The following is a 72,089-nucleotide window of genomic DNA, read 5'->3' as shown; positions in this document are numbered from 1 at the left end:
GTACAAAGGAGCAAAGAAGAGTCAGAGAAGAGCACTATGGGTGGAGAGGGAGAATACTGCATCTGGTGGAGTGTAACGGCTCATTGTGTGTTAACCATTGGATCTCAAAAGGGCAAGAGATGAGAGATTAAGATAGAGAGGGAGGTAGAGCAAGATACTGGTAAGCCCTCTACAGAGCCACGGTAAGGGGCGGATCCCATTCTGGTCCCAGGAGATCCTTGGAGGAGTAGTCAGTGTAACCAGAGCAACTGCAGCCGGATTCCCTGGTTCCCACACCGGGAGTCGAACTAGGGCCGCCAGAGTCCTAACCGCTAGGCCACCACAGAAGCAAAGTGGCTACAGCTGGAACTTAGGCTCTTGGTCTTCCTAACCCCAAATAATGGAAAAAGGGGCGCCTGAGGCACGGTGAGTATTACAGCTCAGATAAAACTCGTGGACCCAAAGAGTGTGTGATAGTACAGTTTATTAGGCAGAGTGAGAGGAAAGTTTCCACACCCTAGAAGGAGATCCAAAGAGGATTCCAGCCCAGGCTGGGGCGGCCAGAGCTTTTACCCAAAGTTATTCCCTCCCCATTCATGTTCTTGTCCAGTGAGAGGGGTTCTTCCAAACTTCCTCTGGACTAATTGATCTTTGAATCCTTTACCAGATTGGCTACTGTTTTACAACCCTGAGTCACAGAGCCCCCACCTCCAAGAGCCAGAGGCAGGAAGATAGAAACAAAGTTCCTACCTGACCTGCTAGAGGCTGGAATGTAGAAACAAGGACCCTATCCAGCCAAAGGTGGGAAAATGGAAACAAAGGGCCCTAGGTGGCCAGAGGAGGGAAAGCTGGAGAATTCCTGCACTCGAAACAACAGCCCCAGCCCATTAGGGAAGTCTCTCTAACACAGTCCCTCATCAGCAGCAGTGACAAGCCATCACATAACTATTCCACATAAGTGAAGGCTCCTGACACAGTTTGTTCTTTTTAAGTACTGAAAAGTATTTTATGGAATGATTTGTGAAATGTGTTATGCACTTCATTTGTCCTTAAAGTACTTTTTGGGCCCCAAATATTTCCTTTTCATCTGAACTCTAACCACTCTCAGTTGGTACTTGTTTGATGTTGTCGACTCGATGCCAGGAGTTGTCGTGTTTTAACTACTTGGCTTCTGCCTCTCTCTCTCTCACGAAAATAAAAGCTCCAGGAAGCTGCTGCTCTTTGAAGCTTGTTTGCTTGTTGGTTTTGGCTTTCCTCATCACAGGATAGAGCTGGAATCTCACCTAGGATGTATACCAGATGATATGTCCTGGAAATATTCCCTGATAACTGAGCTTCTTACTCTATTCTTGGCAAGTAGAGCTCCAGGACACAGTGTCACCAGGGAGCTTAAATCATTGCAGAGGAGGGGCGTGGCAAGTTCTCACCATGTAGAGCAGGAGGGCAAGGAATATCTGAGGAAAAGTGCCTAGGGGTGCATCTGTACTAGCTCTAAATTAACAAGGCTTGCGATGCCGCCATTATGAAGAGCTGGTTAAATAGAACTGGAAAGACATATAGCATAGCAGGATGGAAATAAGATAGAGAGGTTGGAAATATGAGACTGGAGTCAGAGCCTTGAGGTGCTAGAATTTAAAAGAAGGGCTTTTATTGACTAATTTGCTCTGATTGAAGGAGCAGTTAAGCATCAAAAATCCAGAAAGCTTAAGAAATTATGTCATCAAAAATCTAGAGAGAAATTTAGGTATACCTACTTATCACATCAGAGAGGGATGGTGCAGATACTGCTCCTTGAGGCTCACAGGAATACTTGATGCTCATGGGATTACTTGCAGGGCTACTCCTAGGTCAAAGAGAGGAGAGAAGCCCACATATTCAAGACTAAACATACTGGGACAGGAAATAACTGTCATTTATATAGTAAGTGACAAACATTCTCTCTCCTTTTCAAAATATAGTTTACTCGGTGTTCTTAAATTTAGAAATGTGACAGCGTATAAGGAAAGAATGAATATGCTTTGATTGAGATAATGGCACAAATAACGTTGTTTTGCCTCTGTTAAATGGGCAGTGGTGTAAAGTGTATGCCATCTAGTCACCGAAGTTTCACGACATTAAGCATTTACGGCCGAGGCATTCTCATAGAAATGCCAGCTGATTGGTTTTCATGGTGGACAGCAGTAAGGAAGAGCCATAATATTTGGACTCAGGACTTACTTAGTCATGAGAGTATTGCCAGGGAATTTTAAAAACAGTTAATTTAGTTGTACTGGCAGAAGAGCTTAGGTAAACCCTTTGGTATGGTCCAAAATAAGAGCAAGTCACATTTCATACGTGACGTGCTGTGTGGGTAAGGGATTCTCTGTGGACTTTGACCTGTCTTCCCCTGGTAATGGTACTCTCCTATGGTTGATGAGTTAGTTAAAAATATGAATGTTCCAAGACTTAGACACCGGGTACTCCAAATTATCTCTTTATAAAAGTCAAATATTAAAAATCATGGGCATACACTTCAAAAACATAGAAAAGTACAAAGCAGAAATATCACAATCACCATTTAGACATAATTATTCTTGACATATAAGTATTTTTTCAACATACATGTTTTTCTTATGTATGTATGTATAGACATACTATTTAAGTGTGATATATATATACATACTTATGCCATTCTTCCGCTGAAAATAAAATATTTTTCACTGAATTTTCTTTGTACGTAGGGAGACAGAAATATCCAGTATTTGGCAAGTACTGTAATAGAGGTAAACCAGGTTCTATGGAAGAATATGATACTCTCCTAAATCTGTCTGGTTGAGAGGGTTAATGAAAGAAGGGATCTGATCAAATCCAAACGGATTAGTAGGAATTATCCAGCTAAAAGGTAAGAGCACACACATAGTACTTTAGCTGAGAGAATAAATTGTTCGGCGTTACAAAGCTTATGGCATATTAGAGAAACTGCAGTGGCTTGATGTGCCTGAATCCTAGTGTTAGTGGTGGATATCAAAAAATAAGGAATAAATTAGTAGACAAATCAGCTTAATGGTTTGCCAGATACCCATTTATTTAATGTTTTTTAGAAATCTGTACCTGTTTAACCAAAATACTATTTTAAAAAATACAGAACTGGAGGGGAATCGTTTTTGGTAAAAATGGGAGACTAGAAACCTTAAAAATTATTTGCTCCATAAAAGCAACAGGAAAACTTACAAATGTTCACAGAATAGATTTAAATGCTCGTCAACCTGGATACACTTAATCACAAAATATGACCTCATGGGTCTTGTAATAAGAACTCTACATGAAACCTGTGAAATTTTTCCTGGAGTTGAAAATGTTCTTCCTTTCGACTTTCTCCTTTTATTGGTTTATGTAAATAAAATAATCTTTAAATAGAAAAAAAGAAAACTTACACATGTCAGAATAATTTTTTTCAGAAGTCTAGAAATGTAAGCAAGAGCGTGCAGCAATCCTGAAATTTTTTATTCAAGAAAAATGGTGGAATTTCAGGAATAACAGTGATTCTTGCAACTTTTCAACTTGTGCTGCTTCCATTCCACACCTCCAACTCCATGCTTTCCTTGAAAACCTGGAGCCAACGAGCATGGTCAAAGGCAGCAGCATGGCAGCCCCTGGGAAGCAGGAGGTCGGGTACCCCTTTGAAGCCTAATTTCCCTGGACTTGTCATTGTTTGTCCTGTCTGACAGTCCCATGAAAGAACACACTCTCAAAGTTATCTTTATTCCTCCTGACTTGGAGCTCCCCTAGTGTGAGCAGCCTTTTTCCTGGGGTATTTATCAAAAAAAAAAAGTAAATGGCAATTGTTTAACATTACTGCTGCCTTAGGCAGTAAATAACATTTGGACTAAAAATAAGCCACTCCAAACGTTTAAAAGAAAATTCTGGAGAATGAGACATCCGTGGGAGGCTTTGAAAATCTCTGATGCATTCCTGGGATATAAAAGGTTACATACATGCATGGTGCTCTGTACATGGCCAAGCTGGGCATATGGTCCAAACATACCTGGAAGTGCTCCAAGCTCCCACCTCTGCTAACCTTGAAGGCACTGAACAAGCAGGAAGTAAAGGCTCTGGCTTAGTGTTTGAATGGGGCCCCAACTCACATGCAGAGCCTGCCAACAAAGACTAGGACACTTACAGTTTCCAAGCATTAAAGGAAATGTGCGTCCAATCATTAGCTGACAACTACGGTAACTACGAAGAGGTTTCATGACACAAACATGATGGAATAGTTCAGAAGAAGTTACTAAACAGACAACATTAACATTAAAACAAAAAGTAACACATCCTAAGGCAGGGAGATAATTTTATTTTCGAAGTTGCCACATTATATTATTTTAAATCTCCTGTTTTCAACAACAACAACAATCAAGGCATGAGAAAATATAAAAGGTTTGGCTCATGCAAAGGGACGAAAAGTTATCAAAAAACAATCCATTAATAAGTCCACACATTGGAATTATTAGACATAGATTTCAATCAGGCATTTTAAATATATTCAAAAAAATAAAACTGTGTCTAAGAATAGAAGTGTAAGAACTTTTATCCTACCAAATAGAGAATATAGATAGAGATTAAAATGATTAAAACAAATCAAATATAAATTCTGGAGTTGAAAGCTACAATAACTTAATTGAAAAATCCACTAGAGGAACTTAGCAGCAGATTTAAGCAGGCAGAAAAAGATTAATTGAGGTCATCCTAGTCCAGAGAAAAAAACAAAAAAGAATGATGAAAAATCAACAGACAGAAATTCAGAAACCTGTGGGTTGATCAAATGTACCTATATACATACAATGAAATTTTCTGATAGAGAGCAGAGAGACAGGCACAACATAATGTTTGAAGAAATCATGGCAGAAAGCTTTGAAGATATAGTAAAAAGCATTAATGTGCACATCTCAGGATCTTAGCATACTCCAAGTATAATAAATCCAAAGCGATCCCTGTCTAGACATATGGAAATGGCACTGTTGAAACACATAGACAATAAGATTCTTGAGAGCAAGGACAGAGAAGTGATCCTTCGCATATAAGAAATCCTATGTGTGACTGTCAGTTTGATTGCTCATCAGAAACAAATAGAGACCAGAAGGCGGTGGGACAAGATATTCAAAGTACTGAAAGAAAAAAATGTTCAACAAAAATTTCTGGATTCCGCAAAATTCTGCTTTGTAAAGGATGGAGGAATTAAAGCATTGCTAGAAAATAAAAATGAGAACATTTGGCACTAGTAAGCCTTTCCTTCATGAAGAAATGAACAGGAAATACACAATATTAAAATGACATGAGGACACAAAGGACACTAGAAAAGGTAAGTACATTGGTAAACATACAAGAGAATATAAATGTATTTTTGTTTAACTCTGTTAGTCCTACCAGATTCAAAAGAAAATTATAGTAAGCAATAATTATAAACCATGATGGTTACATTACGTCCGTGGTACCTACCTGTTCGGTCAAACGTTAGTCTAGATGTTACTGTGATGGTATTTTGTAGATGTGTACAGTCAGCTGAACTTAAGAAGATTATGCTGTATAATATGGATAGGCTTCATCCAATCAGCTGAAGGACTTAAGAGCAAAAGCTGACATTTCCCATAGAAGAAAAAATTCTGGTCAAAACTGCAACAAATAAATTCTGCCTTTGATTCCAGACTGCAAGTCTGTACCATAGATTTCAGACTCAAAAATGCAACATCAGCTCCTTTTGAATGCCTAGTCTGCTTGCTTGCCCTGAAGACTTTATACTTTCCCATATCCACAATCATATGAGTTAATTCTTTAAAATAAACACATCCTAACAGTTTTGTTTCTTGGGAAAACCCTGACTTGCAGTGTGCAAACATGTAGAGTTGATTCTCATTATTCATCACAGATATGTTCTATAAAGTCATTGTGAATACCGATTAGCAAATACTAAACTATTGCTCCTAGGGTAAATTTTATCATATACGTGCCATGTAGATAACGTAGACTATAATTACAAATTTTTAAAACAAATCATTTTGAGATTCTATTTTCTTAATTTTATAAAAGAGAAAGTTAGGTTCAGAAATATGAAATCACTTGTCTGTGGCCATCACACTAACAGTTGTCAAAGTTGATATTCAAATGCCATGTAACTGGCCCTGAAGCTGGGGCCTCTTACGCTGTCCTACAATGCCCGCTACTGTTTCTACCTTCTGGTCATGTCTGCATGAGAGCTGAAACAAGAAGACAGAGCTCCACCTTGTCCAACCTCAGCTGGGAATGTGTAAGTTAAGAAGTTAAGTATTTTTTTTTTTTAATTTTTGGCTTTATATACATGTTTGCCAATGACCGCATAAGTGTCACTCTTAGTGATTTGGGGGTTACAAATATATTTTTGCAAGTAGGGAAAAGTACAAATACCTTGAATAATGAGAATTGGCTGTAATTTGTGACAATAAGAACAAAAGAAGGTGGGAAAATACAGCTACACAGAGCAAAGCATTTCTATACTGTGGAAATTATGTTGACATTAATGCCAACTATACTGTTATAAATTAGGATGCTAATTGTAATCCCTAGGACAACCACTAAAAAAAAAAATAACTGAACAAACCAATAAAAAGTAAAATATGAAAAGATAATTAAAATAATGCAGTAGATAATGTCATTTAACACAAAAGAAGATAGCTATGAAAGAGTAGATGAATGACCAAAACACAGAAAAGGAGGCAGGTCGGAGGGAGGGCGGTCATGAAACATCTAGAGAACAGACAGCAACCTGGCAGCTGTAAATCCCACTTTATCAGCAGTTACACTAAATGTAAACACATTAATCCCTCCAATTAAAGGGAAGAGAATGGCAGATTAAAACAAATTTAGAAAAAATGAAATTTTATCCAACTATAAAGATAAACCAAGTTTGAAGCAATTATGGTACTAAAAAGAAGTTTGAGAATAACTCAGGGAACGCTCACAAACTTCCAGTACTTTCCTGTTAACTATGTTACCTATACAGCTACAGCAGCCTGATTAATAAAGTGTAAACTTTTCTTTAATTTTTCAATAATTGTAGGCATTATCTTTTACATTGCAACTTATCCAAGAGTTGTTAATTGTTCCATGTGATTTTTCTATTGTTGTGAAGTCAGGAATTAATAACTTAAGGATGAGGAACAAATTATTTGTCGCTTTTCTTTCCAGGTGAGCATTTAAAAAGTTTTGGGTTCAAGTAACAAGGGTTTCAATGTCAGATGTGGTACAAGGAATGCCACAGGAAAACAAATGGAAAGATTGATACAGAAAAGTTTATGTTTTCTTCATCACACTCTCTGGTGAGAGAGAGAGAGAGAGTGTGTGTGTGTGTGTGTGTGTGTGTGTGTGTGTACTGCAGTGACATAAACAATTTCATATCTAATGGGATAAAAGTATTAAGGGCTGAGTTTTTGAAACAGCTGCAAAAAGATTATATGTATTATGTTTTCTCAGGTAATAAAACAGATCAAATACAGCTGAATAAAATTTTCTTATCTTTTTTCCATGGCTTATTTTCTCTTTCTGCTGATTATAAAAATAGCCATTCTCCTGGATTAGTTATAACAGACATGTTCAATAAAATCTTGTTACTGGAAGGGAATTAAGCAGCTTTTGTGCAGGAAACAGCATCAGTTACCTTGTGAAGGATTAAGAAGAGCAGTTGAGATGGTCAACGTTGTATTTACCTGCCAGTCATTTTCAATCACTGTGAAAGGGCAGGTGTAGTAGCAACTAGAACTCTAAATCGTTTTCCAATGAAGACTTCTAAGAGATCATTCCCATTATCCAGGGGCAACTGTGTGTATGTGTGTGTGTGTGTGTGTGTGTGTACATGTGCACACACAGACAGCGTGTATTGCAGTTCATGCCACGCTTTTGTTTGTTTTAGAGTGTTTGGGGCCATTGTGAATAAGTGAATCAGGTTGAGTTTCTGAGTGCTTGAAAACTGCAAGGTTTTAGTGAAGAGCAATGTAAACTGTATTTATGTGTTCATTCAATGATAATTTATTTGGGCAATTATTTTTATGTCAGCCACTTCGTTCTTCATTCTCTCTTAAAATGCAACCGAAAAACTTGGTCTAAAAGCATCATATAAAACAGTATATCCCATTCAGAAAACACTGTTTTTGTTTTAATAAATGGCCAAATGATCTACTTCTCATATGCTCACTTCTCAGAGCTCCTCAACAGTGGTGAATAGTGGATTATTTGGTGAGCTCCAGGACCGGCTGCAGCAGTTCTTGTCATAGTGTAACTAGCTCAAGTCCAGGGGCTTGCTGCTCAGAGGAGGAAAACACGAAAAGCGGGGTGTGGTGAAAGGAAAGTAATTTATTGATCAAATGCTAGCAGATGGGAGATGGCCAGTCTTCTTTCTGAAGGAACTATCTCTGCCTTCTGGGCTTAAGAGGGGGAAGGCTTAAGAAGGACGGGAAGGGGGAGGGGTTTTAAGAAGGAAAACAGGAGAGAAACATACATGCCGGAGTGGTGCAGAAGGGGTCTGCCTGTCTCTTTCCGATGGTAACCTTGAGTCATTGCCCACCTGGAGGTTCAGTTTGCCTCATCCTGACTTGAGCCTGGGTGTGGTGAGCTACCTGTTTGAAACTCCCCTTAAGAGGGAGGATTCTGCAGCATGGGCTCTCTGCCTGGTTTGTTTCAAAATTGGCCTCTGGAGTTTCTAAGCAAGTGCAAAATTAGATAAGTGAGTACTGTTCCTGGAAGTCCCTACAGAGAAAGGGAGAAACACAGAGTTTCAAAGTATGTTTCAAGGCTGAAAACAAAAACAAAAAAACAAAAGCTTGAAAATGCATTTTGAGGCTGGGATCCTCCGTCACAATGAGGCTGTCTGAAGACAGCTGGGTTCCTGCCTTCTGTAAGAATTGCTGTGAGGTGAGCACACATACCGAAGGCAACGATTTAGACAATTTTACAGCAGCTTGATCTTACTGCAAATGCAAGAACTGAATACCTTTTTTTCCAAATCATTTTTGGTATAGTTTACAGTTAATAAATTTAAAATGAAACAAAAACATAATAAAACACACCTGCTGTTAAGGAGCGCTCGCTGAGGAGCAGCTGGCCCGACTATTTTGCCTAGCCTCTTTCTTCCTGTTCTACAGAGATACTTGGCTTGCTTGGTAGCGCTCTTCCTATGGCTTAACAGATTCACTCAGATTGTTTCTTTTTTCCTGGTTCAGCTATCTTGGCCCTTTTCAACTTGTATATCAAAGGGGAATGTTTATAGCTTGCTTGGCAATTAAGGAAAGGATCTTTCTCATCTGTGTGCTACTATAAATCTAATCCAAGTTAGAGTTTCTGGTATTGGGAGAACGGTTTGTATAAATTGCGTTTTATATTGAGCAACCATAAGTGGAGGCAGAGAATAGTCATCATCTAATTCTCCTTCCCAAAGATAGATAATTTTTTTCATTAGACTTCCAGGAGGAAAAATAAAGCACTTAATCTAAAGCCTGATTAGTTCATATTAGCTATTTGTCTGATCTTTTTTTTCTTAGTAAACAAATAACAGAAGGAGTGTGAAAATCTGCACAAAATTTTAATGCTAACAAACATGAGTTTTCACATTAGTAAAAGCTAGAAATCACTTATTTCTAAGGCTCTACTGAAGCTAACCTGCTTTTAAAAAGTATAAAAGAAGGCAAGGAGCAATTTCAAGGTGTTGACCAGGAGATCCAGGTGAGAGAAACATTTTCTTTTTTTTTTTTTTTTTTTTTTTTGAGACAGAGTTTCGCTCTTGTTACCCAGGCTGGAGTGCAATGCCGCGATCTCGGCTCACCGCAACCTCCGCCTCCTGGGTTCAGGCAATTCTCCTGCCTCAGCCTCCTGAGTAGCTAGGACTACAGGCACGCGCCACCATGCCCAGCTAATTTTTTGTATTTTTAGTAGAGACGGGGTTTCACCATGTTGACCAGGATGGTCTCGATCTCTTGACCTCGTGATCTACCCGCCTCGACCTCCCAAAGTGCTGGGATTACAGGCTTGAGCCACTGCACCCAGCCTGAGAGAAACATTTTCATGTATTTTACCTGTTCCAATGCTGAGTTCAGGTTCTGCTTGTAAGATGAGAGTTGTCAGTAGAAACCAGCTAATGCACAACTTAGACTCATTAGAGAAAAAGACTATTTATTTTGATAACCTCAAACTAAGAAAAAAATGAAGCAATAAAACAAAATATGGGGTCAGATTGTACTGTCTTATCCAGCATATCACATGGTATAGAACACAATATACCAATATAGGTAGAAAAGAGAAACAGCCTATAAACACGTTACAGATATTCCTGCATAACTTTCCTGTGATAATGTGGGCATAGGTCTAATCTTTGGTGTTATAGCAAAGATAAACACTCATGTTTATCCAAAGCTTCTTGCTTGGTGGATCTTATCAAACCCTAGGTTGGAGGACCCACAGAACTGGCCTGTGGCATGGGGATGGGGCAATCGTTGGGGCCCATCTACATACACACTTTACATTGGGCTCAATGTAAAGTGTTAACATTTCACCATCACCACCGGGTACAGTTAAGCCCCTGTTCAAGTCTCTGTTCTGGGTACATATAGAATGATCCTCATCCCTATTCTAGATTGCTAGACTCCAGGAAATACTGCTGTAAGAAAACCATTGGCTTTTGTTAATAACCTTTCAAAACCTTTTAAATTTTTTGAAATAAAGACCTCCTTTTTTTATATGACATGCATTGGCATCATGGAACATAACTTTGGTAAGGCTCCATTCAGCTGGAACTTACAGCCCAAGGCAGGTGTTCAGTGCCGACTGCAGCGGAGGGCAAGGCTGATGGGTGCACCTTCTAAGGGTGGGGGCCAAGCAAGTCAACTCTGAGACCCCACAGGCTTGCAGCTGTGTTTACCAACAGCATGCAGATTCAGTATATGCAGGATAAGGAATGAGAATCACTACGAAGAGAAGCCGTATAAATGATGCTTAGATATATTTAAAATATTACTTAAAATCAAATATGTAGAATGAAGTGAGCATAGAAAAGAAAGGGGAAAATGCAGAGCAAGGGGCTATTATTGAGGAAAGAGGGAAACTGGAAGTTTTTGGGAATTAGGAGAAGGGGGAGAAGAATGACTGAGAATAAAAGCCAAGATCCTCAGAGAGAGGGGCCGGTCTGTCTTGAGGTGTGGACTTGGCCGAGGTAAGGTAAGAAAGCCAGGACGCCTGGCTGGGTCTGCTTCCTGTCAAATGGCATTCTAGCCCATGGACCTTTGTCATGTTCTCCTTATTTTTAAACACTGGTTCTGAACACCAAGCAACTAGTGTCTGCTGCTCCTCCCTTAGTATACTTCATACCTGACCTCTAAGCCCGCTTTGCATCGAGACCTTCTGGAATGCTCCCAGAGGTGGCCTCTCACAGCACCTGAGTGAAAGCTTGCATGCCTGTAACTGACAGCTGTACAAATGGAATTGAAGACTTTAGGGGAGGGAAAAAAGAGCAGAAACAAATCTACTGACAAAATAAAAGTTGAGTTGCATTATGGGATGAAAAATAGTAAGTGTTGTCACACGTGGCATCTCTTTATTCCCAATGAAGTTGGTAGGCTCTTAAACACAAACACAAGGGGAAAAGGCAGTTCTCTTGAGAAGCAGTTTGTGCATTGATTGCTCTTTGGTGAGTGTGTTATGTGCAGATCCTTAACCTGGCTTCTGACCCTTTCAGGTTTACCCACCTGGGGTCCGTGACAGTGCAGATGCCTTCTCGGTGTGTCTAGGATGTAGCACGGGCTGCTGAGTTCCAGCACACTTGCACTGAGTGAACAGTGCTGCTGATCTCTAGGCCTCCAGGAGAGGAGAGAGGCTCTGAACAGGGTTCCTACCTTACCCCTGCACTGGAGAAGCCCCAGCAGAGGAAGCAATTCACAGTCTCCCTCTGAACTCTCTGCAAGATGCTTCTCACTTGTGGCTTCTCTCTATATTTGATGGCACCTGGCTATTTACCTAACATACCATGTTGTCCAGTTGTTTTCAAACTCATCAGCATGTTGGTGTTCAGCATTTCCAACCACAGGAACCATGATAATAGGTTTGTGAGTACTTGCAACATAGTGTGCTAAGTCCCCTTCATATTCTCTCTTCTCTCCCCTTCCTCACTTTTGTTTTCCTTTATTGCACATAATGCTTTGTGTGCCTTTGTCCCCTGGAAAATAAACTTCAAGAGAATAGACTTCTGTTTGCTGCTGTATCCCTAAAGCCTGGAACATGTCCAGGCTCTTTAGTGAGCAATCGATAAATATCTTCCAAATAAAATGAAGAAATACAAAAAATAATCAATATCAAATATGTATTACTATTTTCATATTGTAGATGAAAAACTAACATTTAGTTACAGCCAGTCACACCTTTGAAATAATCCCAAATTTCTTACCACTATGACTTTTTTCACCTAAACTCATTTCTTACCCAGAAACCTGGTCCATAACAAAATTGTCAATTTCACCAGGCCTAACCTGTTGTCAGTAAAGTTGGGTGAGCACAAATCCTGGTTTGACTCAGTCGTGCTTCTGGTGGACAGCGTAGCACTTGGCCTACTGGCCGGGAGCTACCCTCAAGGCAGTGGCCACAGGAAGAATTGGTGGTTCGCTAGATATCAGGAAGGACGCCTTGCCACTTGCTGAATCTCATCACTACCTTGACTCTACTTCCATTAGCTGCAGAAAAGAATGGCAGCCAGAAAAGAAAGCTCAGAAACATAAGGTAATAAAACAAGTAAGAAGGAAATAAAGAATTACGTGAAATTAGATTTACAAGGCATGTTTATTGACATAGAGCTGCCAGATTTCAGATTAAACGATCTGTACTTCCCTCTCTTCTCATCAGGACTGAATCTTGGTTCCATCATTGCATTGCACAGGTACATCATCAATAGTCATTTCTTTGCCTCTTGGTGAGCTCCTAGAGTATGGGGCTCTGATCTTGCCACATCTGTCTACCTGATTTCCAGCTTAGTACCTTCCACATAGTCAGTACTCAGTGAATATTGCCAAGTGGTGACATTTCCTAAGCTTAACCTAAAAGAATTTTTTTTAATATAATGCATATAGAATGAAGAAAAGAATATAAGGATAAAAGAAATCATAAAAGGTGCGAAATATGAAGTGAATGAAGAATAGGCTCAGATAAATAAGGCAATCCTGAACAAGATATAAAAACGTTATTATCGAAGTTGGTAAAAGAGAAGCAGATGAGGACAAGAAGATGAGCTAGTCTACAGACAGAGACTTAGAGTTTAGCAGGAGGAACGGAGGGGCATGAGGGAGCAGCAATAGCCAGGAGCAGGAATTTCCCCCAAAAGCAGAGATTTTTAGATAATTTACATATGTTTAAATTATTAATTTAAAAAGTAATTTACAAATTCCTTTTTTATTTAGTAGAGATGGGGTCCACTATATTGACCAAGCTGGTTTCAAACTCCTGGCATTAAGCAATCCTCCCATCTCAGCCTCCCAAAGTGCTAGGATTACAGACATGAGCCATGGTGCCTTGCCCAAAAGCAGTGTTTTGATATCATGTGTAAACTACGCAAAGGGAACATGCACAGGTAGAAGTGTACAGTGAGTAAAGATCGCTTCACAAAGAGGGATTGTTGCTTCACACTTAACATACGATGTCAAGCTTAAACTATGATTGGTTCTTGTCAAAACATAAGATGCCTGTACTCCGTAAATAGGTACAGTTATTATATGTCAATTAAAAATAATAAAACATAAGATACTTCTGACAAAATTATGCAAGTTTGGTTCAACACCTGAAAATCAACTGATGGAATACATATCAATAGAATAAAAACCAAAAAAAAATTACACAATCATTTTAATAGATGCAAAGAAAGCATTTGACAAAATCCAACACATTTTAATGATTAAAAAAGAAAAAACTCAGCAAACTGTGAATAAAAGGGAATTTAACCTGAAACAAGGCATGCATGAACAACCCACAGCTAACAATAGATTAATGGTGAAAGACTGGAAGCATATGCCCTAAGATCGTGAATATGTTTAAGATGACACTGGACATTCTTGTCAAGGCAATTAGGTAATTTTAAAAAGTCACATGGATTGAAAAGGATGAAGTAAAACTATCTTTATTGGCAGATAACATGATCTTGTACATAAAACATCCTAAGGAACCCACTAAAAAGGTATTTGAACTTAGAAGTTCAGCAGTGTTGCAGGGTACAAAACAAATATGAACAAATCAATTTTGTTTCTGTACACTTGCAATGAACACTGAAAATGAAATTACGAAAACAATTCCATCTGCAATAGAATAAAGAAGAAGCACTAATAAATTCAACAAAAGACATACACCATTTATAATCCAAAAATTACAAAACCTTTTTGAAAGAAATTATACAGATCTAAACAGATGAAAAAATATCATAAGCTCATTGATTGAAAGATTTAACACTATTAAAATGGTAATTGAACTTGAACTGATCTACAGATTCAACTTGATCCCCATCAGAAACCCAGCAAGCTACTTTGTAGAAATTGACAAATTGATTTTAAAATTCATATAGAATTGCAAGGGCACAAAATAGTCACAATAATTAGAAAAAGAACAAAGTAGATAGATTCACATTTCCTGGTTTCAAAACTTGTCATACTGGCACAAGAGTAAAATGTTGATAAATGGAATATGATTGAAAATCCATAATCAAAATTATGCATCTTTGATTAAATGATTTTTGACCAGGGTGACAACATTATACAATGAGGAAAGAATCATCTTTCTTGAAAAGATAGCCACATCCAGAAGAATAAAGGTGTACTCTTACCTCAGACTGTATATATATTTTAAAAGAAGTAGCCCAAACCTAAAGGTAAAAACTAAAACTTTCAGTTAAAAACATAGAAGTATATATATATATATATATTTATGACCTTATAAGTATATATTTATGACCTTAGATATTTCAAAAGATTTTTCAACATGATACTAAAACCACAAGCAACAAAGGAAAATATAAATTAATTGGATATCAAAATTTAAAAACTTTATTCTTAAGAGGACACTGCCAAATGAAAATGGAAACATAACTCGCCCACTGGAAAAACGTATTAAAGCCAGCTCAACTGCTCCATAGAACTGATGTTTACCGCTTTGTGGATAAATATAGAAATGACCTTTCAGTTTTAAAACTAGAAACTTACATTTGTCTCATCTGAGTCCCTTCTTCAGGAACGTGACCCTCAAGTAAGAAACTGAAACTAACCACATCACCACACCCAAGCAGTGAGATGCCAGACCCCTCATCCCTCCCTAATTCCCTCCCTAATTCCTGTTTCCCAACATGTAACTATGTTTTCCCCCACTATATGAGCCCTCAATTTTAGTCAGTTGGGAGAGACATATTTAAGACTTATCTTCCTTCTCTGTGGCTAATGTCACCCAAATAAAAAGCCTCTTCCCTGGCAATGCTTGCTGTCTTAGTGATTGGCTTTCTGTGCTGTAAATGACAAGATCAAACTCTGGGCACTTTGGCAACAATATTTCCATATCATATATCTGATAAGCGATTAATATCCAGAATATATAAATAACTGTTAGTACTCAATAATAAAAACATTTAAAATGAGCAAAGAATCTGAATAGATATTTTTCTAAGAGAAATGTTCAAATGTTCAATAAGCACAAGAAAAGATGCTTTCCATGATTAGTTATCATTAAAACACAAAGCGAAACCACAGTGAGGTGCCGTTTTATACCCACTAGCATGGCTAGAATCAAAAGTCCATAATAGCAAGTGTTGGTGGAGAAGTGGAGAAATCTGAACCATCATACTGTGTTGGTGGAATGTTAAGTGTTGCAGCTGTGCTGGAAAGCAGCCTAGCAGTTGAATTAAATCTAGAGTTATACTATGACCCAGCAATTCCACTCCTAGGTATATTGCCAAGATAAATGAAACCATAAGTGTATACAGATATTTAAAATGGATGCTCAGAGTAGCCAAAATATCTATCAACTGATGAATGGATGAAGCAAAATGTGTTTGGTCCATGCAATGGCGATTATTTCGTCATAATAGGAATTGAGAAGTTATTCATAGTATGAATACATACTGAAAACATTTTGTTAAGTCAAAGAGGCTTGTCACAAAAGGCTACATATTACATAATTTCATTCCTATAAACTGTTTAGAGAAAGTAAATTTACAGAGAAGAAAGCACATGAGTGGTGCTTGGGACTGAAGGAAAATATGGGGAAAGATAGGAACAGCAAAAGGGTACAGCTTTGCTTTTTAAGGCAATGAAAATATTCTGAAACCTACTGTGGAGATAGCTGTGCATGTCTGTTTATATACTAGCAAACGCTGATTACTTTGAATGGGATAACTTGTACGACATGGAACCGTATCTCAATAGAGCTGAATTTTTTAAAAAGATGCCTCTGATCAGATTCTGGTTTTATTGTTTCATTTGTTTAGTCAAAATATTTAAGATCCCACTCTCTTCCATGCACTTTGTGGATACTGGAATTAACAGAGTCAACAGAACTGACAGAGCCTCTCCTCCGGCGCAGGCTGCACTCTGTTCTGTTTCTGCCGGTAGACACTGACCGAGTCAATTCAGCAGGTGCCTGTCAAGCTCCACCATACACCTGGTACTGAGGTGACAGAAATCAAGGCCATGGTCTGTGTCCTCAACGCAGCTTGACAGAAAGGCAAATAAATAGTGAAGAGATTATAAAGGTGAGAAACATAATTTAGCTATAAGGTTTCCAGTCTGCTGAGAGAGGCCATGCCCAAGCTACCTGGGGAAGAGTGGCTAGTGCTGGCTACTAGATGACGATCAGTGAGCCAGCAAATCAAAGGGCTAATTAGGCAAAGGTGGGGACAGGAAAGAAGCTTAGAAGTCCGAGTCTCCTGCCTTAATGAAATGCAAGCTGATAGGAGGATTCATGGAGAAGCTGCTTTTTTGTTTCCCTGTTTCATTTATCTCCCCAGCTTCTTATTACATAGAAATTCCTGTAGCATAAAGGAGCCCTGCTTGAGATTCAAGTGAAGGGTCTTTTCCAAATGACAATGAAAGGTAGACAGGAATGCCTAGGCAGGAAAGAGGAAGCACCAAGGGTGGAAGACTTCCTCGGTGTATTACTAAGTATCCAGTGCTAAGAAATTGGGCAGGACTGAGGATGTAGAAGATTGAGTGGCCCATAAAAAGCTTAGCCATCTGTTTAAGAATAATTCCTTGGATTTATAGAGCACAATGACTTCCAAAGCACCTTCTCATCTATTTTCCCCTGCTTCCTGTCTGGCTGTGGGTGAGGGGTACAGGGCCTGCTACAGGGAGAATCTCAAGGGCCTCTCTGAGCTTCTGCCAGGGACAGAGCCTGCAGTGACCCCTCCCCACTCTCTGCAGCCCAGAAGTCCCCATGTAACCATGACAATAAAGGAAAGCTACTTTCTGGACTATAGCTGCAGGCTATACACTATGCTGTAGGCGTCACAGGCATCTCATTTCCACAATAACCTACTAATATGTGACTTTCAGCCGATGACTGTGTTGTGTGGACTGAATCTTGCCCCCAGATAAGTTTGTGTACTTTCCACTAGAGCATGCTGCTTCCAAAAGCAACACCTGGGTTTATGCAGACAAAAACTTCATTTGTGAAATTGTTAACATATAAATGAGGACTCAACTAATTTTGGGTGGGTGGCTGTTCTTCCCCAAACTGTGTAAACTTTTCAGAACTCAGGTAGTCTTTGGTGACATTATTATATAACGAGAATATGTATTACTAGATAATGTATACATACTATATGTGTATATAACATGAAATTAATGCATATACTTTTTATATACACACAATATGCATATAATATAAAAATTATTACAGATATATATGTTTACATGTGTGTATGTGCACATATACATGCATATGCACACACATACGACACACACAGTCATTGTGAATGGGAACACTGACCAATCCATGTCTGATCCACTGAAGCCAGGGGACAAAAAAGGCAAAGTCAGCTTGCGGGGTCAGAGTAGCAATAGCTAATAGAAAATGACAGCTCTTGTAGGACCTTAACTGGAGCCTCTGGGTGTCAGTCAGTGTCAGAAATAGTTGGCGGAGAGTGGGCTGTAGTGGAAGGGTAGTGGGGGGTTGGTTAAGAAGGAATAAAATAAGTGTAGATTTCAAAGACCTCCAGTAACACAGATGAAAATCTCTAGGGTTGATTTGCTGGGAAGTTTGCATGTTTGAATGCATTAAATTAGAAAGGTGACTACAGAAATGAAGCCATTCAATTTAATATTACCTGTGAATTGCTCTGAGAGTTAAATCAGCAGTTTCTCAACTCCTGCATATATTTTAAAGGAGGTTATGTCCTTTTAGAGAGACCCAGTAAAATTAAGCAATAAAGCAAAGACACCTTTCTAGAAGGACATAATCTATAAAGTCAACTATAAATTAGTACATATTGAGTTAAATAAATAGGGTTGTTGCCCTTTGGTAAATGTGGTTCAGAAGATGGGCAGAGTAGTCTTCCTTGCTTAGAAACCCATTGGATTTGCGTTTCTAAGAAACCCAAAAAGGGATTCCCTCTGAAATTTAACTTACTTGCATTATCTTGCAGTTTCGGATTTTATCCAAATGCTATGGGCATCCAATGCAAAGTCAGACAGAAGCACTGGTCTGTGGGTGAGCTGAACATTGCTGGGCGCCATCGATGTGTGTCATGAATCAAAATAGGGCATTAAGAAAATATCTTCATGAAGAGGCATTAAGGCAGCTGCCCCAGGAAGTTCAAGTGGGCAGCATGCTGTTTCTCTTCTGCTTGTGCCCCAGTGGATCACTTCCGTTCCCAGCGAGTTCAAAGACCTTGTGATAGGACTTTACCTACATTAATTTTAATTTAAGTCTTATAATAATCACGATCAGGTAGCTACGATCTTCCTCTTACACTATACTTTTGGCAAGCACAGTCAAAATATGTGTGACATATGGCCACCTCATTCACAACCCAAATAAAAGTCACACCGCCCATAATCAAGGCAGCTACTCTATATAAGCCTGGATTCTGCAAATCTCAGTATTAATTATCACCATTATTAACTCTGGAATCTCTCGCTAGTTAGCTGTATGCTCTTCCACAAGTCCATTTTTACTTCTAAACCAGAGATTCTTTAGCTGAAATGTAAGGATATAATTTTCTGGCTCAAAAGTTTCTAGTATACCATTTTTCTTTGATTTGTGAAAAAAGACAAGACCCAGGATAAGGGGAACATTTTGGGTTTGGAAACCAGAGACAGAGATTCAGTCTGACCTCCTTTCTCCCCAGCTGTGAGAAATTAAGCCACTCTCCGGGCTTCTGCCTAGCAAAATGAGAGCACTGTAACCTGGTGTCAGGCCAGGAGAACAGCGTATCTAACCACAGCATCTAAATGCTAATCGGAGGCTCGTAACACGGTGTGAGATCTTTGCAGGGGAAGTTCAAGTGAAAGATCTCAGGCCTGGCCAAAGGCATATATATTGAGCAGTAGGAAACTTCTTGTCATGGAGGCCATGCTCGCCTTCTCCCATAAGGAATATTGAGAGTCTGACCAAAAAAAATTCTTCCATCAACCCCTACTTGGTGAGGAAATGGCCAGTTATGCAGAACCCTCTGTAACTAACATTCAGGAACCCTCTTTTTTAAATGTTTCCACCTGCTTCCTTGCCCCCTTTTAGCCAACCAAGGACCACCTAACCTGCCTGAAGACCAATTAGAATCTATCCCTGCTTCCTAAAATGCCACCTTAATAACACGTGCGCCCAAAACTGTTTCTATAGAACTTACTATCCTTTCAAACACCCTTGAGCCCTTGCTGAAATAAAAGTGAAAGCGGGTAAGTTTTCTTTTCAGCTTACGGACAAACGGATTTTGTTAATGTGGACCCTGACATCATTTTGTCTCTGAGAGCAAGAAAGGTTTAAGCAGACCAAGAGAATCCAGCATGAAGAGGCTGCCTTTACCCAGAGTCTGTAAATAAACAAGTCTACAGATTGATTAACAAATTCGAGTATCACCAATTCAGCCGTTTGGCATAATGCAACTCACTGTTATTGCGGGAGTAGGTTTGCTATTGTGAGAGTGGTGTGTCCTTATGAAGATGAGTTTGCCCCCCTCCCTGGCTCTCTTTCACCTACATGAGGCCTTCAGCCATGAGATGATGCACCAAGAAGGTCCTCAGCAGGTGGGGTGCCTCAGCCGTGGACTCCCAGCCTCCAGACTATCAGCCAAATAAATCTCTGTTCATTGTAAATTAATCTGTGGTATTCTTTTGTAGCAATGCAAAACAGACTAAGGCACATTTGATTAGTGCATTCCTTCAACATGGACTTCAGAACATTGTTCTTCAGCTTGTCAGAGTCTCCCAAAGGACCAGGACGTCATGACTGGTATGTAGTTGGTTGAGTAGCTTTTTTCCGGGTGACAGTGATGGACACTGACAGAGCTTCAAGGCTCTACCAGATACTGAACTGAGTGCTTCAACTCTCAGCTTCATGATTCAATCAGCGAGTTAATACTATTTCCTTTCACAGGATGAGAAAGCTGAGAGTCAGAGGGTAAGGTCCTTGCCTACAGTGACATGACTCATAAATAGTGAAACCAGGATTGCAAAGGTGATTCCACAGCTCCGATTTTCTAGGGCATCAGTCTTTATCTAGCTTACACCATAGGCCTTTGTGACAGACACAGAAATTAACTTGTCATTCTCCAGTGTTTCCACATTTTCTAAAGCTTTCTCTGTGTCTTCGTTTAGCAGAAAACTCACCTTTAATGCAAATTCCATTGTCTAATGAATTCCACCCAGCCATTCATTTTTATAGACTTTTTTATACAAACATACTGCAAAGGTGTTTCAGATAGTACCATATAAATCATAATGGTGGGTTGATGGTTTTTTTCTAGACACTTTGTCTTTTCTCGTACCTTTTCTATTGTTATTAAATCAAGACAATGTTTACACATTTTGATGGAAATAACACCAAAAAAGACAAGATATCCTCATGGATGCTGAGGGGCTGCCTAAATGAATCATTAAGTTCCAGCCTTGTAGACACATTCACACTGCAGATAGATACTAGGGGAAGATAAAGTTCAGAATATACATATGCAGATTATGCAAATAAACCTGCACCAGTAAAATAACACTCTTGAAGCCATAAAAGGTTAAACACTATTTGTTTAATGTTATTTTTGAATTAGTAATTCAAAACTGACTTTGAGTAAACCTTCCCTATTGTACCATTTTGAAATTTACAGCCTGCATTCACCGAAGGGGTAAATATTGGGAGAACGATGCACAGTCTGTAAATTTAACAAGCCATTTTGAAAATGGTGGGGTCAATTAAGCTTCCTCTTTATACCTTCTGACTAATTTTCCTTGGCTCTTTTGTTTTCCCAGCAGAGTAGGGTGATCAAGAAGTCTTTTAGCTGATAATATGAGAATCAAGAGTTTACAGACCAGATGGATGCAGGCATTTAATGGTTGGAAAGAAGAATACCATTGCAGTCACAGCACAGAAAAAAAGTAGTAAGGAGCTATTAAACTTTTCAGGTTAAAGAAACAAAGTATCATGCAGAGGATGAGGAGATGAGTGTGGCAGGAATAGGTGGAAAAGATAGGCAGAGGCAGACATGTAGGACCTTCAGGAGCAAAGTCAAGGTTTATATTTTATTCCCAGGTCAAAGTTTATATTTTATGGGAAGCTACAGGTATTGTGTCTGCCAGATTTTGAGTGGGAAATACACAGAGCCCTTAAGAGTGTTCAACTCAAAAGAATTCAGTGAATAACCATTTGTGTGAAAAGTGTGAGCCACGAAGCAACAAGGGATGTTGGGGATTCCGGGGATTACTAGTAATTGGGAGCTTTTGCCATTCTTTGGCCTAAAGGTCAAAATGGAGTGATCAGTACTGCCATAGTAAATTAGATCCAGAGACAGAGAAGAAAGGCTGCCAGAGCTATACCTGAGGAAACACGCCCAGTGCTAGGACAAGCAAACAAACAGGAATCTAGTAAATACATTCCCTTACCCTGTCTCTTCCCTCCTCCTTTTAGGCTGGATTGTGCCTTTGGACAGATCAGCTTCAGAGTACACAGCACTGTGGGAAGGGTGAATGATTGATGGGGATGGGGAAAAAAGCATGGCTGAATCACAAAAGGGGAATTACATGGGATTTATATGGGACTCATAAAATAAAGTGACTTAAACTTAAAAAAATGCTTACTCTAAAATCAACAGCGGTTTTTCAAAAAATAAAATCATTTTTGGTTTTGTTTGGAGCACATAAACTGAGGGAGCATCAGAACAACTAAGTGAAGCCAGTGAAAAAACTTCTAAAATTGGAATTTTTAAATCAGAAAGAGAAGCATCACCTTGAGATAAAAATGTATCAGACAGATAAAGAGAATATTTAATGGCCTAGATGCATCAAATCTTCTCATGTAGACTAACTGAATAGTGTATTAGTCTGTTTTCATGCTGCTGATAAACACATACCTGAAACTGGGCAATTTACAAAAGAAAGAGGTTTAATGTACTTACAGTTCTACGTGGATGGGGAATCTTCACAATCATGGCAGAAGGCAAGGAGGAGCAAGTAACATCTTATGTGGACAGTGGCAGGCAAAAAGAAAGCTTGTGCAGGGAAACTCCGTATTATAAAGCCATCAGATCTCATGAGACTTATTCACTATCACAAGAACAGAACAGGTAATATTGGCCCCCATGATTCAGTGACCTCCCACTGGGTCCCTCGAATAACATGTGGAAATTCAATATGGAATTTGGGTGGGGACACAGTCAAATCATATCATTTCAACCCTGGCCCCTCCCAAATCTCACGTCTTACTTTTTAAAACCAGTCATGCCTTCCCAGCAGTTTCCCAAAGTCTTAACTCATTACAGCATTAACTTAAATGTCCACAGTCCGAAGTCTCATCTGAGACAAGGTAAGTCCCTTCTGCCTATGAGACTATAACATCAAAAGCAAGTTAGTTATTTCCTAGATTCAGTGGGGGTACAGGCATTGGGTGAATACAGGCATACCAAATGGGATAAATTGGCCAAAACAAAGGGACTACAAGCCCCATGCAAGTTCTAAATCCAGCATGGGTCAAAGCTTAAAGGTCCAAAATGATCTCCTTTGACTGCATGTCTCACATCCAGGTCATGCTGATTCAAGAAGTGGGCCCCCTTGGTGTTGGGCAGCTCAACCCCTGTGGCTTTGCAGGTTACTGCCTCCCTCCTGGCTGCTTTCCTGGTCTGGCAATCACTGCCTGTGGCTTTTCCAGGTGTATGGTGAAAGCTGTTGGTGAATCTAACATTCTGGGGTCTGAAGGATGGTGACCCTCTTCTCACAACTCCACTAGGTGGTTTCCCAGTAAGGACTCCGTGTAGGGGCTCTGACCCCACAATTCCCTTCGGCACTGCCCTAGGGAATTGTGGGGTCAGAAGTTCCTGGAGGGGTCAGAAGTTCTCCAGGAGGGCCCCGCCCCTGCAGCACACTTCTACCTGGGCATCCAGGCCTTTCTAAATATCCTCTGAAATCTAGGTGGAGATCCTCAAAATCATTTATTTATTTGTTTTACTTTAAGTTCGGGGATACATGTGCAGAATGTGCAGGTTTGTTACATAAGTATACATTTGCCATGGTAATTTGCTGCATCCATCAACCCATCATCTACATTAGGTAATTCTCCTAATGCTCTCCCTCCCCTTGCCCCCCACCCCTCAACAGGCCCCAGTGTGTGAGATGTTCCCTTCCCTGTGTCCACATGTTCTCATTGTTCCACTCCTACTTATGAGTGAGAACATGTGGTGTTTGGTTTTCTGTTCGTGTGTTAACTTGCTGAGAATGATGGCTTCCAGCTTCATCAATGTACCTACAAAGGACATGAACTCATCTTTTTTATGGCTACATAGTATTTCATGGTGTATATGTGCCACATTTTCTTTGTCCAGTCTATATTTTATTGGCATTTGGGTTGGTTCCAAGTCTTTGTTATTGTGAATAGTGCTGCAATAAACATACATGAGCATGTGTCTTTATAGTAGAATGATTTGTAATCTTTTGGGTATATACCCAGTAATGGGACTGCTAGGTCAAATGGTATTTCTGGTTCTAGATCCTTGAGGGAATCACTACACTGTGTTCCACAATGGCTGAACTAATTTACACTCCCACCAACAGTGTAAAAAGCATTCCTATTTCTCAACATTCTCTCCAGCATCTGTTGTTTTCTGACTTTTTAATAATCACCATTCTAACTGGTGTGAGATGGTATCTCCTTGTGGTTTTGATTTGCATTTCTCTAATGACTAGTAATGATGAGATTTTTTCCAATATTTATTGGCCACATAAACATCTTCTTTTGAGAAATGTCTGTTCATATCCTTTGCCCACTTTTTGATGGGGTTGTTTCTTCTTGTAAATTTGTTTAAGTTCCTTGTAGATTCCGGATATTAGCCCTTTGTCAGATGGATAGATTGCATATTGACTATAGTTAATAGCAATAGATAATATATTTGGAAATCACTTAGAAATTAGATTTTAAGTGCTCTCACTACAAAACCAAAATAAGTTATGCATATGTTAATTTACCTGATAGCTATGTGTACAAAATTCAAAACATCATTTTGTATAACATAAATATATAGGTGTTTCATTTGTTAATTCAACTGAATAAATAAATAGCTTTATAGTAGAAAAGAAAATAAATAACCAAATCTACTGCCATGGGTTCACTTGCTCAAGATTAGATATCTTTTATTTTAGGGGATTCGCAGAGGAGTTTTGAGCCAGACTTTCCTCATGCCTGAGTGTTTGCTTTTTGGGCTTCCACTAATTGCTCCCCCGTTCTTTCTACCACGATGTATACACTTGACAAACTTCTAAATTTAAGTATATAGGTATATTTTTATTACAGAGATGCATAAGAAGATGATAAGATACTTTTGGTGACAAAATAAATTACATTAGGATTAAATTCTGAGAAAATAAGGAGAATATAAGGTTAAGAAAAAATAAAGCCATATGAAATTTTCCACTTTGAGAGACATTTTTATTCTTAATAGTTGATACCTAATTAGTATGTTACTGATATTCTACTGTATACATTTAAAAGACATAAAAAAACTTAAAGCATTGATATTTCAACCAATATATATAACATCGGCAATGATAGTATTTACTAGTCAGAGAAATGCAAAGATATTCATGTTTTCATATTTTCTTTAGAGGATATTAAAGTAAAAGTTTCTACACTGCTAAGAAACAATCACAAGAGTAAACAGACAATTCATAGAGTGGGAGTAAATCTTCATCATATTTAATTTTGTAGGAACCATGTAGACAGTGTAGGTAAGAGTGATGCCTCTGTTGCTCCCTGACTCTCCAGGTAAATTGCTAACTGAAACATTCAGCTCTTATTATTTTTCCCTGCTGAAATAGCAAATAATTTAGCTTCTATAGTCTTTCACTTAGACTCTGTTATATACACTTAAATCATTGCAGCATGACTCATCTACTTACATGTCTGCTGTCCCCATTTTAAAAAAATCTTGAGAAAAAGGACATTTGATTCATTTTAATATTCCAGTATATGGAATTGTGATAGGTAAGTCCATTAAATGTTAAACAAATGAATGAACAGTAACTCAGAGTTTCCTGTCTCATTGACTCCAATTATCCCCCCTCTCACTTTGAAGAAGGAAGTGTTTTAACTTAGTAACCGTTTGAACCTCAGCTATGAGAGGTGATGCTTATTGGCAAGTAGAAAGTTTGTTTCATGGAAAATCTATATTGGCCAATCTAAAATACCTAGTACTTCTTCTATGGAAAATCGTGTGCTCACAAAACAAACCTCTTAGCATCCCCAGTGGAGAATGCCAAGGGAAAGAGTGATGCCTCAACCATCTTGATCACAATCCCATCAAAAATGGGCTAAGGTCATGACAGAATAGGATGGTGGCAGGGCTGAGTAGCAGGAGGCCTGGGCAAAGCTGTCAGGAAGAGAAAGATAGAAGGAGAAGTTATGTTTTTGACTGACTTCACTGGAGCCAAAGGATACAGAAAAATTAAACCTTGGTTTGCTCTCTAGACTTCGTATGTGTGTAGTAAGTTAGCTGTCATTCTGCTAATGAATTGTGTCTACTTGCCTTTCTAGACATTGTTGCTGCACAATGCTGGGATAATAGAATAAAAAATCATAGGAAAGAGCTAGCAAAAGTATCCCTGGATAATATCTTTTTATTTTATTTTATTTTGTTTTGTTTTATTTATGAGCATTTCTAATTCACCAAGTACCTGCTTCACGATTTCCCCAATTCATACCTCCTTTCTCTGGAAAACAGTTGTTTGTACAGCATTCTGCCTTTGGATTTCTCTAGCTTGAATGTCCCATTAACTACCTATGCTCATTCACCCCATCCTTACACTCTACCTGGCCCACTGACCTCAAGCACTGACCACAAATAACTGACTCCAGTTATCTCAGAGGATACTCAAGTGTGCAAATAACATGCAGTCCAAGAACGCATTTATTTTCTTGCAGGTTTCTAATGCAATTTGTTTTTCCTTCCCTCCTAATCCAAACAATAGATTCCTTTTACCACAACAACATTCTCAAGTATGAAGCACATAAGGAAGTGATTTTATATTAGGCTTATAAAGTTAATACAAGTAGAATAGAAACAGAATAAGAGGCGAAGAAGCATGGAGGAAAAAGTTGTTTCACCAGGGTAATGCAGCTCATGTGATCGAATATGATTATCTAAATTAGAATTCATTGGACACGCTAATATAAAATGAGATCCAGTATACGAAATAGAGCAACAATACATAAAATTACAATTTTCGAAAAGCGTAAGTGAAACCACTTGATATTTCCATATGAATACGTAGTACACTCAGTCTAACTTTTCTACGAGGAAAATAGAATAAGATGTACCTGTAAGGGAGGAAAATGTAACACGTATCACATTGGCGAGATGAAAAGATTTATGAACGTGGATCATTTCTTTGTCTGGGGAACGTAAAATGACAAAGATAATTGTTGCCAAGGTAATGGGAAATAGATTAAACAAAAATACTTCGAATTTTTCACTTAAATAAGGAGATTGACACCACATTTCTTTTCTCTTTCTGCTTTTGTTCTCAAGAGCTGTGAAGCCACATGAACAAGATAGGGCCTTGGAAGAATGCTGACACTCTGGGTAAAAGTAGTTCTCTTACTCAAAAGAGGCTGAAAAAGATTCAATACTGGAGTCCTGGTGTCCTCAAGGCACACCCAACCAACTTTCCTCAAGTGATGAGGCACTCCTAGGACTGTCTTTAAAACATAGAGTTGCAGCCGGGCACGGTGGCTCAGGCCTGTAATCCTAGCACTTTGGGAGGCCAAGGCGGGTGTATCACGAGGTCAAGAGATCGAGACCATCCTGGCCAACATAGTGAAATCCCGTCTCTACTAAAAATACAAAAATTAGCCGGGTGTGGTGGCACGCGCCTGTAGTCCCAGCTACTTGGGAGGCTGAGGCAGAAGAATCGCTTGAACCCGGGAGACAGAGGTTGCGGTGAGCCGAGACTGCGCCACTGTGCTCCAGTCTGGCAACAGAGCAAGACTCCGTCTCAAAAAAAAAAAAAAAAAAAAAAAAAAATCCAAAAATAACATAGAGGTGCGTTTCACAAGTGATGCTGTCACTAGTTTGGTCATGAAATACCTGATTATAACAGTGCTGTTTGTGCAAATGCACCATGAAGCTTTCTACCTGCAAGAACAAATTTATAACTAGAAAAGATGACTTTAAAATTCATTTTATTAATAAATATAAGGCTGGGCACAGTGGTTCACACCTGTAATCCTAGCACTTTGGGAGGCAGGTGGATCACGAGGACAGGAGCTCGAGACCAGCCTGGCTAACATAGTGAAACCCCATCTCCACTAAAAATAGAAAAAAAATTAGCCAGGCATGGTGGTATGTACCTATAGTCCCAGCTACTCGGGAGGCTGAAGCAGGTGAATCACTTGACTCGGGAGGCAGAGGTTGCAGTGAGCCGAGATCGCACCACTGCCCTCCAGCCTGGTGACAGAGTGAGACTCCATCTCAAAAAAAATAATAATAATAAATAAATAAATATTTACTGCAAGCCAAATGTGTGCTAGACATTCTAGAAGTAATGACACTGAAGTTTAAAAAAATAAAATGTTCCTTTAGTCTGAGACTTACATTTGAATGGAATAATGGATTGGCAGATGTCAAAATACACTACTGAAAAGAAATTACAAATAATGTTTCTAAAATATACCTGATAGTGTTTGTCATTAACACTATTTATTCTGTATTAAATTTACTTCATGGACTACTAGTACTAATTGAAGAGAAATACTAGGAGAAAAAAATTTTCTTAGAAATACGCTATACGGGTAAAATTTAAAAGTTACATTGGGGCATTTCTTCTATTAATTGTTTTTAATTTGCTTAAATTTTGTATGAATTAGAAAGCAACCAACATTCCTGGAGCTGGGTGATGGAAAACAGTAATCCAGTTCAGAGAAGCGTAATTTCATAGCTACTGAGTTAGGAAAACTATTAAGAGACAGTTGCAAGTTGATGAATGATTAAGAATATCAGTGATTAGATAAGTCTGAACTTCCTGTAGGGAGGAACCCATAGAGATGGTGCTTCCTGGAGGAAGTGGGGGATGGTCTTTATTACCCAAGTAGGTGGTAGAGACAGGGCAAGTCAGGAGCACCTAGACCAGGAGGCTAAATTTATGCGTGTGGCCCAAATCACAAAGGTTCAGAGACAGATATGGGAATGAGGCCATAATATGAAATTCCAGGCAAAAGGAGAAAACTATAACAAGGAGAGTCAAGATCAAACCGAATGGAGGACGAGCTTCTTTGCGTGGCTTTGAGAACTGAACTGCCTAGCTGCGTGTAACTGCCGAGCCCTTGGAATGCAGCTGGTCCGGAGATACGCTGTAAGTGTAAAATACACAGTGAACTTCCAAGGTAAGTGAATAAATAAATATATGTTACAATATATAGCACTAATTAATGTAAATTGTTTACATATTAAATGATATTTGAGATATATTAGATATATAATTTTACTCATTTTCTGTTAATTTAGCTACCAGGAAATTCAAATTATGTATGTGGCTTATGTCTGCACTGGACAATGCAGTTTTAGAGATTAAATCCCCAACTTTCTTGAACATGTCTACCTATAGGTACATGCAATTTAAATACATCCTCAGTATTTATTTTCGAATAGCAAATCTGTCAAGCTCTATAAAATGGTGTATTTTAAAAAATGTATGGAAAAACAAAAATTTCAAAAAGGCAAAACAAAAAAACAGAAAAATTCTCATACTTTCTTCCAGATCTCCAGTACATTATGTGATGTGCCCTTTTAGAAGCTAAAATAATTGTATTTGCAGCTTTGTTTATGAGACAAATAGCCAATCACATGTGGCTAATCCTGCCAGGTTTAAAGAAACAGAGAGAAGGAAAAAAATGGTTTACTTGTAAACACATGTTAAGTTACATATAAAATTTTGTGTTGGGTTTAAATATCTTGTTATATTGTCTATTCAGTATTTATGTACAAACATCGGCCTAAATACTAAGTTAACATAAAATATCGTCTTTGCCATCGTTGAACAAGTATGTAGAAAATTAGAGTGGTGAGATGGGCAATATCATAAATCTGACACTAACTTCCACTGTCAGCTGATTTCTCTAATTGTGACGTAAAAGAAAAATTGGAAAAGCTGGAAAAAAACTTATAGGGGAAATACTACCTAAGCCCTCATTTATTAAACAGGAATAAATGTCCAATTATCTCAATTATGTAGCAATATGTCCTAAACACATCTATTATTTAGCATGTAAAATTAGAATCTTGGACTCTGAGAGCCGGCAGGAAAATTAATGATCATCCCTTCCACCGTTTTCTGTAAAGGTGAGGAAGCAGGAGCCCAGGGATTCTAACGACAGCTAAGAGCACACAGTGGGAAATAGCCAGGGCTTATACTAATCCCTTGTGTCTACCATTCCCTGACCCTTTGCCAGTCAACACTATTTCCTGAATTCAAAACTATAACAGCCTTTACAGAAACATGTTTCTTTTTGTTTTGGTTCCTTTTTTTCTTTGAGCCTTGCTTTGATTGTTCCATGTTCTCCTTACTCATGAGCAATAGTTTCATACCTCACAAGTAAATATATTATTCCCAACTTTTTACTAACCCTAAATCAATTGTACCATGCCTGAAAACCTTAATTTTCAAACTTTCAGGTTCTGAGGTAATAGGCTTTTACTGACTATCATAGCAATGGAAAAGCTCCCTGTTCCTCAAGTCCATTTTCTTTGCACACTTCAAGCCTTTCCTTCCTGCTGTGATTACAGGAAACATTATGAATTCCCCAAATACCTCAATATGATTTTATGATGAACTATGCCATTGTATTCAAATATTTATCTTATTCATGGTAACAGTAATGATGTGGGCAACACTTAATATCCTATCACACTTTCCCTGTTGATCTGAGTAGAGCAGAGCAGATGTTCATATATTATAAACCACTTTTTAAAGTGCACATGTGTGAGCATCAACTTTCCAATGTATTAAAAAGTAATACAGCTTTTTTAATATAAGGTTTTTAAATAAATATAAGCAAATCCTTTTGCAAGTATGGCTTTTAGTAACTTCAGTCAAAATTTAATAAGCCTACCTTTGTTACAAGAAAGACTAAATTTATAAAATTAAGAAATTCTTAAAATACTTTTAAGTTATTTCCTACTTAATAAAATCAATTATAATCACTCTGTATATTTATCAGAATTAGTAAAGAATATCAGGTGTTAGTTTGTTGATATATAGAGTTTTTGGATCAAATTTTATAAGAGAAGAGCATGTCACCACAACCTTCAGGTGACATTTTCATTTAGGTTATTACCCAAAAGAAGGTCATTTTTGCAACATACTTTTAGGATGTCAAGACTCAAAAATAATCCTTTAGTGTCATGATATTTAAATAATTGTCCTACGAGCCATCTATTTTATCTACAGAGGTAAAGCCTGTCTTCATTGCCTTGACCTCCAAACCCTGCCTTCTGGAGCAGAGTGGAGCCCACGTATTGACACTGTGTGAGTCACATACGAGAGTCGTGTGCAGTAAGACTGTAAGTTGGGTTCACAATAAACTGCAGAAAAATATTCAGAAAAAGGAATCATCTTTACTAGATAATCCCTGTGAGTCCTCCTGAGGAGGAGCAATATCTACCTTCTAGAGCTGTGTTGCACAATATGGAAGTCACTATGTGTGGCTACGAAATACCTGGAGTGTGGCTATTTCAAATCGACGTGAGTGTAAATGACATACTATAGTGTGAAGACTCTATGCAGAAAAAACGAAAATATCTCATTAGCAAGTTACATTGAATTCATCCTGAAATATTTTTTGACATCTTGTGTTAAATAAAATACATCATTAATATTGGTTTCGATAGCTTCATTTACCTTTTCCAATGTAGCTATCAGAAAATTTTATTTTATATATACATAGTATACACACACACATTGTGGAATTACAGGCATGTGCCATCACACCTGGCTTCTTAGAAAATTTCAAATTGAATATATGTCTTGCTTATACATCCACCAGATGCTGTTGCTTGCTTTTTTTTTTTTGAGATGGAATCTCAGTCTGTCACCCAGACTGGAGTCCAGTGGCACAATCTTGGCTCACTGCACCTCCATCTCCTGGGTTCAAGCGATTCTCCTCCCTCAGCCTCCCAAGTAGCTGGGACTACAGGTGCATGCCACCATGCCTGGCTAATTTTTGTGTGTGTGTGTTTTTAATAGAGATGGGGTTTCACCATGTTAGCCAGGATGGTCTCCATCTCCTGACCTCATGATCCACCTGCCTCAATGCTGGGATTACAAGTGTGAGCCACCACACCCTGTCGCTGTGGCTCTTGAGCGTCTTGAGTGGACATATGTATAATTTGTAAGCTTTGTGGTGAATGGTAGGTTAAAAATTACTCTAATCCATGACAGTGCTTGACTCTTTGAGACTTTCTTCAATTCAAAAATTTCCCAGAATGCAGTGAAGCAACGATTGCATTAAAGTTTGGTTTGGATTCTTTAGTGTAGAAATTGAGTGTTTGGAGGTTGGGAGGATTAGTTTTAATTTGGAAAAAGACTTGTCCTGTAATCCGCAGCTAGCCATAGCAATTCATTTATCACATGTACATGCAGAGAGATTTGGGACAAAAGGCTCTTGTGTGTTTAAGGAAACACAGAATATTCCACCTTAGGAATCATTAAGACTAACAGTTTCAAAATGTAGGTGAAGCTTTCGATTTTACACTCAAATGCAAGAGTTAAGAAACCATTCTTTCTGAAAGATAATTATAATAAGAAAGCCACATAGTCTCCACTAATTAGGAAGTGTGTAGCCTGAGGCCACTCCACTAACCTGAATTGTGTATCTCTTTCCTCATAAGTAAAGATAGACTTAATAACTAATGCCTATCTTTCAGTATTCTTGTAATTAAATTTGTGCAGCCAATAAACCATAGTTATTGTCATTAAGGTAATAACTAATGGTGATATATTTTCAGGTTACAATATAACACAAAACCCTAGGAGACAGACTGTCACAGGGTAGAAGAGCTTGCCTTTGCCAAGGATAAACCCAACTTCTATTCCCTTTTGATGTGTTTTATGTTGCTAAACTTTCAATGTTTATGCAACCTCCACAATTTCTGAGTTCAAAAACTTCTGATTTCTAAGAGAACAAATTGAATGCCAGACTCAGAAAACAGTCAACTCTTTAAATATCTAGATTGTTTGTAATTTTTCCCCTCAAATCTACCATGTTAACTATCCAACTCTTCAAGACTATTCTAGGTATTTGATATTGCAACTCTTTCTTCATGAAATATAAAGAATAGCTAAAATTTCTAGCTCTGGGGGAAACTGTGCTATTTAGCACCTATCAGCTATCACAAATCATTTTATATTGGATCCCAAAATTTCAGCAACATGCTGCTACTGCTAAGCATGTATTCAGTGACAAAAACTTGTAGAACAATAGGTGTTGAAATGATAATGTGTTAAGAAACAGAGAAGTTTCTCAGCCAAAAGGAAAGCAAGACAAGGAAAGTGATGAGAAACAGAATGAGATCAGTCAATTGATTGGACAGGAATATATCTCACAAAGTAACCACATGGAAGCAGACTTAGGTTAGCATCAAAGTGAGATCAGGAAGGAACATGAAAAATAGTTATTCACAGGTTGACTCTTGAAAGTATATAGTACCTAAGAGCATTTTATTCCTGGCTGGTGAACAAACATGTTTAACCATATATGAGGTTAGTTCTGATTGTGAATATGACAATCCCATCATACCTAGAGGCATTTAGGAGTCAATCTGTTTCATTACCTCTTGGCAGGTGTTTAACACACCCGTTTGTTCATTCATCCATTAATTCATAAAACTTAAAAAAAAATGTGTGCTAACTGGTTTATCCCTATAGATAAAATGGTGAAGAAAAAAATTATTGTCCTTATATAACTTATAAACCCCAAGGTAAACTCTCCTTCCTTTTTTAAAGAAAAAGCAAGGAAGTAAAAAGAAAAACAAAGTTTAACAATTTCTTGGAGTTAAGTTCTGTATGACAATTATATATTCTAGTGAATTATATATCCATCCAGTTTTTAAAAAATTAGATTTCAGAAATGCTTATAAATTATTGTTTAAAGGCAAGAAACACACCGCTTTTTTGTTTTGTTTCGATTTGGTTTGGTTTTGCTCAACTTCAATTATGAGACTACGCTCCTGACCGGTCCTCCAGAAAGTTTCCTCTTGTTTCAGAAACATCGTCCTGTTTCGGAAACACTGCAGTTTGTAATGAAATCTTATATCATTGTACTACGTTATTAAACACTAAATCCACTTTGGAGAAAATGTCCGGGAGCCACTATCCACCAATCTTTCCCATGAGCATTGGCCAAAAATGCCAAAAAATGTTACTTTTTGGTTGACTATCTGGGATCAGACAGGAAGAGAGAATAGATGTTATTTAATGATAACCTGCTACCTTTAAATAAATGTAGAAATTGTTTGTGGGCTGAAACAAACAGTTGATTCATAGTATTTGCGTTTTTTCATATAGTCCGAATAACTTAACATTAACCAATGAACATAGAAATATCATCAACAAAATACTATCAAACCAAATATTTGTGTATTGGCATATCAAAAAGATAATAATGCACCATAAACAAGTGGATTTTACAATAGAGATGCAAAAATAGTTGAACAAATGAAATCAATAAATGTAATACCTCACTCAAGCAGAATGTAGGACAGAAACCGTATGATAATCTCAATACATGAAGAGAATCATTTGATAGAATTTAGCATCCCTTTATAATAAAACTCCTCAACAAACTAGGCATTGAAGGACCATACCTCAAAACAATACAGGTCATATGTGACAAACACACAGTAAGCATCATACCGAATGGGGAAGAGATGAAAGCATTCTTTCTAAGAACTAGAACAAGACAAGGATGCTCACTTTCACCACTTCTACTCAACATAGTAATAGAAGTCCTGACTAGAGCAATTAAGTAAGAGGAAAAAATAAAAAGGCATCTAAGTTGGGAAATCAGAAGTAAAATTATCCCTGTATGCTGGTGATATGATTATATACTTAGAAACCCTAAAAGTTCCACCTCAAATATCTTAGATTTAATAAATGAATTCAGTTATGTTTTAGAATAGAAGAGTCAACATAGCAAAATAAGAAGCATTTCTATACACCAATAACCAATCTGAGAACCAAATCAAAATGGCAGTCCTATTTACAATAGCCATAAAAAATACCCAGGAATCTAATAAACTAAGGAGGTGAAAGATCTCTACAAGGAAAACTACAAAACACTGATGCAAGAAAATGTACTTGGCACAAACAAATAGAAAAACATCCTATGCTCATTGCTTAGAATAATTAATATTGTAAAAATTACTATATTTCTAAAAGCAATCTATAGATTCAATGCAATTGCTATCAAAATATCAACATCATTTTTCACGGAATTAGAAAAAAAATCCTAAAATATATATGGGACCAAAAAAAAAAAAAAAAGTCCCGATAGCAAAAGCAATGCTAAGCAAAACTGGAGGCATCACATTACCTGACTTCAATTTATACTGTAAGGCTGGAGTAGCCAAAACAGCATGATACTGCTAAAAAAAAAAAAAGAAGAAGAAGAAGAAGAAATTAAAAAGCAGACACATAAATCAATGGAATAGATTAGAGAACCTGGAAATAAAGCTGCAAATTTACTGCAAACTTATCTCTGAAAATATTAACAAGAATATTCACTAGGGAAAAGACACTCTTTTCAATAAATGATGATAGGAAAGGACAAGACATTCTTTTCAATAAATGATGCTAGAAAATATGCACTAGGGAAAAACATTCTTTTCAATAAACAATGCTAGGAAAATTGGACTGACATATACAGAAGGATACAATTGTACCATAATCTCTTATTATATACAAAAATCAACCCAAGATGAATGAAATAATTAAATGTAAGGCCTAAAAATATAAAAATATTATAGAAAGCCTACAAAAAACTTTTCTGGATATTGTTCTAGGCAAATAATTCAGGACTAAAATTTCAAAAGCGCAGGAAACAAAACAAAAATAGACAAATGAAACTTAAAATCTTCTGCACAGCACAACAGAGTGAATAGACAACCAGCCAAATAGAAGAAAGTATTTGCAAACTATGCATCAAACAGGAGATTAACATTCAGAATTTTTAAGGAACTCAAATAGCTCAACAACAACAACAAATGGTAGCAGCAATAATTCCAAAAAGTAGTGGGCAAAAGTCGTAAGTAGATATTTTTTTTCCCCAAAAAAGACAGACAATTGGCCAAAGAGCATATAAAAATGCTCAATATCACTAATAATAATCAGAGAAATGCAAATTAAAACCACAATGAGATATTTTATAGCATTCAGAATGGCAACTATAAAAAGGACAAAAAGTAATATATGTTGATGAAGACGCAGAGAAAAGGGAATGTTTATACACTGTTGATGGGAATTTAAGTTAGCACAGCCTATATGAAAAATGGTATGGAGATTTCCCAAAGAACTAAAAATAGAACTACTGATCAATCCAGTAACCCCAGTACTTGGTATCTACTCAAGGGAAAATAAATAATTACGTCAAAAAGATACCTGAACTTGTGTGCCCATCACAGCACTATTGACAATAGCAAAATCATGAAACTAACTTAAGTGTTCACCAACTTAAGATTGGATAAGGAAAATGGTATATAAACACAATGGAATACCACTGAGACACCAAAAGGAATGAAATCATGTCATTTGCAGCAAAGCGGATAGATCTTGAGGAAACTACTCAGAAACAGAAAGATAAATACCATGTTCTTACTTTTAAGTGGGAGATAATACACGTGGAAGTGGAGTATACAATGTGCACAATGGTAGACAATGGAGTCTTAGAATAATGGGACTGTTGCTGGGGGTGAATTATAGAAAATTCCTTAATATGTTTACTTAAATATAAATTATACTTGCACCCCTTAAATTTATATAAATAAAAAAACTTTTAAATGTTATTAGATAAGAAATAACATGGACTGTGAGAGAAGTTATGGGAAAAATGGGTAGAAAGGATTTGACCAACATAATTAAAAGGTTAATCTCATGTAAATAATTGTACTATATGAATAGGAACTACACATCATTTGAAACATACATTAAACATCCACAAAACACATACACAGGTAACTTCCACAAATATCACCAAATATCAAAAAATAGAACTCAAACTCACAATCACTGAACAAAATGCACTAAAATTATAGATGAAGAGCAAAAACTGAAAAACTATACATCTTAAAATTACGTAATATCCTTAAACTCTTGGCTTAAAGTAGAAATGTTGGCCAGGCCTGATGGCTCACACCTGTAAATCCCCACCCTTTGGTAGGCAGAGGCAGGAGGATTCCTTGAGCCCAACAGTTAGAGACCAGCCTTGGCAACATGGTGACCTCTGGTCTCTACAAAAATAAAATAAAATCCTGCACATGGTGGCACACACCTGTAACCCAGCTCCTAAAAAGGCTAAGGCAGGAGGCTCACCTGTACTAGTAATTTGACACTGCAGTGAGCCATGTTAGCAACACTGCACTTCAGCCTGGGTGACAGAGCAAGATCCTGTCTCAACTAGAAAAAAAAAAAAAAAGAAAGAAAGAAATGTGAACTGGCATTAAGAACCATTTAGAGGCTGGGCAGGGTGGCTCACACCTGTAATCCCAGCACTTTGGGAGGCCGAGGCGGGCGGATCATGAGGTCAAGAGATCGAGACCATCCTAGCCAACATGGTGAAATCCCGTCTCTACTAAAAATATAAAAAAATTAACTGGGCATGGTGGCACGCGCCTGTAGTCCCAGCTACTTGGGAGGCTGAGGCAGGAGAATTGCTTGAACCCAGGAGGCAGAGGTTGCTGTGAGCCGAGGTCGCGCCACTGCACTCCAGCCTGGCACCTGGTGATGGAGTGAGACTCTGTCTCAAAAAAAAAAAAGAAAAAAAGAACCATTTAGAAATAAATAACAATGGGAAATGTTAAACACAAATGCTTCTAGGTAGAACCAAAATCTAAGTAGGGAAAGCTTACAGCCTGAAACATTTTCAATAAGAATTAATAAAAACTTTTTTTAAAAGTGAACTGAACTTTAAAAAAGATGCATCCTTAAATAATTGACAACCTTTAAAAGGGTAGAAATACATTTATTTTAAAGAAAAAGGCAAAAGCAAAGAAAATATTTGACTTAGTAAATACAATGTAATTGTACATTTTACAAATTCAGAGAAGGTTGAAAAAGATACAAATAAAATGGAGGGATCTTTTTATATATTGTTTCTTAAATTATCGAAAAATTTCGTGGCAATAATTGATTTTATAAGAAACAAACTAGAACGGCTCACAATTTTTTGTAGAATCTGAAAAATCTGACCAGTGTGATAAACTCTCATTAAAATTGTGGACTTCTATTTTAAAGACAGAGAAGCATGTATGTGCACAGCAGGCTGCCGAACAAGTCTTAGTGTTTGTTTTGCTTTGTTGGTTTATCTGGAATCCCAAAAGTTTTATTTGTCTTGATCTACTTTGGTGTCAAGATAAAGATAATATTCATGTTACATACCCTATTTCAAAGTCTGGAAACAGATGCATAACCAACTAAATCATTTTATAAGGCTAACATCGTACTGATTCCTTGTGGAAAAGAAAATACAAAATAGAAAAAGAAACAAACATCTGGGCAAATGTCACTGTGAACAGAAGTAAAATTTCTTAATAAAGCCTTGGTGAGTTGAAAGCAATGCATATTAAAAGAGGTTTTCAGACAACTATCTCTAATTTTTCCAGAATCTCAAGGATATTTAACATTAGAGAATACATTAATAGAAACCAGTGTATTAAGAAATTATAGAAAAATATTATCATTTCAATAAAACAAAACTGGTAAAGTTAAATCAACTGAGCATAACTATAATACACAATTCCTAAGAGGCAAAAATAAATACTCATACCAAATAATGAATAAAAATAACCTTTCCTAATCTGTTAAAAAGTGTCTATATGAAGAAAACATGTTTGGTGATAAAAATATTAGAAACATTCTTTTTATGCAAGGAAGTGGATAATGATGTCTACTATCACTTTTATGATCAAAGATTCAACAACTTTTTGGAGGTCATAGCCAGCACATTAAAAGAAGTAAAATATACATACATTTATCTAAACTATATATTGAATTTTAAAAGTTATAACTCTTATGCTTCTAGATGTTAGAGTTGTCTACTAGAAATTCAAGAGAATCACTGAATAGAATATTAGAACAGGAAAACAGTTACAATTAAGAAATATAAGTAGGCTACATATAAATAAAAGTAGAAATATTATCAAAACACCAAAATCAAAGTTTTCCTATGTGGTAAATGCTATGTTAAATAACAAGAGACTGTGAAACTACTACCCAATACGTAACAAATTATACCACCTTCTTTTTGACCATTATCTCTAGAAATGCCACTTCTCTGCCACGTGTGTGTGTATGTGTGAACATGTGCTTTCTCAACCAGGTCATACTTGATTTTCACACTTGATGGTGACCTTGGTGTAGTTTTATTTTCTCTTCTTGCCTCTCCATGATTGATTCTTTCTTTCTCTTTGTTTCTTTCTCCTTCCTTTCTTTTCTTTCTTCTTTCTTCCTTCCTTCCTTCTCTTTCTTTCTTTTCTTTCTTTCTTTCTTTGTTTCTTTCTTTTTCTTTCTTCTCAAACCAATCTTAGTACACACATAAGGTGTTAAGAGATATTGCCACTGATAGAATGCAGAAATAAAGTAAAAATTATGAACGCCATTGTTCATGATTTTACAAGCATTTTCTTTCAGAGTTTGTCATGTACTTTACTCAGGTGTTTGCACAGGTTTTTCTCCAGTAGAAGTGAATTTAAACATGCTCTCAAATAATATGTTATGTTCAAATGAGTCCACAGGCTAAAATAAACTCTTATATTTCAACCCAGTTTCCAGATTATTTGCTTCACTTTCTAGTACAATTGGATATAAAATCTTCCCATAGAAAAACAATAAAATTCAAATATTGCTATTTTATACTCATATATTAAGCATGGACATTTTTGCTTTCTAATATTATATTGACTCTCAATTTGTTTTCCAGAAAACAATAAAATGACACTTAATTCGATTGCCATAATAATGCCACATACTCAATAGTTCCTTTTAAATCTTTGTTTTCACTTTAAAATAGTTTTGCTGTGTTCAGGAGCATCCCTTCCAATCTTCTGCCTACTCCACCTTTGGGAGAAGCAGGTCACTGAGAGCAAATTTGACATACTTATTACATTTCTTAGGTTGCTTTTTAATAAGCAACTTATTTGTTGACCTTTTTACTTTCTCTGCTCCTTGACTCTAAATATTAAAATATAATTCAAGATCTTAAAAGTGGTATTTCTCTAATTTGGATTTGCCATGAGAGTCAATATCCACTCAAATTTTCTTTTACATGAGTAAGGTACATATTTAATCTTTAACGGCTCCTTCTGTGACATGCTCTGCTATAATCTAATCCACCTTGATGGTTTCTTCTTCAGGGAGTAAAACCACATTAAAATGCATGAATGGAAAGCCTTGATATACCTTGACCACTTAAATTGTGTGTGTGTGTGTGTGCACGCATGCACACATAAGAGAGAGTGAAAAAGAGAGCGCACTAGTGTGTACTTACCAAAATGAACTCGACTTCCTCACAAACTAATGATTTGCAGAAAGTACATACTGTGGAATCAAAATCAATGTATTGCATAATTTACAGGGTTTTAGGTGCTTTTCATTTTATTCTAACTTCACAACAACAATTTCTTTGAAAATAGTTTATTAAGGTTGAAAAAGTAATTGTAGACCAACAAATCATCTTGGAGATGTAAAGTTATAGGACTGATTGAATAAAGTCAAACTGTGGTTTATAGTACTATAATAATAATATACAATTCCATATAGCAAGATAACATGCAGATCTCTCGTATAATAATATATTCTGTTATATATCTATCATTCTACTTTCTCTATTACATATACATATCCTACTGCATACTACATACATAATAGATCAATTTGAGGCTTGACATTATTGCAATGTTGAATTTTCAAATCTATGAACTGAGTATAATATTTCATATATTTATACCTTTTAAAATCATCTCAATAATGTTTTTTACTGTTTTGTAATCTCTGATGATCTCCTTAAGTTCTGTTCTTTGGTGTTCAACAATCTTAGATGCTATTCTAAATGCTATCTTATTTACATTATATTTTCTATTATTTTATTCATACATGAAGATAAAATTCAGTTTTACATGTAGATTCTCATGTTCAACAACTTTGCTAAATGTATTAACTTATTAATTATAATTGCCCAAGTATATATTTATTTTCAATCATCTATCTATGCAATTAAATCATCTGTAAATGAAGCAAGTTTCATTTGTTTTGTTTCTGTCCCTATGCCATTGCTTAATTTTGTTGGCTTATATGCCTAGTTAGTACCATCAATAAATAGTTGAACAGAAGCTATGATGACAGGAGTCTTTCAGAATTGCCATCTGAGTTTTCTTCAGTGTTATCTTAATGTGTTGAATTGATTGATTGCTCATCAAATGAATGACATGCCAGTTTACATTCTTGAAATAAGCCCAACTTAATAGTGATAAAGTGTGATAATTTTAGTATATGCTGAAATTGCTTTGATAGCATTTTGTTTGGTTATGAAAGATGTTCTTTTTTCTTTTTTATAATGTCTTTATCAGGTTTTGAGATCAAGGTTATACTGGACTAAGTAAATGAGTTGTATTATTTTTCTGCTTCTTCATAACAAATTACCACAAATTTGGTGGCTTCAAATGACACAAATTTATTATTTCTTGGTTTCCATGGCTCAAGAGTCTGCACATAACCCAAGTAGGTTCTCTGCTTCAGTGTTTTGCAAGGCCAGAATCAAAGTCTTGGTAGGGCTGAGCTTTCTGCAGGATCTGGGGGAAGAATCTACTTGTCAGCTTATTCGAGCTACTAGAATATGTAGAATCAAGGTATCCCATTCTTCCTTCTGTGTCAGTTTCAGGTGGTTAAGATCACACCCCACCTCGTTTCTTCTTACAGCGCCCCTGTAATCTTCAAGTCACCAGTGGTCTCACTAAATCCATCTAAGACTTTTATATTGTAAACTGTGTCCAATCTCAAATGACTCTACTTTACAAGAACTTCTTTCAATCAACCAGCCTAGATCCCAAAGTCCCATAAATATTGTCCCCTGACTATTCTAGGCTGAAGAACTACTAGGTTTGTTAAGGTAACATTCTCTCTTATGGCAGTTAGTCTAATAAACTTAATTTTCCTTGATCCAAAAGATTTTTTGGTGTTCTTTTAGAAAAATGATGGTCTACACTCCTAGAGCCTCTCTTTCTCTCTCCCCCTATATATACATATACATCTCCCATTGCCCTCATCACTCTCCACATTCACCTTTTCCTGCTCTTCTTTGTTTCAAAATTCACTGAAGTTGCTACTGATACTTACAGCTTCAATTCTCTCATCCCCTATTCAGTGTTTCAACTCACACCAATGTGGGCATCCACCCACCCTCCACTGAACTGCTCTTGTCATGGCACTGGATGTATTTATGATACCAAATCCAAAGGAGAGAATTCTTGCTTCAGTTTACAACCTTATTATCAGCACTTGAGACAGGAATCACCTGTCCATTTTACAACAATCTCTGCTCTCAGCTACCTGGGCACCACATTCTTTCCTTCCCCCTCTTTCTCAGGGCTCTTTGTTGGGTCTACTTTCATTTTCTCGACTTAACGTGAAATGATGGCTTTCCATGGACTAAATGCTGGAACCCCTCCGATTCTGGTACTGGGCTTGGCCTTACCCTTTCTAGGTTTTCTAAGTGATCTCCTCCATTCTCAGCATTAGAAATTACTGAGAACCGGCGCAGCTGTAGAGACCCCCCACCCAGGCAGCACTGAAGGAATTGAGAAGAAGACACCCAGATAGAACAACAAAGTGGGACTATCCACGGGGCCGACAGCCTTCCTAGCTGAGAGCCTTAGGAGGCTGACAGCATTCTAGGCTGAAAGGCCTCAAGCAGACTCTGACCCACACATTTATTCTCTGTGAACAGGTGATTAATATTAGCAAACAGATGTTCGGTATTTTCTCATAAGACAAAAAATATACCAGGTAGGCAGCTGGTGCCCACTTACCATGGATCACAGGCAAACAAAACAGGATTCTCCACGAGGGAGCCATGGGGGCAGGGTCAGATATCCTGTGCTTAAAGAACTGTTTTAACCAGTGTATGATATATATATGCTGTCCTGTCACTTTAGAATGCCCCAAATAGTTTTCTACGTGGGGGCAGGGGGATGAGGTTTTCCTTGCCATCGTTCTTCCTAGCAAACAATGTATTTTATCATACACTCAGCATTTCTCAGCATTTATACACTCAGCATTTCTCAACAAGAAATAGTATCATTTTGTTGATGATTCCCAAAGATATATCTTCTTCCTAGATGTTTCTGAGCTGTATACTTGAATACAGTTAAATCTCATTATACATGTATTCTGTATTTGTGAATTTGTATACCCATTATAATTTTTATTATTTTTTTTACACTTTATAATTTATTCTAATGCTGTGAACATTTTGTGGTCATTTCCAGACATACACAAAGCAGTGAAAATTTTGATTTTCACCCAATGTACATGCTCCCTGCTGAGATCGAACAAGGCAATGTTTTGGCCTCTTGTTTCATCTTTCACACTGTGAACAAGTGTCATTTTGGTTGTCTATTTAGTGCCATGCTTTCCCATTTTCATGCTTGTTTGTGATTTTGCTGTTTACACTGGCCCCCAGAGGTCGTGTTTAAGTGTTCTCTAGCATTCCTACGTGCAAGAAAGCTGTGATGTGCTTTAAACAAATCTTTAACCATAAACACAAATAAAACCAAGTTCTATATTGACCAGTTGGTGAAATTGTGGCCAGGGGCTACTAGGAACCTAACCTTGTATTTCTCCTAGGAGCCAGAGTTCAGTATTCACTAATTCAGTGTTCAGGACAACTTGATGGACATATTACAACAAATAACAAGAATCAATTGCATCTTCTTCACTAGACGACCTATAGCCATCTCAGGCCTTAATATATAAAATGCTGAATTCTTTCTTGTCATCCACCATCCTAGATATCAGTAAGTATTACCATTATTCTACTGGTTACTTAAACCATGTCTCTACTTCTTTTCGTTTTAGATTTTTCAATGTTTTCCACCTTCCACATCTAATCTGATACCTGTTCTGTTTGTTATACCCCCCAAATTTATATCCATTCCTCATGAAAATCATGCTTACAAACAGTAAACAAAGTCTTTGAATTATCTTTCAATGCGACACAATTCTAACTGGATTGGATTCAGAAGTTTATGAAACAAATCACTGGATTCTTCTATCCAAATCCTTTCAATAAATTCCCATTACCATTGAATTCTTTTCTTTTCTCTTTTCTTTTCTAACTTTAAGTTCTGGAATGCATGTGCAGAATGTGCAGGTTTGCTGTGTAGGTATGCATGTGCCACAGTGGTTTGCTGCACCTATCAATCTGTCGTCTAGGTTTTAAACCTCATATACATTAGATATTTGTCCCATTGCTCTCCCTCCCCTTTCCCTCAAGCCCCCAAACAGGCCCCGGTGTGTGATGTTCCCCTCCCTGTGTCCATGTGTTCTCATTGTTCAACTCCCACTTATGAGTGAGAATATGTGGTGTTTGATTTTCTGTTCCTGTATTAGTTTGCTGAGAATGATGACTTCCATCTTTATCTATGTTCCTGCAAAGGACATGAACTCATTCTTTTTATGGCTGCATAGTATTCCATGATGTATATGTGCCACATTTCCTTTATCCAGTCTATTACTGATGGTCTTTGCTGTGGAATTAACCTTACACATTCTTGTTACTAACTACCTATCCACCTACACTTTATATCATTTTCATATTTGTTTCCCATACTTTAATGACACTTGCCATAAATCTCTATGACCTCTTCTGGGAAGTTTTCCCTGAGCTATTTGACTATGGACTGGTATTTTATTTTATTGTGCTAACATCACACCCTATAGGTAACTCAAACATTGCTCTTGTCAGACTGCATTGTAATAACCTGCTCTTTACCTGGATCTCCTACCAGACTGCAGAAGACTCAGCGGCTATGAGGGCCTGGCATAAAATAGGCTCTCACTAAATATCTATTAAAGAATTTCAAAACACATTGCACAAGTAAGGTAGAGATTCCAGAAGTGGATTTAAATAACCCCTGCTTTGAGGGGAAAGGAAAACCATAACAAGAGATAAGAACAAAGCAAGACCTGACATGATATTCATGCCCAGACACTATTTTGTTGGTCTTCTAAGCAGACTGTGTGACCTTTCTGTCCTCCTCATCAGTAGTAAGACAGGTAATGCCAAAAAGTCTGACAGCATCAGCTCTTTGCTCCCCAGGGAAATGTTAACAGAAGCGAGGAGGGAAAAGAAAGACACCCAGACTCTCCTGACTGTTGGCTACATCTCCTAGCAACCTCAGGTTCGACTAGAGCTGTCCTTGGGAGGGTTGTCTTTGAAAGCTTGAAAAAGTGACACATGTGAAGGACTGAAATATAAGACAGGTCTTTAAAAATTGATATCCTTTGTATAATAAAGGTCCTATTGTAAAGGTATCTCCTCATAATACTTAAGGCTGTTTTTTTCCAAACTCAGTGTCTTAGCCCCCTAAGTTACAGGAAAATAGCATTCTGCCTCAGTGGACAACTCACATGAGGATGTATGCTCATGTTCTTAGCCAGCTCACATGACCCACTCAGGTTGAAGCTCAAATGAGGCATGATGCTTCAAAATCCACTTTTTTCTCCTTCATTAAATAAACTACATTAAAGTGCAAGTGAGTGGTGGTATTGTGATGGCAATAACCTCTTACAGTGGAAAAAATGAACTTTTTCTTAAGCCTTGGTACTTAAACTATTATTAATTACAAAACATGGAAGTCCAGGCAGAGGCAAATAAACCCTGCAGGCCATGAAGTGTAAGCTTCCAGGTTTTTTTTCTACACAAACTTTACTTAGCTCTGTTCACATGACCAGTAAAATTTGCAAAAGTACCATATATTGCCCACAGAGGATTAAACCTGCTGTTATTTGTGTACTTCAACTTTCTCTCCATGACACTTCTCATGTCCTGGGGTATTGGAACCATAAGAAAAAAAATACTGAGAATTCATGTGGTTTAATTCCCTCAAATTATGTTATTTTTCTTGATACTATAATAATTATGATGTTGTACTACTTTTGCAATTCGTATACTTTGAGGATTTTTAGTTTTCTCATTCTAATTTGATATTTAATGTTTGTATTTTTACTTTAAAAGAACCACTCCCATTAAAACAAACTTCAGATTGTACAAAACTTGGATCTATTTATGACTCCAGAGTTTGTCCCAGTCCCACCTAGTGAATCAGCCTCCATTTAGGCCAGACAAGACCCAGTTAGCCTCTCCCTTTACTGCCCAGCACTAATAAAATGGTAGCTCTCTTGGACACCCCTTGCTGATCTTCTTGTTCCTTTTCCTGTCTAATCTTCCATTTTGCCTAGGTACATCTGGGTGCCCTCAGTTTGTGCCCATCTGTCCTCAACTGTGCTGTAATTATTTGCCCCCTGTTCCTTAACTGTTTCTCTGGATCCTGGTGTTCAGTAATGTCCGCTATGGGCAGCATGGACCAAGCCCCATCCACACCTACTGGGTCATTAGACCTACCCAGGTGATCCATATGTACATTTAAGCTTAGAAGCACTGCTCTAGCTGAATATTTACTTATTATTTGATATATGCCAGCAGGTAGCTCATCTTGGTGAATACTTAGAATTTTTAATATCGTTGTCTTGAAACTGCCTTTGCAAAGATTATGACAGTGAGAGAAGTCTGGCATTGTTGACTCCATCTTGCTTCTAGCCTCATAGGCTAATTGTCTTTGCTCATTCCTGGGTGTAGGCTTAACTAATCATAGGAGGAATTTAGTTTATAGTTTAACTTGAAAGCAAGGATGATAATAGCCTCTCCCTAAAACTAAACCCCTCCTTGCTTAGGAACACAAAACAATTTTTGTAAGACTAGTAAAAGCCCATGAGATTAGGATCATGGGAAGGGCCTGAGTTCTGCTAAAATGTATGCATAATTTTTATTATTCCTTTTTGCTCAGGAGTCATGTGATCAGGTGTCACAAGACTTATGATTTTCTCAATGGCTTCTCTAGATGATATCAGTATTGTAGCGCCAAAAGCTGGCCTTTTGAGATGTATTTCAGATTTTCACATTGTGACAACTGACTGACCCCTCCTGAACTCATGACTTGTGACTCAACTGATCCTGTGGTCCCCCTGTTCAGAGGCAGACTTGGCATGCAGGGATCATTTTCCACAACCCTATGACTGCATCCCCAACTGATCAGCAACACCCATTCCCTAGTAGTCCCCTGGCCACCAAACTATCTTTAAATAACTCTAACTTCCAAGCCTTCAGGGAGGCTGATTTCAGTAACAACTGTATCTTCAATGTGGCCAGCCTCCTGTTAATTAAACTCTTCCTTTATTGCAATACCATAGTCACAGTGAATTCGTTCTGTGTGTGTACAGTGGGCAGGAAGAACCGGTTGAGCAATTACAGTGTTCTCAGGTTCTTATTGTTGATTATGAAAAATACTCATTCTAGTTATTTGGTATATAAAACCAACCTCTCTATGTAGTTTGTTAATAATTACTACAATTTACTGATAACTTATTTTGAGTTTAACCATGAGTAATTTGTACTTTTCTAGATAAAATTAGTCAAATATTTAAAATTTTGCATGGTTGTGGCATAACTCTGTAAGGTTGCAATACTTTTCATGTATTAGATCCTAAACAGACACACACAATGCACACACAGGCATGTAGTATCATCATTTCTATATTTATGCAGAGTACCTGAGGTTTAAATAACCTGGGCAATGACTCAGAGCTGATTAGAGTTTAGGAAAGATTTAAATCCAAGCAGTGCAACTCTAAAACATGCATATTAAACATAAGACCATATTGTCTCTGTAATTTTGAGTAGCTCAAGGACTGTACTTTATTCTCTTTGCATCATTACACTAAGCCTTGTAGAATACTATCAGTCATGCAGTAAGTGTGAAATTGAACTGGAGTGACCTGGGCTGGTGGGGGCAGTACTGTTGAGTCATAGCAACTCAGCAAGGCCCTGTGGCTTGCCTGTCCCTCCCTATTTTGTGAAGCACCGTAAAGGGGGTTTTGGGGTCAGAGTGTCTTTTTCCATGAGGCTGTTCCTCTGGCTTTGGCATATGGGTCATGAAAAACAGGATTCATTTCCATTTATATTCTTTCAATGTAATTGGCAGTAATAAATTCAAGTCTGATTTCATGTTCCTGTTGAAGCTCAAGGGATCCTTAGATATTTAAAATATTAAGCATTTCTAGAAATTTAATGTAGGACGATTGCCTTCCAGTAAGTCTTGTTGAAATTGGAAATTCAGTGGTTTTGCACAAATCTTAAGGTTTTGGGTTTTAGAATTTCTCTTTCTTTTTTGCTATTTCTCCAATGTCTGTTTATCCCTCATGGCCTATTTCAATTAAAAAATTCATTTGATAATGCATGCATATGTAGCTCTGTGTGTGTGTATACAGAAATGTATAGGGGTGTGTGTGTATCCACAGATATTTCTATACATTTCTGTATATACTGAATATGGTATATGTGTCTCTCTCTGAATATGTATATATATGTGTGTGTATGTATATATTTGCATGCACACACACATACACACACACACACCCATTGTCTCCAACTTAAAATGTTTCAATGACTTATGACGGTTTGACTTGGAATTTTTCAACTTTACAACGGTTTGAAAGTGATAAAAACTTAGCAGAAACCATACTTTGAGTACCGATATAACCAATTTTTGTTTTTACCTTCACTACGGTATTCAATAAATTACATGAGATATTAAACACTTTGTTATAAAATAGGACTTGTGTTAGATTATTTTGCTCAACTGTAGGCTAATGTAAACATTCTGAGCATGTTTATGGTAGAATAGGCTAAGCTATGGTGTTTGGTAAGTTAGGTGTATTAAATACATTTTTGACTAATGAAATTTTCAACATACAGTGAGTTCACCAGAATGTAACCCTATTGTAAATTGAGAACCATACATATATATACATATGTATACATATATGTATATACGTGTATATACATATATACACGTATATACATATACATGTATATACACCCATATATATGTACATATATACATATATACATATATACATGTATACATATGCATATACATATATATGTATATATACACATGTATATGTATGTATATATACACACATATATATGTATACACACACATATATATGATATATACACATATATGTGTATACATATATGTATATATGCACACATATATGTGTGCATATATACATGTATATATACACAGGTATATATACACGTATATATATAGAGAGAGAGAGAAAGAAAGAGTTGAAAATAGCTTCAGAACATATGGATTCAGACTTAGCTGATGTATATGTTAAATGTCTACTATGAGTGAAGCACAATGCCAGCTGCGATGGTTAATACTGAGTGTCAACTTGATTGGATTGAAGAATGCAAAGTATTGCTCCTAGTTGCATCAGTGAAGGTGCTCACAAAAAAAGATGAACATCTGAGTCAGTGGATAGGGAAAGGCAGACCCACCCTCAGTCTGGGTGGACACCATCTAATCAGCTGTCAGCATGGCTAGGATAAAAGCAGGCAGAAGAAAGTGGAAGGACTTGACTCACTGACTCTCCCGTTCTTCATCTTTCTTCAGTGATGGATGCTTCCTGCCCTTGCACATCAGACTTCAACCACAATTCGAGGTGAGATTTGGTTGAGGACACAGCCAAACCGTATCAGCAGCCTGTTTCCCTAGTGTACTGGCAAGTGTGTTTGAGAGAGCTTGCATATAGATCCTCAGGTAATTTATTTTATATTCTTAATTTTTCTTCTTTTGGTATTCTTAATACGCTTATTAATAAGGTGTAAATATAATAAAATATCATCTATAAATACAAATTTTATGATTTGGAAAAGTAAGCATTTATTTCTAACTTAAGTATTCAAGAAAATAATTGATAGCATAAAATACACAAAATTCTATCACTGTATGTTTCTGGGCCAGCATTTTTTGTTATAATTTTGGGGACTCACAGGGAGACCTTTGGTTGCAAGTTTCAATTAAAAGTATTATTTATTCATTTAAATGTTAACTCAACAAATATTTACTTAGAGGCACTCTGGTGTATTTATTTTTCAGCTGTTCATTCCATGGTGATCAGAGAGACGTGCAAACAAAAAGAACCACAGCACAACTTTTGAAGTTGTCCTTCAGAGGTATGAACAGAGGTCTGTCAGAGAAAGTCTACAAGACCTCTGCTTGCATATGGAATGTGCAGTAAAATTCAGGATAAATTCAGTAATATTGCAGTTTGTCTTTGAAGTCCTTGGAAAATTGCTTCATATAATTAGAAGTCATTATTTCTTGTTCCTGTATTCAAGTAACTGTATTCATTTTGAGGTATATGTTTAGACACTGTTTCATGAGATCCTTTTTCACTGGGTACAACACAGACAAATGCTTTGCTTCTAAGGATGAAAAGACATCAACTCTTGGGGCAGGCAGAGCTTTATTTCAGCTTTTAATATACAAAATCCTTACTAAGCAAATAGATAAGGTGAAGAAGATGGCACAGGGGATATTTGTCCTCCCTAGGAAAGCAAAGTAAAAAAACAACGAAAGGACAATGATTTGTGTATGATTGAGCGCTAATCCAAGAAAATATATTTATTCCTTGAAGCCATATTTGTGAAGCATTTTCTAACTGAATTTTTTAACACTTGACATTAATAATATTCCTAAAAATAATAAAACCAGAAGTATTTCAGTGTAATGTTAATGATTAAAGTCAAGATTGTCTTTCCATACTTGAATAATTAAGAATTTACTTATGTTAACATATTCCTACAAAAATACATTTCCTTGTCCATATCATAAGATTATTTTTTAAATAAAACTACTCACGTGATGTGAAGTAATAGAAAAGATTTCATAGGGAAAAAAATTAGACCACTGACTTGTTTTTGTGTTTCTGTCATGAGCAGATCTTGTATGACCAGGAATTTCACTAATTTAAAGCGTCTTTAGAAGCAAACGAGACTCTCTTGAAAGCAAGTTCTATCTCGTGTCAGAGTCTCATATTGCAGTGAATGAGTGAGCAGAGGCAGCATACCACCTCAGCCTGGGGCTTTGGCATACTGCTGAGGAGTCAGTGTTGAGTAAAAGGAATTGGATTTAAAAGTAACCGTAAAACATACAGAAAAGTAATGCGGCTGATGGAAATGCACCATCCTATATCTTCTTTATTCTTCTTCCCTATAAGAGGGAGAGAAAAAGAAACAAAAGCAAAAAACACTCAGGAACTTTGGGAAGTCACAGGAAGGTAGGTGTTGTAAGGTATTTCCTGAGAATATGGGAGATCTAAGTAGGACCTAGCCTGCCACGTGTGAATTACCATCAGGGTTCACCAAGTCTGTGATGTGGAGGACAATGAAGAGGGTGATGTAGTCATCTCATTAGTTAGGCAGGAAAATAAAATTTGCCCAGGGTATTAGAGCTTCAGATAAACCAAGGTCCACAGGAATATTTGGGCCAGGCTTTCTCAGTTTGTAGCATTAAAACAAAAAAATGCTAATACATATTCCAAGGTAACAGAGTACTGGTCAAATAAGTTTGGAAATCATAGCCTATGATACCCTTTTTGAGGTTTCATAATGTCAGTATTGAGATTAAAGATTCAGCAGTTTCACAGAAAACGAACTTGTTTAAATTCACCTAATCCTGTGTGTCTCAAATTAATTTGAGATTTCTGTCTTAGTAATAAATTGAGGAAAACTCCACAGATGTTTGTTCTTGGGAACCCTAGTTTGGGAACTGCTGAGTTTCAAAATGTGTTAGAATCAGACTAGAAATAAAACTTGGTCCAGGGAGCATTGAAAAGTAATGAGAAAATGTATGTTAAATTTTTGTATACTTTAATATTCACTTTAATTATATATAGGTATATATAAGTTTATACACACATGTATATATAGAGAGGGTTATTTGTCTATTTTTTAAACATAATAGAATAAAATATCCATTTGGAGCAATTAGTCATAGACAGTCTCACTACAGTTAAGACACCTGGTGACATCAATTATGTAGAAAGCACCTAGAAGAGAGACTCTGAAATGCTACAAAGCATAATGACTTGTGTATATTGTTGTATATATTTTGTATGTATTCTGTATATTTGTATGTTTTTTATATTTTTGCAAGAAGTTCTTTTGATATAATATCCCCAGTAAAATAATATTGATCCCAATATGCCCAACCAAAACAAGAAAGCAAATTATTTGTTAGAATTTAATAGAGTAAGAGATTCTTGTTTCAGAATATCACAATAAAGGCAGTAGGTTAAATTTAAGACCATTTATCTGCCACATAACCTGGGATGTTGGACAACTCACTTCAACCATTTAGGCCTCCACTGTCTCATGAGCAGACAGAAAGATTAAGTGATATCTGAGGGAATTTGGGGCTTAATGAGGTAAGCCCTGTACATCATCCCAAGTTCTTTCAACATTGAAAAGGGACAAGAAGGGGCATGCCCTTATTGTAACTATAGAATCTGAGGGCAAAAATTGCTTACAATACTTTCTCAAATAAATAAATGTAGTTAGACCTTTATTCTTCAGGATTTTGTACAAAGGTACACACTCCTTACTCCAGCAGCCTTAAAATTTCAGTTTATAGGTGATACGCAGTGGAGAGGAGAAAATTATTTTATTCTTCTAGCCAGCAATACAATAATACAATTACCTTTTATGCACAAATTCCAATTAAAGTATCTTAAGATACCGTGTTATACAAGGCATGACCTCTTCCCAAAAGCAACTGGAAGGAAAGAAATTCAAATAAATTTTAAAAAAATGTAGAAAGAAAAGAATACACATACACATACATACACACACACACACACACACACACACAGAAAAGGTGAAAGAGACATTAATTTAAAAACAAAACTCATAAAATACAAAGGAAGCCTCTTCGCAGGAGTTTGGAAGTAGAATTGCTCTCTTATGCCTTGAATCAGAGTTCACATTCCTTGAGGGTTTCAGCCCCTGCCTTTTCTCTTTACATCCACTGCCCAGCCCCAAGAACCCAGGACCTAGCTAAGCCCTTGCAACAGGGTGGACACTGCGTGCACAGATACCTTGGAGTGGGTCACTTGGTTTTACACAATGTTACTGCATCCTTGTATTCACTCATATGTACTCATTCAGTCATTCATTAATCAGTTCATCTTTCACTTATTTGCAGAGTACTCCGGTTAGACATTAGACTGTGGAATGAAGTTGAAACACTAAGAACATTTAAGTCCTTCACCATCATCACGGCCACACTTTGCTCTTGAATGCTTTTGTTATCTCTGCTAGGAAGGAGCCGGTGAGGAAATCACATGGGCAGCAGGCTTGGGGAATCAATATGCTTTGTTATCATTTATTCCCAGCTGCAGTGCCGCCTTTGTCCTGGCTGCCAAGCACTCTCACCTCCCAGGAGACACCTAGAGAGGTTAATTAGTTTACAGCTGGCCATAATTAGGAGCAAAAAGCAGCAAGAAAGAAGGTTTTAAGAATCCTGACAAAAAGCATATGCAGAGGTGATGCTGTCAGCTTGGGCACACTGGAGTGTTTTAACAAGAAACTAGGCATCTAAAAGTTTGGAAACTGCTAGATAGGAGTGCCTGGTAATGGCATAATTACAAAGATTAAAAGACATCCAGGAATTCCACAGTGTTGAGTGGTTGTGGTGTGAAGAAGGAGACATTTAGGCACTTGACTGATCCTGCCATCCCTGAAAGCCAGTTGTCTCAAAAGTAAAATGAGGTGTTTCCTCTGAGCAGTATCCAGGGCTTCCAACCCTTGTTCTTCACAATGGCTCAAAAGGCTCTCAGGAGTTGTCACAGTGATAAAATATAAACTTCACTCAGATTATTCATAGCAATAATAACAATAGTAGCCAATCTCTTATTATTTGTTAGTGCTTGGCACTAAATATTTTATCTGATCTCCACAGCAACCATGAAAAGTAGATGTTACAAACACCATTATGTAGTGAGAGAAATAAGATTATAAAAGGAGAGGTCACTTGCTCCAAGTTACATCCTCATCAGTAAGCAGACACAAATTCAGACACATACCTTCCAGACCACAGATCTCCTACATGCCATGTCTGGAGTCCATCAGTCTGAATTTAATCTGTATTTTCTAATACATTCTAACAAGCAATAAGCTGGATTCTCAGCAAGCATCTCCATTCAATTCATCTAGCTTCTTTCCCAGAAATGTAGGGAATCAACAGGGAAAGGAAAAGAAACGTCTTGAGAGAGGACTTGGCTAATTAAAATGTTTTCTCAAAACTAGTAGTATAAATCAATCTCATTTTGCTCAAAAGCTTCTTCTGCTGATGAGCCAAACTAAAGAAAAACACGCAATGGCTCATGCCTGTAATCCCAGCAGGCTATCACGAGGTCAAGAGAGCGAGACCATGGTGAAACCCTGTCTCTACTAAAAAAATACAAAAATTAGCTGGGCGTGGTGGCGCCTGTCTGTGGTCCCAGCTACTTGGGAGGCTGAGGCAGGAGAACTGCTTGAACCTGGGAGGAGGAGGTTGCAGTGAGCCGATATCGTGCTACTGCACTCCAACCTGGCGCCTGGTGACAGAGCAAGACTCTGTCTCAAAAAAAAAAAAAGGAAAAACACAAATCTCAGAGTGAGAAAAGGAAGATTCCCTGGATATGCCCGTAGCTTCATTGAGTCACTTCATTTAGATGGATCCCTAGGGAACTACCTTCCATCAACTACATTCGAAAGGACTCCCAGGCCTCTCTATCTTTTCATGCTTTTAAATTTTTCTTTATAACATTCTATTTTATTTGTTTATCTCTTTTTTATCTCTCTTTCCTACTGCAGTGTCAGCTCCATGAAGCTAAGATGTTTGTTTTGTTAACTCCTCTATCCCAACCAGCTAGAATAAGGACTAGATGATAGAAGCAACTCAACTCATGTTTTTGAATAAATAATTGAATGTATGAATGAAGGAAGAAAAGATGAATATCCTTTTTAGAAAGGAGGAGTCTGATTTTCTCAGAGGTTAAGTAATTTGCAGAACTTATACCATTTGTAAATATTAGATCTGTTATGAAAACTTGGGTCTGTTTGAGTCCTTACCCTGGCTCTATCCAGCACACCATGCTACAGTCTAAGAATGATGTGGCCTTTTGCAAACATCCACCCAGCCAAAGGGAATTCTCAGCAAATTCCTGATATCCTACAACATGATTTAAATAAATAAAGGTAAAGAGTGGGTCAACATTATTTCTTGTTGAAATTATTATGCTCCTTATGAACTGTGTCCAGGTCATGCAAGAATTAAGTCATTAATATAAATAAAAATAATCATACCAGAGGCATTCTATATGAGTTATTGAAATCCATTTTCCAACATATATCAAAGGTCTTTCATATGTTCCTAATCTGTGAGGCACTAAATTCACATTTCAGAATATAAAGTATTACTACAAAACAAGATAGATGTATTCAATTATTTATAACCACAAATCTTTCTATGAAGACTTTTCTAAATGGCTATCAATAGTACATTAGTGAAATATATTGATGGTGCATAAAAATTCTTATGGTAAAAAGTTAATAGAATAAAATATAGTTGTATACTTTATGGAGCACTGTATACATATACAGACACACAAACATATGCACACATAGGCACACACACACGGAGACATACGGGTTGAACATGTCTTATCTGAAATGCTTGGGACCAGGAGTGTTTTGAATCTCAGATTTTTTTTATTTGCGATGCTCAATCTGTGTGTACATACATATATATATATATATATGAAATATTCTACAATACATTAATAATGATTGAGTGTGGTAGATATATAGATGCTTTACAGATAAAGGAACTTTTTCCTAATTTCTAAGTTTTTAATGGATGTATGGTCTTGGATAAAATTTGCAAGTAAAGCAGGATAAGGCAAAGCAAAGCAAAACAAAAAGAATTAACAAACTACTTACACCTAATCAATTGTTGGCTATTTTCAGTATATAATTTACTGATTGGATGGTGACAATCAATCAGACATCATCTTGGGAGTGATCAATTTTCAAAATTAGCAAATTTGATTCTGGATTGACACACAGTCACAGTTAGCTATCATGTTTATTCTCACTCATTTCTAATCTCCATCTAATTGGATTTTTAATAGCAAATTCTGCAGGTGAGTTCAGAGAAAAACTGCATCAATAAGAAAATTAAGTCAGGGCAAGTACATCATAAAATGGATTTTTATAAACATTCTTTATGTTTATCCTGTGAAGCACATTCAGTATTCCAAGATTTGACTCTGACACAGCAAAATGGCTTGATATAGGGCCAGTTAATGAATACTAGGTCAGACAGCTTAAACATGCAAAAATGAATAAATTAAGAGTAACACATCAGTTGAAATGGTACTGGAACCAATTTAGATGTTGGCAAGCACAAATCAAATCTGACCTTATAGACCTCAACAGAGGAAATGAAGAAAAACTATTTATGAATCTTTAAGCAGTATAATCCCTGGAATGAGATATACAAGGACATATGAAATAAATATCATGCAGTATTTAGAATTTTCTTTTTCAATATTTGCAATTACATATTTGAACTTCATAACTGGAAGTGATAGATCATTTTTTTATCTGGGATTACCTAGGAGGGCCGTCTCAAGACAAGAAATTAAAGAAATAAATGAGAAATAAGAACGGAAGCTCAAAAACAAGCACCTGCTCTTTATTAAGCATCTTAATTAGAAACACATACAAATTGACTTGCCGGATGACCCTGAAAAATCTCACAAGTGAGCAATTATTTCCCTGGACAAGTACTTTTTTGAGGTGTGTGTGTCATCATCCTTTTATGCCATCTTTCTCTGAGCAGAGTGTTAGGTATGGCATTGATGATTCAAGGATGATTAGTATAAAATTAATGTCTTAGAATTCCAACAATCAGACTGTCTTCATTCATTACTCCTTTATACAATAGCTTCCTCACAGGGCTGGTCGATTGCAGGCTATCCACCTGGCTGGGTACTGGGCAGGAAAAGAGAGATAAATAAAATAGAATCCCTGCCCTCCAGGACTTCACAGTCTAGGGGAAATGACAGAAAAAAGAAAGAAAGAAATGAAAGAACAAACGATGGAAAGAGAAAGAAAGAAGGAAAGAAAGAAAGAAAGAAAAAAGAAAGAGAGAGAAAGAGAAAGAAAAAAAGAATAAAAAAGAAAAAAAAAGGCAATTATAATACAATGAGTTAGGTGATCCAATTACAAGGCATTGCTATATGAGTGTAGAGGGGCAGCAACCCAGCCAACCCAATTCACAAAAATCTAAAATTAAAAAAAATATATATTAAAGCTTCATGGAAGAGGCAACATCTGAGCTTGCTTTAAAGACAGCATAATATTGATAGAGAAAATGGTAAAATAGAGTAAGGGAATTTCTGGCATAAAAAGGAAGTCCACACAAAGATTCAGATGTTAGAATACTCAACGAACCATATTGATGCTACTTTATTATGGTTGGAAAGCAAAGGGCTTTTAGGGACAATGCAGTTTCAGTTGAAAAATTGTAAGAACCTGGGAGTTAAATGTCCTACTGTGGAACATTGTCCAGTATTTTGTCACTTTTCCAGAATTGTGACTTGTACAGGAGTCCTTATTTCACTGTTTTTCCCTGGCTCACTCTGCTTTATGGTTTTATCCTGGGGACCAGTTTCCAAATGTTTGGAGGGAGATATAGAAGTAAGTAGAAAGTGCAGCAAACAATGAAATGCTGTTCTAGTAAACTAGATTCTGGAAATGTAGACTAGCTTTCCTACCCCTAGAACACCCCAGAACACATGAAAAGATAGTAAGAGAAGCAAGCAGGTACAAACCTGGATCTGGTAACTTAATTGCCTTGTGTGTAAGTAAAAGTAATAGTGACTGACAGTCTGCACCAGTGCAAGGCAAGAGAGAAAAATCAGAGGCTGCACTGACACTGGGGCTTATCTGTTGCCCAGGACCTACTATATTTGGTAGATGTATTTGCAGTAATTCAGAAAGCATCCGTGACATCTTGGGCACTGTGCTAGGGAAACAGGATGAAATAAGGACTGCTCATTATATTGGGACGAGAGACAAAGCAAGATGACCTAGAGTATATCGCGTGTATCAAGGAGTTGAGTAGGGCTGCAGTAACAGAAGACAGGATGACTGGAGACAGAAGAAAAATCTAGATAATAAAAATCTCTAGTTCCTCATTGGTTTTCAATATAATTCTGGAGGATGGGAGGAAGCATTGAATGCTTCTTAAGCAGATAACTATAGATAATAAATATGAACAGACTTCAAGTAGGATTACCAGCTGTGGAAATGACAGAATCAAAAAGCAACAACAGTGACCAGAACCAAAGAAGTAAGTTCTTCCCCACCCAATTCAGGTACTCAATGCTTTCACTTAGAATTTTTTTCCTTATATTTTATCGAGGTGCCATTTTACTTATAATAAACTGCATACACCTTAACTGTTCAGTTCCATGAGTTTTGACGATTGATTTTGTAAAAAATTATTTCTAGAACCTTTATTCTCATCTGTTCATTTAATTGGCTGTTCTTAAGTAAATATCTTGAGGTCTAGATTGTTGTGACTTTAAATTTTGGATTCAGGTAGTATAGTCTTCAAACTCTCTTATTTTCTTAGTTTATATTTTTAAAATATTGTGGTTAAGAAGACAACATGAGATCTACTGTTTTATGAAAATGTGAAGTGTATAATATAGTATTATTGACAATAGATGCAACCAGTATTCTACTCTTTGATTCTATCAATTAGGCTATTCTAGATACCCTATGTAAGTATAATCATGCAGCATTTGTTTTTCTCGTATTTCACTTAGCATAATGTCCTCAAGGTTCATCCATGTTGCTGCATGTTAGAGAATTTCCTTCTTTTTAAAGGTTGAGTAGTATCTTATTGCATGTATATACCACATTTTCTTCTTCCATTCAGCTTTCATTGGACATTTACTATTGTGAATAGTGTTGCAATGAACATAGTAGTGCTAATGTGTCTTTGAGATCCTGATTTCATTTCTTGTAGATAATACCATGAAATTGGATTACTGGATCTTACGGTAGTTCTATTTTCAATTTTTTGAGGAAACTTCATATTCTTTGCCAGAGTGGTTACACCATTTTCCCTTCTCAGAAACAGTGTGCAAATATTCTATTCTAATTTCTTTACATGCACACCTACACTTCCTTTTCTTTCTTTCTTTTTTTTTTTTTTAACAGTAGCCATCCTGAGAGTTGTGAGATAATATCTCATGGCTTTGATTTCCTTTACCCTGATGATTAGTGATATTGAGTATTTTTTCATATACCTATTATGTATTTGTAAATATTTCTTTGAAAAAAAATTTTCGAGTTCTCAGAGCATTTTAAAATAGGATTATTATTCTTATTTTTTATTATTTTGCCATCAAGTTTAGGAATTACTTATATATTTTGGAGATTCACCCCATATAAGATACATGGTTTGCAAATACTTTCTTTTATCCCAAAGGTTCCTCTTCACTCCCTTGATTCTTTTGTTTGCTGTGCAATAAGTAAGCCTCCTAACAGATAATCCATTACAAGTAAGTCTTGTAATAGATTAAAGTCTGTAAGTCTTTAGTCCATTTTGAGTTGGTTTAGGTATATGGTATAAGCTAAAGGTACAATTGCATTCTTTGCCCTGTGGATATTGAGTTTTCCCATGATCATTTGTTAAAGAGACTATGCTATCTGTAAGGCCGGCTGCCTCGCCGGGAGCTAAATGGACACACTTATCTCTCCCTGTGCCAGCCTCTCCATGCTGACACACTTATCTCTCCCCGTGCTGGCCTCTCTATGCTGGCTCCCCACACCCACTCCTATCTGGCCTCTCCATGCAGGCTCCACACACCCACTCCTGCATTCCTCACTCGACCCCTTCAAAATTTAAAAAGCCCGCCAAAGATTTGTCCAACAGCAGCTTAACATTGACCTCCCCAGCCGGTCAGCCCACCAGTAGTCCCGCCTGGCAACCAATGGCAGCTTGCCCCATCGGTACCTTGACTTCCCCTCACCAATGAAACTGTCTGCTCTTTGTTTCCCTAAAGATCAATCAATTACCTCCACTCCCTGTAAAACCCCGCACCCTGAGAAGCCCAGTGTGACTTCTCTGGCCCCTTCCTGGACCACAGAACCTCGCCCAGGAGCTGAATAAATTGGATTCTCATTTTCTCACACTGGCCTCAGTTTCCTCATTTGGACTCAGCAATACACCTTGCACTATCCCCATTGTGTATTATGGCTTCCCTATCAAAAATCAACTGACTATATAGGTATGAATTTACTTCTGGGTTCTCTTCTGTTCCATTGGTCTCTGTGTCTGTTTTTATGCCAGTACCCTACTATTTGGATTACTGCAGATATATAATATGTTTTAAAATCAAAAAGTGTAATGCTTCCAGCTTTGTTCATCTTTTTTGTGGCTCCATATGAATTACACAATTGTTTTCTTCTATATCTGTAAAACTATTAGAGTTTTGATAGGGATTGCTTTAATTCTGTAGACTGCTTGGGGCTAATATGGGCATTGTAACAATATTAAGTCTCCCAATTAATGACCACTGGATATCTTTTCATATATTCATGTCATTTCTAATGTCTTTCATCAGTGTTTTATAGATTTTAGTATATAAGCCTTTTACCTCCTTATATTTATTCCTAAGTATTTTATTTTTTAGTGCAATTGTAAATGGGATTATTTTACTAATTTTTTTAGATAATCTATTTTTTATGTACATAAACACAACTGATTTTTGTATGTTGGCTTTGTATCCTGTAACAATTCATTTATTAAATCTAACAGCTTTTTTTTTTTTAAAAAAAGGATGTTTATGGCTTTCCTTATGTAAGATCATGTGATCTATGAACAAGGACAATTTTACTACTTCTTTTCTTACCTGAATGTCTTTTATTTCTTCATATTTTCTAATTGCTCTGGCTAGAATGTCCCGTACTATGTTGGGCAGATGTGAGAGTGGGCATCCTTTCCTGGTTTCAGATCTTAAAGAAACAGCTCTGTTTTTCACCATTGCATATGTGGACTTTTTATATATGGCCCTTATTATTTTGAAGTGCTTTCTATTTGATTATCAAAACTTTTTATCATAAAATTGTGTTGAATTTTGTCAATAGCATTTTCTGGATCTATGATGATGATCATATAATTTTTATACTTTATTTTGTTAATGTGGTATTTCACATTAATTCACTATAATATGTTAAAGTGAATTTTACTAGGTCATGCTGTATGATCCTTTTAATGTTCTCCTGGATTTAATTTGCTAGTATTTTGTTGAAGATACTTGCTTCTGTGTTCATCAGGGATATTGGCTTGTTGGCTTGTAGTTTTCTTTCATTGTGCTGTCTTTTTCTGGCCTTAGTATGTGAGTAATGCTAGACTCACAAAATGAATTTGTAAATTCACTCTTTGTTTTACGAAAAAGCTTTAGATGGATTGGCATTAATTCTTCTTTAAATGTTTGCTAAAAGACACCAATGAAGTCACTGGTCCCTTAGCATTTCTTTGTTAGGAGGTTTTTGATCAATGAGTAAATCTCTATCCTAAGTATAGGTCTGTTTAGTCTATTTCATGATTTAATGTTGTTAGATTTTACGCTTCTAAAAATCTATCCAAGTTCACTTGGTAGCTTCTAAGCTACCCAATTCACTGGCAAATAATCATTCATGGTAATCCCTTATGATCTTTTTCTGTGATCATTTGTTTCTATGGAATCATTTTTAATATCTCCTCTTTTACTTCTAACTACAAATTCAATCTCTTTAAGAGATACAGGACTGTTGAGATTATCTCTTTCTTCTTTAGTGAGTTTTGGTAGTTTGTATCTTTCAAAATATTTGTGTATTTCTTCTAAGTTGTTAAATTTAAAGATTTTTGAGAAGACTGACTGAAAATGATTTCTGGTTTTTCAGCAAGGGTTGGACTGCAACTTACTTTTAAGCAATGTGATCTGCAAAGATAATGTTTGTCACTCTCATGATAACATTATATTATCTAAGACTTCCTTTTGCTAGCAGGCTTGTCTTAGTCTCTCTCTAGTTGGTTTAGATAAAGCAAGTTGTCATACATTTGTCAACTTTAAGCAACTGAATGCTGCCACCAACCAGATGAATAGGAAAGCGGCTATTTTCCTAGCTGAACCCCCAGATGAGAACCCAGCCCCGTGTGCCGCCTTCATTGCAGCTGTAAAACCCCATATGAAAGCATTAGCACGATCAGAATATGATTGTGCTTCTGACTCTAATAAATCATGAGATGATAAATGTTGGTTTTGTTAAGCTGCTAAATTTGTGGTAATGTGTTATATAACATAGAAAATGTATACCTCTGCTGAATTCGCTTATTATTTATAGTACAGTTTTCATGAGTTCCTCTTAGAATTTTCTACATGGACAATTTATCATCTGTGAATAAAGACAGTTTTAATGTTCAGTTTGCAATCTGTACACTGTTTCTTCCTTGGCCTTGACTTAAGGAACTGACTAGCACCTGCAATGCTAAAAAATATTGGTAAGAATAAACATTCTTGCCTTATTTCAGATCTTAGTAGAAAATCGTGATTTAAGTTGTAGAATATATTGCTATTGTTGTTTCGTAGATGCCTTTTAAAAAAATCAGGTTGAGGAAGTCACCGTAGTTCTCACAATTGGTTACATATTTTGTTTTAAATGTGTATTATACTTTGTCAAATGTTGTCTTCTACCTATATGAAGATAATCAAATTATTTTTTAGTCTCAGTATAACTTTTAGGTTATTTGATTTTAAAGTGTTCAGCCAATCATGTACCCCTCTAATTCCACTTAATCATAATAAATTATTTTTCTCTTTTATATGCATTGATGGGTTTGAATTGCTAAGACTTATTTAAAACCTTTTACTTCTGTGTTATTGAGATAAATTGAGCTAAGTTTTCTTATAGAGACTATAGTCTTTATATAATTATTGCTCTTCAATTTTCACATCTATACTCGGTATCAAAGTATTACTGGTTCTATTAAATGTAATGAGAAGAAGTCCATTCTCTTCTCTATTATGCAAGAGTTTGTGGAAGATTGGTATTCCTTCTTCTTTGCCTTTCAATCCATAAACATACAATGATTTCTATTCATTTATATCTTCTTTAATTTCTTTCAAAAACAATGATATGGGGAGTCAAAGGTTATAGTGAGCCAAGATGAAGCACTGCCCTCCAACCTGGGCAACAGAGCAAGAATCTGTCTCAAAGAAACACACACACACACACACACACACACAGAGAGATATGTAGTTTTTAGTGTATGAGGCTTGCACTTTAATTAAATTTATTTCAAAGTATATTACATTTTTGATGCCATATAAGTGGAAATATTTCCTTAATTTCACTTTCATATGTTTATTTCTGGTATATAAAAGTACAACTGAGTTTTGTATTTTGATGTTATGTTTTGTAACCATGTTGAACTCCTTTATTAATTCTAATCATTTATTAAATAAATTATCCATGATTTTCAAAAGGAAATTTGTAAATATTTTACTTCTTTATTTTCAATGTGAATATTTTTATTTCTTTCTCTTGCCTAATTGCTCTAGATAGAACTTCCAATAAAATGTTGAATAGACATGGTAAGAGTGGATATCGTGTTTCTATGAGGAAAGTATATCACCTTTAATCACTAAATGTTAAGTAACTAATATTGCTGTGCAATAAAATACATCATATATATGTATATATCTACATCATAGATACATATATATATGTTCCATAGTTAGATTCATAAATCCATAAGGACAACAATCATGTTTTATTTTTGTAAAACTTTCAGTGTATCCTAGTACCAGTTGTAATATGTATGTTCAATGAATTGAAGGTACTCTCATTATCATCATCTTCATCATCACCATCATCTCTGGCAGGCTTGGCATAGATGGAGACAATAATCTTTGACCTCAAGTAGTCAACATTCTAGACCCCGAGTAGTAAATGCATTTTATTCCAATACCACATCTATTCAGCTGATAATGGCTAACTGTGTTACCAAAGCTGAAAGGGTTAAATCTGACCCCAACAGAGAAGGTGATGTGCCTACTTAGTCATGTCAGTGATACTAGTGAGGAGTAGTGAATATCTTAACGCCTTGTATTTGCTGATGTGGTCTAGATGTAGAGACACTAATATGTGAATTAGCAGCTACAGTCCAGAAGCTCACTATTACTGCAAAAACAGCATGCAAAGAGTAAAATAATTCAAAGCCATAGTACATGCAACACAGGCTGGTTTATTATTTGTAATGCCATATTTTCCCATAAAGAAATTTTGACTTTAGGCATGTGAAACCTCATTAACAACACTTGTTACAATGATGGCATGTAACCTCCATTGGACTTTTTCTTAACTTTCTCCAACATTAATGATATTTGTATCGGCTTCTTATAATTTTTCCTTCTCAAATAATTGCAACACAAATCTTGAATACTTGAATTGAGTGAAAGGCCTATTAAGTTTAACCTGAGAGGATAGTACTAGTTTCTATGGTTGAAGAAGGTAGAAATGCTTGCTTTCATTTCAACTGTAGGGCTCATGTTCTATTTTAAGCTTTATTTGTATTACTGCCCGTGGGCTACATGCAATATCTCACTTCTGTGAACCAACATCAAATGACTGCCTTCCTTCTTTCTTTCTTCCTCTCTCTTTTCTTTCTTTCTCTTCTTTCCTCCCTTTTTAAATTTCCCTTAAAGATACTTATTTCTGTATGTCTGTCTTTCTTATTTTAGAAAACCATTTTCTGACATGAGACAAACAGCATGAACGTTTTTCTCTACAGTTTCCCCTGCTTCAAAGTTCCTAATTTGATTTCTTTCTATTAACTCAAGTAGTGCCAGTAACAAAAACAGTGTATTATAATGAAGCACGCTATATGGAAATACTGCATGAAGTCATCATGAATTAAAAGAATAGTGAAGACATTTAAAAAAAAAGAGCATCCCATTAAAATAGACACATTCATCAATTACCCCATCATCATTATAAACTGCCAAGGGAAAAAAAAATCCCTTCAGATTAATATGCTGTCGGGCAAAGCCTGTGACTCCTTCCTGTGTTATCCACTCGGCTCATTTCCTTTCTCTCTGTCACTAGCAGCCAAATCACTTCCCCAGGAGACTGCCAGGTGGAGATCTCTCATTATTTCCAGAGAGAAGCAAGTATTGGCATAAAACACTGAGTTAGAGTTGTGCTGTCATGTGTCATATTGAGCTTAATCTGAAAAATGGAGTTCTTCATTAATGAAAATTATGGATTTAATTTCGACATTCAGGAACACACAGACCATTACTAGGAAGCCAGGTATGAATCAGCAAGTGAAAAAGTGTTCCTTAATATGTATGCATGTATGTATGTGTGTATTTATTTGCATGTATACAATGCCTTTTATTTCAGAGTTGATTTTACAGGAAAATGAAGCCAATTTTATTAAAGACTTAGACATCCTCTCCTAACTCAACCTATCTATAGAGATACGTTCCTGGTCTTGGTGTTTGATCTGTTTAGGATTTCTCAAACTAAGTAGAATGAGCTATACTTTTGCTGAGAAAAAAAGAAAAACTTAAACTCATTTGTGATTGCATGAATTAAGTTTTAACTAGGGAGGAAGTGCCAAGCAGGCACACCATGTTCATTGGGTGAAAGTAAGACAGTGAGGGCAGAGCGGGTAAATTATACGCTTTCTAGGTATTTTACAGATTAAAAAAAAAAAGACACTGAATCATTAGGGTTACTTATGAAGTCATTCAAATATTTTAAGAAAGAGAAGTGACCAGTAGCGAAAGATTTAACTACTGCTGGGAGAGCTTCCACTCTATCCCTCCAAAGTCCTGGGCTTTCTCGTTCTCTAAACCTACCTGAAGGATGACCTGCAAAACCTTTTTTTAATAACCACTATTCCTACCTATTTTTCACATATATTTATGAATATGATTTATATTCATCTCTTATTTTTCAGGTTTATATATAAGTTAAGTATATGTTTCTTTGCTTTAATTGATTTTGCATCTTTCTCCATATACTCATAGATAAATATTGCTCAGGATTTTTTTTTTTTTTTTAGAGATAGCATCTTGCTCTGTTGCTCAGGCCAAAGTATAGTAACAGGATCACAGCTCACTGCAGTCTCACCCTCTGGGGCTCAAGAGATCCTTTCCCCTCAGCCTCCCAAGTGGCTAGGACTACAGGCAAGCACCTCCATGCCAGGCTAATCTTTTAATTTTGGTAGAGATGCGGTCTTCTTATGTTTACCAGACTGGTCTTGAACTCCTGGGCTCAAGAAATCCTCCCATCTCAGCTGCCCAAAGTTCTGGGATTATAGGTGTGTGCACTGTGCCTGGCCAAAAGGATTTTTTAAATTAGGAATTTGTAACATCATTTTAGTTAGTTGCTTTGCAATATTTGGGGAAATTTGCAAGGTAATAATTAGTCATCTATCCAGTGAAATTAACAAATAAAGTTATATTACCAACTGTAACAACAACAACACCTGTACTGATTGGCTTGTTTTATTTTATCTCATGGATTGTTTCTTTGTAGATTCTACCCCTCCACTAGAAAAGCCAAGTAGATGAAGACATGGCCTTAAATTTTCTTTATGATCAGAGTCTGGTGAAAATTCCAGTGGAACTCTGAGCTGAGTTTAATTATCCACTGTTTTCATGTATTCAGATGTTGATTCCTTCATCACATATTTATTGAGACTTTTCTGAGTGTTGGTCATTGTTCTGAGGACTGGGGTGACAAATATACACAAGGCTTAGCTCCTTCCCCTTAGAACAAATGTCTCAGGGTGAAACAAACTTATCTACTCACAAGAGTAATATGGGTTGGAACAATTGTGCAGGTTCAAGCTTGAGATACCATGGGAGCCAGGAATAAGGAAGATTCTGTCTGATTTCAGTGAAGCTTCAAAAAGTCATCTCTTGATGCTGAGTTATAAAAGGATCAGTCAGTGGTGTTCAGGGAGACGAGTTAGAGAGACATACCAGAAGAAGAAGCAGCCTTTGTGAAAGCACAAACACCCAGACACATCCCAGGGCCATGAGAGACTGGAGGGGTTGGTAGCTTTAAAGTCAAGATCAGATCAAGAGACACAATATCTTCTGTGCTTTTCTAAGAAGTTTCTGTTTCATCCTATAAACGCTAGTCAAGCTCTGCACTGTTATGATCTCAACTCTGCCAACTACTTGTGAAAGGTGCTTAATTTCTCTGAATTTTGGCATCTTCATCTCTTAATATAGAAATGAAAAGTTTCCTCTCTAGGCTTATAATGAATAAGGGAAATTATGTGAACATGTGAAACATGCTTCATGAGTACAGGTGCTCATGAAAATTAGTGGCATCTCAATTTCCTTCCTTAAACAGAGATACAGTATCATCAAGTTTGTGTTTTAAAATAATTTCACTAGGCATTAAAGACAGGTGAGATTAGAAGTAAGGGTTGAAACTGGAGGCTAATTCATGAATTCAAATAAGAGGAGTAAGAATACTAAACCAGAGCTGTGGATGTAAATGGGCATGAATACGAGGCTGAGTATTTCAAAATCATAACAACAACAATAATAACAATAATAATATAGCTGCCATTATTAAATGTCAACTTCATAAACTCTCTTACACATTCTAACAGTTATCTCATTAACCTTCACATCTATATGAGCATATAATCTATATGAGCATAATATTCCCATGTTTTTTAATAAAAAATAAAATTAATGATATGAAAAGCTAAGGTAATACCCAGGAGTAAATGCCCATGGGAGAACTGGGATTCAAATCCTTATTTTTCTAACTCAGCAATCATTGCTTGTACCACTAGCTGAGCACTTAATTTCCAATATGCTTTTTATTTTGTAAATAAATTCTGCTAATTACCATAAACACACTAAGGTGAATTTTCCTCTCCCTGTTCCCCTCTCTCATCTTTATTTCCTTTCTTTCTCCTCTTTTTTATCTTTTTAGTACATATTATGTCACCTTGGAAATTTTCAAAGTCATAATCAAATTGGTCCTGACTTTTGTCCATAAACAAGTAATGGATCTCTTTTCTTTCATTGCTGGCATTAGCTGGGTTGAAGCTGTTATTTTGTAATTCAGTAAATATGGTTATTAAGTTTCTTGTATGTGCTATTCATTCTCTTGAAAAGAAGACCCATGAATTAATGATTTATAGGAATGAGATGTGGATTGTAAATAGAAAAGTAAAGGAACTTAATTTAGCTGTGGGGAAAGAAAGCACAATTTAATGACTTAACTCCCTCAAAACGTCTAGAGGAAAGGTTGGAAAAGAGAAATGTCTAAAAGCCTTTTCTGTACACTATCAAATAGACATATATTTGGATATACATGAATGTTGGGTTTAAAACAGTAAATCAAATACCTTATGACATTTCATACACCATGCATTTAGAAGGAAATACGGAGGAATGGTAGGGTTGTTTATAAAGTATTTAGAGACATACACTCACACCCACACTATTTTTTTTATTATAATTTAATTTCTGGGGTACATGTGCAGATCTTTCAGGATTGTTACATAGGTATAAACTTGCCATGGTGGTTTGCTGCCTCCATCCCCGTCCCCTACATTAGGTATTTCTCCCAATGTTATCCCTCCCCAATCTCCCCATCCTCTGCTATCCTTCCCCCAACAGACCCCATTGTGTGATGTTCCCCTCCCTGTGTCCATATGTTTTCATTGTTCAACAGTCATCTATGACTGAGAACATGCGGTGTTTAGTTTTCTTTACCTGCATCAGTTTGCTGAGAATGATGGTTTCCAGATTCATCCATGTCTTTGCAAAGGACATGAACTCATCCTTTTTTATGGCTGCATAGTATTCCGTGGTGTAGATGTGCCACATTTTCCTTGTCCAGTCTATCATTGATGGGCATTTGGATTGGTTCCAGGTCTTTGCTATTGTAAACAGTGCTGTAATCAACATATGTGTGCATGTGTCTTCATAACAGAACAATTTATAATCCTTTGGGTATATACCCAGTAATCGGATTGCTGGGTCAAATGGAATTTGTATTTCCAGATCCTTGAAGAATCACTTCACTGTCTTCCACAATGGTTGAACTAATTTGCACTCCCACCAACAGTGTAAAAGTTTTCCTGTTTCTCCACATCGTCTCCAGAATCTGTTGTCTCCAGATTTTTTTATAGATCACCATTCTAACTCGTGTGAGATGGTATCTCAATGTGGTTTTAATTTGCATTTCTCTAATGACCAGTGATGATGAGCATTTTTTCGTATGTTTGTTGGCTGCATAAATGTCTTCTTTTTAAAAGTGTCTGTTCATATGCTTCACCCACTTTTTGATGGAGTTGTTTGTTTTTTTCTTGTAAATTTGTTTTACTTCTTTGTAGATTCTGGATATTAGCCCTTTGTCAGATGGGTAGATTGCAAACATTTTTTCTCATTCTGTTGGTTGCTGGTTCACTCTAATGACAGTTTCTTTCGCTGTGCAGAAGTTCTTAAGTCTAATTAGATCCCATTTGTCTATTTTGGCTTTTGTTGCCATTGCTTTTGGTGTTTTAGTCATGAAGTCCTGTATATGCCTATGTCCTGAATGGTACTGCTAAGGTTTTTTCCTAGGGTTTTTATGGTGTTACATTTTATGTTTAAATCTTTAATCCATCTGGAGTTGATTTTTGTATAAGCTCTAAGGAAGGAGTCCAGTTTCAGCTTTCTGCACATGGCTAGCCAGTTTTCCCAGCACCATTTATTAAATGAGAAGTCCTTTCCCCATTGCTTGTTTTTGTAAGGTTTGTCAAAGATCAGATGGTTGTAGATGTGTGGTGTTACTTCCGAGACCTCTGTTCTGTTCCATTGGTCTATATGTCTGTTTTGGTACCAGTAACATGCTATTTTGATTACTGTAGCCTTGTAGTATAGTTTGAAGTCAGGTAGTGTGATGCCTCCAGCTTTGTTCTTTTTGCTTAAGATTGTCTTGGCTCTGCAGGCTCCTTTTTGGTTGCATATGAAATTTAAGGTTTTTTTTCCCCAGTTCTGTGAAGAAGGTCAATGGTAGCTTGATGAGGACAGCATTGAATCTATAAATTACTTTGGCAGTATGGCCATTTTCATGATATTGATTCTTCTTAACCAGGAGCATGGAACGGTTTTCCATCTGTTTGTGTCCTCTCTTATTTTTCTAAGCAGTGGTTTGTAGTACTCCTTGAAGAAGTCCTTCACATCCTTTGTTAGATGTATTCCTGGGTATTTTATTCTCTTTGTAGTGATTGTGAATGGGAGTTCACACATGATTTGGCTCTTTGATTGTCTGTTATTGGTATATAGGAATGCTTGTGATTTTTGCACATTGATTTGTATCCTGAGACTTTGCTGAAGTTGCTTATCATCTTAAGGAGATTTTGGGCTGAGACAATGGGGTCTTCTAAATATACAATCATGTCATCTGCAAATAGAGACAATTCGACTTCTTCTCCTAATCAAATACCCTTTATTTTTTTTTCTTGCCTGATTGCTCTGGCTGGAACTTCCAATACTATGTTGAATAGGAGTGGTGAGAGAGGTCATCCTTGTCTAGTGCCAGTTTTCAAAGGGAATGCTTCCAGTTTTTTCCCATTCAGTATGATATTGGTTGTGGGTTTGTCATAAATAGCTTTTATTATTTTGAGATATGCTCTGTCGATACCTAGTTTTTTGAGAGTTTTTAGCATAAAGGGCTGAATTTTGTAGAAGGACTTCCCTGCATCTATTGAGATAATCATGTGGTTTTCGTCTTTGGTTCTGTTTATGTGATGGATTATGTTTATAGATCTGTGTGTGATGAACCAGCCTTGCATCTCCGGAATGAAGCCTACTTGATCGTGATGGATAAGCTTTTCCATGTGCTGTTGCATTTGGTTTGCCAGTATTTTATCGAAGATTTTTGTATTGATGTTCATCATGGATATTGGCCTGAAGTTTTCTTTTTTTGTTGTGTCTCTGCCTGGTTTTGGTATCAGGATGAAGTTGATCTCATAAAATGAGTTAGAAAGGATTCCCTCTTTTTGTATTCTTTGGAACAGTTTCAGAAGGAGTGGAATCAGCTCCTTTTTGTACGTCTGGTAGAATTCGGCTGTGAACCTGTCTGGACCCGGACTTTTTTTGGTTGGTAGGCTATTAGTGCTGCCTCAACTTCAGACCTTGTTATTGGTCTGTTCAGGGATTCAGCTTCTTCTTGGCTTAGTCTTGGGAGGGTGTAAGTGTCCGGGAATGTATCCATTTGTTCTAGATTTACTGGTTTATGTGCATAGATGTTTTTGTAGTATTATTTGATGGTAGCTTGTATTTCTATGGAATTGGTGGTGATATCCCGTTTATCATTTTTTATTGCAACTCTTCAAATCTTCTGTCTCTTTTTTTTTATTGGTTTGGCTAGCAGTCCATCTATTTTGTTGATCTTTTCAAAAAACCAGCTTCTGGATTTATTGATTTTTTTGAAGGTTTTTTTGTGTCTTTATCTCTTTCAGTTCTATTCTGATCTTAGTTAATTCTTATCTTCTGCTAGCTTTTGAATTCTTTGTTCTTTTTCCTCTAGTTTTTTAAATTGTGATGATAGGATGTCAATTTTAGATCTTTCCTCACTTCTCATGTGGGCATTTAGTGCTATAAATTTCCCTCTAGACACTGTTTTAAATGTGTCCCAGAGATTCTGGTATGTTGTGTCTTCATTCTTATTGGTTTTGAAGAACATCTTTATTTCTGCCTTTGTTTCATCATTTATCCAGTATTAATTCAGGAGAAACTTGTTCAGTTTCCATACAGTTGCACAGTTTTGAGTGAGTTTCTTAATCCTGAGTTCTAATTTGATTGCACTGTTATCCAAGAGACTGGTTGTTATGATTTCCGTTCTTTTGCATGTGCTGAGGAGTGATTTACTTTCAA

At 36.7% G+C, this 72,089-nt stretch overlaps 1 long non-coding RNA gene across 1 annotated transcript; it reads left to right on the top strand.

Annotated features, from left to right (window-relative positions):
• Positions 1–31,116: 31,116 nt before the first annotated feature.
• LOC105723997 (uncharacterized) lies at positions 31,117–50,237 on the top strand. The gene is made up of 3 exons (XR_001108942.2): positions 31,117–31,196; positions 49,679–49,825; positions 50,165–50,237. It is a non-coding gene; the product is annotated as an uncharacterized LOC105723997 (long non-coding RNA).
• The last annotated feature ends 21,852 nt before the right edge of the window (positions 50,238–72,089 follow it).

This window comes from Aotus nancymaae, unplaced genomic scaffold (assembly GCF_030222135.1).
Source record: "Aotus nancymaae isolate 86718 unplaced genomic scaffold, 86718_ANA_hifiasm-v0.15.2.pri h1tg000029l, whole genome shotgun sequence".
Lineage (NCBI taxonomy): Eukaryota > Metazoa > Chordata > Mammalia > Primates > Aotidae > Aotus > Aotus nancymaae.
Note: the sequence above shows the minus strand (reverse complement) of the source record. Positions and strands in the feature narration are given on the sequence as shown.